General features: G+C 33.2%; 2 protein-coding genes across 2 annotated transcripts; both read left to right on the top strand.

Moving 5' to 3' along the window:
- The first annotated feature begins 32,167 nt into the window (after window positions 1-32,167).
- LOC105804403 (polyribonucleotide nucleotidyltransferase 1, chloroplastic) lies at window positions 32,168-46,504 on the top strand. Its single transcript, XM_052623828.1, has 25 exons — window positions 32,168-32,562; window positions 33,071-33,139; window positions 33,302-33,408; window positions 33,500-33,542; window positions 34,034-34,117; window positions 35,817-35,881; window positions 35,985-36,141; window positions 37,521-37,577; window positions 38,522-38,635; window positions 39,030-39,293; window positions 39,409-39,480; window positions 40,015-40,128; window positions 40,457-40,549; window positions 41,423-41,601; window positions 41,737-41,920; window positions 42,059-42,106; window positions 42,222-42,294; window positions 42,841-42,914; window positions 43,008-43,115; window positions 43,193-43,287; window positions 43,765-43,828; window positions 44,249-44,302; window positions 44,402-44,443; window positions 45,275-45,735; window positions 46,147-46,504. The coding sequence occupies exons 1-24, from the start codon at window positions 32,245-32,247 to the stop codon at window positions 45,620-45,622; spliced, it is 2,826 nt and encodes a 941-aa protein (XP_052479788.1). The 5' UTR covers window positions 32,168-32,244; the 3' UTR covers window positions 45,623-45,735; window positions 46,147-46,504.
- An 18,073-nt stretch (window positions 46,505-64,577) lies between these two features.
- Window positions 64,578-68,836, top strand: LOC105804404 (replication factor C subunit 3). The gene is made up of 11 exons (XM_012637003.2): window positions 64,578-64,814; window positions 64,923-65,033; window positions 65,423-65,455; window positions 65,842-66,010; window positions 66,324-66,505; window positions 66,718-66,854; window positions 66,951-67,049; window positions 67,296-67,365; window positions 67,440-67,514; window positions 68,274-68,319; window positions 68,477-68,836. Exons 1-11 carry the CDS (start codon window positions 64,731-64,733, stop codon window positions 68,533-68,535), a joined length of 1,065 nt encoding a protein of 354 aa, XP_012492457.1. The 5' UTR covers window positions 64,578-64,730; the 3' UTR covers window positions 68,536-68,836.
- Window positions 68,837-72,089: the final 3,253 nt, after the last annotated feature.

The following is a 72,089-nucleotide window of genomic DNA, read 5'->3' as shown; positions in this document are numbered from 1 at the left end:
TGTCATTTTAAGTGTTTAATTCCGGGTTCATTTTGTTAATTTTAGGTATTGGAGTGCTCGAGAGTGTTTTTGCAACGAAACAAAACCAGGTGTGTACTCAAAACACAAAAATAAGGGATTCGATGAAAAGCTAAAATTGCTTGATGTTTGGATAGCAGCAGTAGGCTAACTTTGAAAAATCACCATAAATTGTGGAAATTGAGTTAGAGGATGAAAAAAATATAAGATTAATTATATTTGAGGCCAGTTTCTCATAGATGAAACGAGGTAAGGAAAAGAATTTCATATTATGATATATTTGAATTTTAGTGAGATAGGGTCAGAATGATTTCGGAATCCCCTGTCCTGATTTTGAAAAATTATTAAAAACTATATAAAATAATTATGGGTTAGAATTTATATGTTTAAAATCCTGAATGAGTCTACTTTCAAGAGAAACAAATGGGAACATCATTAGAATTCTGTATGAGAAGATAATTAATTTTTAAGGCAGAAAGGTCGAAACTGTTAGACAATAGAACAGGGGAAGCTTCAAAGAATAAAATGTACTTATTGGATAAACCAATAATTCTAAAATTTTTATGATAAGAAGATATGTGAGTCTGGTTTCAGGGAAAATTTACAGGTCTTAATTCGAAATTTTGTAGCCTAAGATACAAATAATTTAGTAACAGTGACTCAAGTAGACAACTTTAAAAGATCATATGAGTAAATAGTGGAAACACATATGAATAATTGACTAGCATAGGTTACATTAAAATGGATCACGAGGCTAAGGCCAATTTAGGTCATGTGGGTCACACGGGCGAACATCATGGGCTTGTAGGCCCATTTTTACTGTTTGACTGATAAGGTTGCACGGGATGCCCAAGTCGACTGTGAACCTACTGTAGGGTCGGTAATTTTACCTAGACCCCTAATTGATTGAAATGACTATATGACTGATATGATTAAGCCTAATGATATCCCACTGATTTGATACTGTATGCCCTGTTTACATGCATGATATTATGTTATATAGCATGTCATATATGTATATTGCATTACATTGGGTTGGGGGATTATAATGTTCGGAGGAAGTGTAATAAAAGGCCTCGAGGCTAATTTAATGGCAGCTCAGCTGCAAACTACGGTCTAGTGCCACATTCGGTACTACTTGGAGTGTGGGGATGGGTGAGTTGATTATATCCCCACACGAAGTGCAGGGTTGGATGAAAATGGTGTGTAGAGACTGGATGGCTAGGATTTTTGTGACTACATAACTGTTACTGCTACTAATATTGTGATGGGCTAAAGCCCTACTGCATGACTATTTTTGTACTGAGATGGGTTAAGGCCCAAACTGGACTGATACTAATACTGAAAAGGGCTTAAGCCTAGACTGTGATTATCTGTTTACTGTCTGTACATTTATATGGGGATTGCACACTGAGTTTACATAAACTCACCCATTCTGTTTAATCTATACAGGTAATCCTCAGATATAGGCGGATCGGTGCAGTGGAGGACTTAGTGGTGGCCACACGACTTCTTTTACATTGTTTGTTACCTATTTATGATTTTACTTTTATTTGAGAGTATTTAGCTGTAATTATCACCTTTACGGATTTTGGTTTAAATTTGGTTTTTATACGATTTTATGATTTAAATTTGCTAGTGTTAGGTAAAACTCGAGTTTTCAAATGAAATTAATAATTTATCAAAAATACCATGAATGTGTAAACTGTTTAAAAGCTTTCTCAATAAAATAAAAACGTTTTGAAATTGAATAATGATTTGCAAATGAATAATGTTTTAGAAACGAACGACACGATTTGAAATTAACCTAAAATAATGAAAAAAATGGTTAAATCGAAAAGGAAATTTAGCGATGACATATTTTTCGAAAAGCACTACCCTGTGACATCGTCAAGTTTGGCCATAACGTCTAGGCCGAGTTTAGGGTGTGACATTTAGTGGTATCAGAGCTAGGTTACAAAATTCGACTGTGGATGTGAATTTTTAAGACGTGATTTCTGAGAACTGATTTCTAATTGTTTTTTACTAAAAGTGTGGTACACTAAGTCTCCAGCGTCGATCTAGTAAGTTTTTTGAAACTGTGAATTGTTTAAACTAAAACTGAAACTGTCTTTGATGGTATATCCTGAAACTGCTATAGGTAGTATATACTGAGACTATTAAAGATAGACTATACTGAAAACACTTAAAATAGTGTATACTGAGACTATAGTAAAAGTGATAAACCTTGATTGACACTGCGATGGATGAAACAAACTTTACACTTCTAATACTGTTTTCATAAAATATCTGTTAATAAACACTAGAATTGTAAACTGATGTATAAAACTGTTAATACTGATAAAACACAATTAGACAATAAGCACCAGAGGTACTCGCGACGTGGTACTAGAGGCCAAGGTAAAAGCTATAAAGGGGCTCGCGCTGAGTCCTCGTAATCGGGTAGTCTTCCAAATTTGGATACGAGTGAGACGCCAATATCGCCTGCTACTGAGACTGGGTCTCAAGATCGTATGGCTAGGGACGATGCATTGTCCTGGGCTATGCTAAGGATTTTGGAGAGGGTTGTTGGGCTTAATAAAGGATTTGAGAGCCGAGGGTCGGCTACAGAACGACTCCAGTCCAATGGAGCTGAGCTATTCAGGGGTGTCACTAGGGTTGCCTCTAGTGTGACAAAGTACTAGATTGAGGCCACAGAGAGAATCATGGATGATCTAGATTTCACCCCTAAGCAAAAATTAAAGGGTGCAGTCTCGCTATTGTGGGACGAGGCTTATCAGTGGTGGCTGACTGTTAAGGAGGGCACTAAGCCTGAATGTTTGACCTGGGAGTTCTTTAAAACCATCTTCTAGGGGAAATATGTCAGAGCCAGTTATGTGGATGCATGTAGGAGGGAGTTTCTGAATCTTACATAGGGGGATCGATTAGTGGCCGAGTACGAGGCCAAGTTTCTGAGACTGAGTAGCTATGCGCGAGGTATAGTGACATCTGAGTATGAGCGATGTGTCCGCTTTGAGGATGGCTTCAGAGTTAATTTAAGAGTTCTGATATCCTAGCAAGAGGAGTGAGATCTTTCTACCTTGGTCAAAAAGGCAGAAATCACCGAAGAAGATATGGAGGTAGTCATGGTCGAGAAACGTCGAAACTACTTATCTAATGCGATCTCTACACTGGTGGCAGAGAAGTTGGTTCATAAAGGATGTGAGGCATTCTTGGCCTATGTAAGTGTTTCAGATTCTGGGGACTCTACTGTTAAGGATATCAGAATGGTAAAGGATGTTTCAGACGTCTTTCCTAATGAGCTACCAGGTTTACCTCTGAATCATGAAGTGGAGTTTGGGATAGAGCTCCTTCTTGGTACAGCTCCAATGTACATCACTCCCTATAAAATGGCACTAAAGAAGCTTGTGGAGCTTAAGGCTTAGATTCAATAGCTTTTAGATCGTGGGTTCATCTGCCCTAGTGTGTATCCATGGGGAGCACCGGTTCTGTTTGTAAAGAAAAAAGATGGATCCATGTGTATGTACATCGACTACAAGCAACTGAATAAATTGACCATTAAGAATAAGTACCCCTACCGAGGATAGATGATCTGTTTGACCAGTTTCGAGGAGCTTCAATTTTCTCTGTGATTGACCTTCGATCTGGATATCATCAATTAAGGGCTAAGGAGGCTGATGTTCATAAGACGACGTTTAGGACTCGTTATGGTCACTATGAGTTCCTAGTGATGCCATTCAGACTAACGAATGAACCGACAGCTTTTATGGATCTAATAAACTAAGTGTTCCAACCCTATCTAGATCGGTTCGTAATGGTATTTATTGATGATATACTGGTGTATTCGAAAACTAAGGATGAACAGGGTGAACACCTCAGAGTGGTTCTATAGATTTTACGAGAGAAACAAATGTACGCCAAGTTCAGTAAATGTGAGTTCTGGTTATATGAAGTAACGTTTTTGAATCATGTGGTTTCTGCTGATGGGATTAGACTCTATCCTTGAAAGATTGAGGCTGTCTTGGATTGGAAGCAGCCTAAGACTGTATCTGAGATTCGCAGTTTTCTGGGACTAGCAGGGTATTATTGATGATTTATGGAGTGGTTTTCTTTGATTGCGACACCATTGACTAAGCTACTACGTAAGAGTGTGCATTTAACTAGACTGGTGCATAACAAGAGATCTTTGAGAAGCTCAAGGCTGTATTGACTGAGGCCCCTGTTATAATACAGCCAGAGTCTGGAAAAGAATTTACTGTTTACAGCGACGCATCACATGTCAGTTTAGGATGTGTGTTTATGCAAGAGGTTAAGGTAGTAGCGTACGCATCTCGTCAGCTTAAGACTCATAAGGTGAATTATCCAACGCATGACTTGGAGTTGGCCGCAGTGGTGTTCTCACTGAAAATCTAAAGGCATTACTTGTATAGTAAGAAGTGTATCATTTACACTGATCACAAAAGCCTCAAGTATCTCCTTACTGTACTATTGAGCATAGATGGATTGAGTTGCTTAAAGACTACGACTGTACTATTGAATACCACTCTGTTAAGGCCAATGTGGTGGCCGACGCACTGAGCCGTAGAGCTATGACTGACCTGAGGGCAATGTTTGCTCGCCTTAGTTTATTTGATGATGGTAGTTTGTTAGCATAACACGAGTTAAACCGACGTGGATAGAGCAGATTAAGGGTAAGCAGAAAGAGGATGAGTCGTTGAGACTTCGTTTTCGACAGGTTAAGAGTGGGAATACTGAAGATTTCGTACTAAATAGCGAAGGGGTACTCTATTTTCGTGAGAGAATCTGCGTATCGAAAGATACTGAATTGAGGTAGTCTATACTGAAGAGGCACATAGTAGCCCTTATGCTATGCATCTTGGCAGAAATAAGATGTACCGCGACCTTCGTGAGTTATACTGGTGGCCAGGTCTTAAACGAGAGGTTACCGAATTTGTGGCTAAATGTCTGACATGCCAGTAGGTTAAGGCTGAGTATCAGTTACCTTCGGGTTTGGTACAGCCAGTCAAGATACCATTATGAAAATGGGAGTGAGCAACGATGGGCTTCGTTAGTGGGTTTCCTTTAACACTCACTAAAAAGGATTCTGTCTGGGTCATAATGGATCGATTGACCAAGTCTGCTAACTTCATCCCGGTAAGGATAGACCTTTCTCTTTAGAAATTAGCTAAGCTCTACATTTCAGAAATAGTGAGACTGCATGGGGTACATGTCTCGATCATTTCCAATCGAGATCCTCGTTTCATGTCCCGGTTCTGGAAGAAACTTCATGAGGCTCTGGGTTTAATATTAGACTTCCGTACTACATTCCATCCTCAGACAGATAGTCAGTTGGAGAGGGTGATTCAGATACTGGAGGACATGTTGAGAAGTTGTGTTATTAATTTCCGAAGCAGTTGGTAGAAGTACTTGCCATTAGCGGAGTTTGCGTACAATAATAACTTCCAGTCTAGCATTCAAATGGCACATTACGAGGTACTGTACGGTCATAAGTGTCGCACTCCTTATGTTGGACTAAGTTGGGCAAGTTACGTGTTCTGGGTCCTACGTTGGTCTCTGAGACAGAGGATAATGTTAGATTGATTCGGGATCAGTTGAAAGCGGCTTTTGATAGGTATAAATCGTATGCAGATTTGAAGAGGCGTGAGATCGAGTATTATATGGAGGACTTAATTTTCTCAGGGCCTCGTCAAGAAAAAAGGTCCTGAGGTTCGGTCGCAAGGGCAAGCTGAGCCCTCGGTTTATTGACCTTACTGCATTCTGAAACTTGTGGGACTTATTGCTTATCAGTTGGTGTTACCTCCAGAGTTGGACCGTATTCATGATGTTTTTCACGTCTCGATGTTGAGGCACTACCGCTCTGATCTCACACATGTTGTTTCTGTTGAGGAGATTAAGGTTAGGCCAGACTTGACTTTCGAGGAGGAGCCAATTTAGATTTTAGAGTGTGATGTAAAGGTCCTTCGAAAAAGTTTATTCCCTTAGTGAAGGTTCTGTGGTGTAATCATAGCGGTGAGGAGGCCACGTGGGAGCCTTAGGATGCGATGCGTCAGCAATATCCTCATTTGTTCTGATCAGGTAAATTTCTAGGACGAAATTTTCTTTAGGGGGTAGAATTGTAACGCCCCAAAAATGTATATTTTTGTTTGTAAAAATATGACACAAATATTTGCCTACTTTAGTGGTTAAGTGTTCTAGGTGTGTGTATGAGGTCCCAAGTTCAAGCCATGCCTATGGTAAAATATTGGAATTTTTTCTGATTAAAGTCGTATCCTTGTTTAGTGGGCTTAAGTTTAATTATTTATAAAACCATATTAGAATGAGCCTACTGGTTCAAGTGGTAAGGGAGATGGAGTGTTGGACGTTCTGTGTTCGAATCTCTGTGCGAGTGAAAATGTTAGTCTTTTTACTCAGTTTCCTAGAAGAGTTGTGCAGAAGATGGATTCTGAGTAGTGGATTGTTAGTAGGTAGTTAATTGAGAGAAGATTGGGGAGTTATCAGGATTATTTTTGTTTTTTTATTATTTTATTCTTTTCAAAATTTATTTCTCTCCCTTTCTCTCCAAAATTTTGACGTTGGCTTTCTTCTTCACTTTTTTTCTTCGATTTTTCGCGGCTTCCTGTTGGATTTTTCGCAGTCAATCATAGCTCTTACGTTCGTGGCCCTTTTCCATCTCGTAAATGATCTCTTTTAGCCTTCTTCCTTTGATTTGGGATCTAGCAATGTTAGTGTATGGTAGTTAATTGATGTATCATGTGTTTATGAGAAGATCAAGGTGTTGGGGTTTCCCAATCGGCGCTTTAAGCGTGCAAATTAATGTTGCTTGACCTAAGGTAAGATTTTAGTTGATTTAAGTGGGTTGTCCATCACTTTTGGTTCAGTTTAATGTCATTCTAAGTGTTTAATTCCAGGTTTGTTTGGTCAATTTTAGGTATTGGAGTGCTCGGGAGTGTTTTTGCAACTAAACAAAACCTGGTGTGTACCCGAAACACAAAAATAAGAGATTCGGTGAAAAGCTAAAATTGCTTGATGTTTGGACAATAGCAGTAGGCTAACTTTGAAAAATCACCATAAATTGTGGAAATTGAGTTAGAGGATTAAAAAAATATGGAATTAATTATATTTGAGTCTAGTTTCTCATAGAAGAAACGACGTAAGCAAAAGAATTTCATATTATGAGATATTTGAATTTTAGTCAGATAGGGTCAGAATGATTTTGGAATCCCTTGTCCTTACTTTGGAAAATTATTAAAAATTATATAAAATAATTATGAGTTAGAATTTATACGTTTAAAATTCTAAATGAGTCTGCTTTCAAGAGAAATAAACAGGAACATCATCAAAATTCTATAAGAGAAGATAATTAATTTTTAGTACAGAAAGGTCGAAACTGTCAGATAGTAGAACAGGGGAAACTTCAAAGAATAAACTGTACTTATTGGATAAACCAATAATTCTGAAAATTTTATGGTAAGAAGATATGTGAGTCTGATTTCAGGAAAAATTTACGGATCTTAATTCGAAATTCTGTAGCTTAAGATATATGTTACCACTATTTACTCATATGATCCTTCAAAGTCGTCTACTATAAAAGGATCACGAGGCCAAGGCCAATTTGAGTCATGTGGGCCACACGGGCGAACATCATGGGCTTGTAGGCACATTTTCATTGTTTGACTGATAAGGTTGTACGAGTCGCCCAAGTCGACTGAAATGACTGTATGACTAATATGATTAAGCCTGATGATGTCTTACTAATTTGATACTATATGCCCTTTTTACATACATGATATTATGTTATAGCATGTTATATCTATTTATTGCATTACATTGGGTTGGGGGATTATAATGTTCAGAGGAAGTGCACAGAAAGGCCACAAGCCTAATTTACTGGTAGCTCAGCTGCAAACTACTGTCTAATGCCGCATTCGGTACTACTTGGAGTGTAGGGATGGGTGGGTTGATTATATCCCCACACGGAGTGTAGGGTTGGATGAAAATGGTGTGTAGAAGCTGGATGGGTAGGATTTTTGTGACTGCGTATCTGTTACTGCTACTGATATTGTGATGGGCTAAAGCCCTACTGCATGACTGTTTTTGTACTGAGATGGGCTAAGGCCCAAACTGGATTGATACTGATACTGAAAAGGGCTTAAGCCCAGACTGTGATTATCTGTTTACTGTCTGTACATTTGTATGGGGATTACACACTGAGTTTACGTAAACTCACTCCTTCAGTTTAATCTGTACAGGTAATCCCCAGATATAGGCGGATCAGTGCGGTGGAGGACTCAGTGGTGGCCACACGGCTTCTTTTACACTGTTAATTACCTATTTATGATTTTACTTTTATTTGAGAGTATTTTGCTGTAATTATGGCTTTTACGAATTTTGGTTTAAATTTGGTTTTTATACGGTTTTATGATTTAAATTTGCTAGTGTTAGGTAAAACTCAGGTTTTCAAATGAAATTAATGTTTTATCCAAAATATCACGAATACGCAAACTGTTTAAAAGCTTCTACAATAAAATAAAAACGTTTTGAAATTGAATAACGATTTGTAAATGAATAATTTTTTGGAAACGAACGACAGGATTTGAAACTAACATAAGGTAATGAAAAAAAAATTTTAAATAGAAAAGAGAATTTAGCGACGACATTTTTTTCGAAAAGCACTACCCTGTGACATCATAAGGTTCGGCCATAACATCTAGACCGGGTTTAGGGTGTTACAATTTCCATTATATAAATGACTCATAAGATTAGGATGCGAACATGACAATAGAAGGGACTCAGCTCGGGTTTTGTTTATTAAAATATTTTAGATTTATTATTCGAAACTTTCTGCTATCCAGGAACTGTAATATTTTATTTAAATCGTGGCATTAATTTATTAAGCATGAAATATAGTTTTAATAAAACTAAGTTAAAAATCACTTTTCCTTTGCTAAATTATAAATTAGTATTGAGTAGTAAACAAAAATGAAAATTAACTAAGTTTTCAATCTCATGTGTTATACTAAAAATAGGTCAAGTTCTCTTTAAAAATAAACCAATGTTTTAAATTGATCGTTTTATAAACTTTGATAACTCTACTAGGCCATTTTGGTGGCCGATGTAATCTTCTGAATTCGGGCCTAACGTCTAGGCCAGGTTAGGGAGGTTACACAAACTACTCTCGTTCCTTCCATCATCTATTCGAATTGTTTTAAAATACTATATTATAATACAAAATAAAATTATACAACACATATATTTATTAAAAATTGATATAAATAATAACTTCTACTTTTAGTTGAATGATAAAATATAAATATTACAAACTATACAATTCAAAGTTTAAACCTTATCATATGTATATGTTATATATCATCTTTTCTATGCAAAAGATAAAAAAATAACAAACTCTTTCAAAATAACACAATTAAGGATGTTTTGTTATTTCATAACCACATTCAAACCGATACTTAATAATCTGTAAAAAGTTTCTAAGATAATTTTAGAAGAAAAATACTTATATTATTAAAATTCTCATTTGAGCTTCTTTTGTCAAAATGATTTTTTAATATACAAAATATTGTTATTAAAAAATTATAATATAAAGTTTACACCTCTTTAAAATATTTTATTTTTGTTAAATTTTAAGCACTAAAAAATATTTTATTATATTATTACTTAAAATTTTAAATAAGCAAAATCATTAAATATATTAACATAAGAATATATATGATTTGATAAATTTATAGAAATAAAAATTAAATTTCTATTTTCCTTAATGACCATTTAAATCTAAAAGTAAGAACATATTATTATATTAAAACAAAATAAAATATTTAAATAAATAACGACATATAAATATTGAGTTACATTTTATATTGAGTTACATTTTATAGCTAATGATTCATCGGTTAGCTCTGCTGGACAGAGCAGCCGAGCTCCATGAAGTTGCTAAGTTGGAACGTCCGTGGTTTGGGGAGACCTCGGACAGTGAACAAGCTCCGTAACAAATTAAGGGCCTTTAATCCCCATATTTTGTTTCTTATTGAAACAAAATTAAGTTCGAAAAAGATGGAGATGGTGCGTTTGAAGTGCGGTTACCATAATGGGATAGATATTGGGGCAACTGGTTCGAAGGGAGGCTTATCTTTGGGTTGGAATGGTAATGATCTTGTCTCGATTAGAAGCTATTCATCCTCTCATGTGGATGCAACAATTCACGACCCTGAAAATGGAGTCGCATAGAGGCTTATGAGCTTTTATGGTAGCCCCAAGGAATGATACAGATGGGTTTCTTTGGACCTTCTTCGCAGGTTGGGGCATGATTAGACTATGCCCTGGTTGGTGATTGGAGATTTCAATGAAATCTTATGCTCGTTTAAGAAAAAAGGAGGTTGTCTTAAGCCGGCACGACAAATGGCTGAGTTTCGTTCTGCTTTGGAGGATTGTTTACTTTATGATGTCGGTTATACTGGTAGATGGTTTACTTGGGAACGGGGGCGGTTTGCATCTAAAAACATTCGGGAACGACTGGACAAAAGTGTTCCTACTCCTAATTGGTTGCATCTTTTTCCAGATATTTCATTGGAACATTTGAGTCATTCTTTTTCTGATCACTGTCCGCTTTTGATAGATACTATGGGTAAGTTGCGGTAAAAGGAAAATCGTTCGGCTTATCCCTTTTGTTTTGAAGCAAAGTGGTGCTTGGATGGTTCTTTTGAAGAAGCAGTTCAACGGGGGTAGACTGGTCATCATGGTAGTCTACCGACTAAGTTAACGTATTTGGGTCAATTTTTCCAAAAATGGAGTCGGTCGCGTTTTCATGACCAAAAGGGTCATCATTTGAATTTGGAAAAAAACTTTCTGTGTTGTTGGAACAAGATCCAACTGATGAAATTCTGGAGGAAATTTTGGAGGTGCAGCTTGGATTGAATTTTGAAGCGGACAAATAGGATGTTTTCTAGGCTCAGCGTGCCCGACTAAACTGGTTACAAAATGGCGATAGGAACTTTAACTTTTTCCATAAAGTGGTTGTGGCTCATCACAATCGCAATCGGACTCTTGGGTTGGAAGATGAATTTGGTCAACTGGTTACAGATATAGAGGAAATAATAAGGATTGCTGTAAAATATTTTGGAGACCTTTTTACAGCTTCTGACTTGGGAGGAGACGATAGGGTGCTTGGTCTTGTTGAAAAAAGGATTTCTACGAGCATGAATGAAAAGCTCCTTCAACCATTCACAAAATATGATATTTGGCTAGCAGTCAAGTCAATGGCGCCATTAAAGGCCCCAGAAACTGATGGCTTTCCAGCACTGTTTTTTCAGCGGTACTGGCATATTGTTAGTGATGAGGTTTCCAATTTTTGTTTGGAGGTTTTAAATGGTAGATTTGAAAAGGGCGAGATTAATAAAACACATGTGGTTCTTATTCCCAAAATCAATAAACCTAAAAATATTTCGCAGTTTCGTCCTATTAGCTTATGTAATGTTCTCTATGAGATCATTGCTAAAGTTGTTGTTGATTGTATGAGCCCCTTTCTAGGCTTCTGTATTGATGAAGCTCAAGGTGCATTTATTTCTGGCAGGCAAATTTTGGATAATACTCTCATTGCCTATGAGGTAATTCACTCTCTAAAGATGAAGAAGAAGGGTAAACACAGGAACTTCGCACTTAAGCTTGATCTTAGCAAAGCTTATGATCGGGTGGAATGAGATTTTTTTGGCCGGAATGTTGTCTAGGTTGGGCTTCCATCAAGACTATATGGTTCTCATCATGCGTTGTGTCTGCTCGGTCACTTATATGGTGGGCAAAACGATGATATTAGTGAGATTTTTGTTTCGTCTAGAGGCTTAAGGCAGGGGGGTCCTCTTAGTCCCTATCTTTTTCTCCTTTGTGCTGAAAGGCTTTCTTGTTTGTTGAGGGAGGCTAAGTCTAAAAATGAGCTAAGGGGAGCTCCTATTGGTAGAAGGAATTTCTCGATAACTCATTTATTGTTTGCTAATGATTGCATCATTTTTGGTGACACATTGGATGAGGGTGCTTGTTTTGTCCGTAATATCTTAAAGGAATATGAATTGGTTTCAGGGTAAAAAATTAACTTGGGAAAGTCACTAATCTATTTTAGTGCAAATGTTGGGGAGGAGGTTTGTTCTTCGATCATAAATATTATGGGTGTTAGAAGGGCAACGAACCCTGGAAAGTATTTTGGTCTGTCAATGATGATTGGGAGGAAGAAGAAATGGGCATTTTCAAATTTTGTGGATCGTTTTTGGAAGCGTATTGCAGGGTGGAGTTTTAGGTGTCTTTCGATGGGTGGGAAAGAAGTGATTATTAAGGCAGTTCTTCAAGGTCTTCCGGTTTATATTATGAAATGTTTTGCGTTACCTAAAACCTTTTGTCACCAGCTTGAAGGAATCTTGAATAAATTTTGGTGGGCTAATAATAAGACATCTAAAAGAATCCACTGGAGCACGTGGAATGTGCTTTGTTTACCGAATGCTTATGGTGGGATGCGTTTCCGTGATCTTTGTTTGTTTAACAAAGCCCTTTTAGCCAAACAAGTTTGGAGAATTTTTACTTAGCCCGATTGCCTCCTTTTGAAAGTTTTTAAAGCTCGTTATTTTCCATCATCTGATATATTTTATGCTAAAGTAGGGTCTTAACCTTCTTTTACCTGGAGGAGCATCTGTAATGCCAGGTATATGTTTGATGATGGTCTTCTGTGGCGGATAGGCAATGGGGCGAAGGTGAATATTTGGAATGATCCTTGGGTACTGGGTGTTGGAAATGGTTGTTTGTTAGTTCAGTCTATGAATATTAATTGGTCCACTGTGGATCAGTTCTTAAATGGAGATTCTTGTACCTGGAAAAAGGAAGTGATTTATAGACTATTTGATGATGAGCAAGCTCAGCGTCTCCTCAACATCTCCCTTGCTGGGCATGGGACTTCAGATACGCTCGTTTGGCAGCATGATGCATCTGGGGAATACTCAGTGAAGAGTGGGTACAGATCTTTACTTACGAAGGTAATCCAACATACAGACAAAACTCGTCATACATTTGAAAATTACAAAAAGAAATTTACAACGATTTGGGATCTTAAGATCCCTGCTAAGATAAAAATTCATCTTTGGCGCATCGTTAAGGACTATGTGCCTTATTTTTTGAATCTAGTTCAAAGGAGACTGCGTGTTGATTCTGCCTGCCCCTTGTGTAAGGCGGCACTAGAGGATTCACACAATTTATTATGGCACTGCAGTATCCTGCGGTAGCTCTGGTATCATCTGCAACTCTCTCTGGACTTCAGCATTAATACCTTGGATGGAAAAACAAATTTTGTAAGTACCTTTTCTTACAGTGGATATGAACTCTAAGAAACTCATTACTATCTCTTTGTGGGCCCTTAATTATAAGCGAAATAAGCTGGTTAACTAAGGCCTAAAATTCGATTTACATGAAATTATGGGCTTTATAAAGAGTTATGTTCAAGATTCAAGTTCCTGTAAAATAAAAGGTCTTTCCCCCGTTATGCAAAGGAACGTTTTGTGGAGACTTCCTAAGTCTGGGGTTATCAAGCTAAATTTTGACGCCTCTTTTGCAAGTAAGACTAATTTCTCTATTTCAGCAGTGTTAGCTAAAGATTTAGAATGTCAGATTATGGGTGCATGCACTTACCCGTTGTTGGATGTAGCACATGCTTTTGTGGCTGAGGCGAAAGCATGTGAGAGGGCTCTTTACTTCGCTTTGGATATGGGTTTTAGGAAGGTTATCCTGGAAGGAGATTCTCTTACAATTATCAAGAAATTAAACTCAAACATAGTTGACAGATCTGTCCTCAGTCTTATTTCTCAGCACATTCGTTTTTTAGTTGGATTTTTTAAAGAGGTTACTTGCCTTTTCTATAACAGCCCGATTTTGGGCCTAGTCAGAACAATAGTTTCGAGACCACAAATCTGACGAGGAAAAATTTATTTTTTATTACATTTTTATGGTCTAAAATTTAACGGAATGATTTTGTGAAAATTTCGTTCAAAAATTTCGACGTTTGGGCACTCAATTTAGCCAAAAGGATTAAATTGTAAAAAGTGCAAAAGTTGAGTTCTACGTGTTAGAAGTGTCCAATTGTTATGAAATTTTAAATTTGAGGTCCTTAAATGGTAATTGACCATTGGTTACATTGTCGACAAAAATGGACATGAGATAAGTGGAATAGGAAATTTTTAAGTTAGGGGTATTTTGGTAATTTATTAATTAAAATGTATTAAAAAGAAAAAATAGGCAAAAACTCATCATCTTCAAGCCTTGGCCGAATTTCACAAGGGGGAAGCCATTTCTAGGGTTTTCAAGCTTCCAAGCTCCATAGTAAGTGATTCCAATCCCCGTTTTTAATGTTCTTTATGTTTTTGGAGTCCCGGTAACTTGATTTAGCTTATTCTAGCAATAATTTAATCTAGGGTTTATATTTGGAAAAATACCCATAGGTGAAATGTGTTTATTTCGATGTTTTATGGTAGAATATGAAGCTTGAAAGTATGTTAAACAACTTTTGCTAAGCGATTTTAAGTGAAAACGAGTAAAACGACATAATCGGTAAAAATGCCTAATGTTCATAAGTGTTAGAGTGGGAATTTGATGTTGCCATAGAAGGGAAAAATTTTCAGCATGTCACAAAACATAAGAATAAGAGATGAAGTTTAATTTCTGAGCTTTGGGGCAAAAGTGTAAATATGCAAAAGTTTAGGGGCAAAATCATAATTTTGCAAAAGTTCGAGTCAAGGACTGTTTTGATGAATGTGAGTCTTAAATAAGTTAAATGTGTCATTATAAGTCAATAAAAACAAAGAATTGACTTTGATTAGTGAAAAAGAAAAGTGAGAAATTCTTAGTTGAACCTTCGGAATAAACAGGGATACAAATGAAGTGACAGAAATGATCACATGTGTGGCACGAACTGTTTGCAGGCCACTATGTGAAAGTGAAAGTGATGGTCACGTGTGTAGTACTGTGTGCAGGCTACTACGTGTACCAGAAAGATAGGTCGCATATGTAGTACTATGTGCAAGCTACTATGCGTACCGGATAGCTTCGATCACGTGTGTAGTACTATGTGCAGGCTACTACGTGTATCGGATAGTGATGGTCACATGTGTAGTACTATACGTAGGCTACTATGTGAACTCGTATCATTGATTATAAGGTGGTTGCTAAGTGCTGATTCCACCGTATCCTTGATTATGAAAGGGGTTGCTATGTGTTGATTCCCCGTATCATTGATTATAAGGTGGTTGTTAAGTGCTGATTCCACCGTATCCTTGATTGTGAAAGGGGTTGCTATGTGTTGATTCCCCGTATCATTGATTATAAGGTGGTTGCTAAGTGCTGATTCCATCGTATCCTTGATTGTGAAAGGGGTTGCTATATGCTGATTCCCCGTATCATTGATTATAAGGTGGTTGCTAAGTGCTGATTCCACTGGGATCCTTTGAACATGAGGCGGTTACTAAGTGCTGATTCCACCGTGTAACGGTTAATATTCCGAAGTGTTCATCAGGGAAATTGGATAAGTGAAAATATATGTGATTCGAATAAGGTTACATGATGAATATTGGATTCGATATTTAATCGACCCTTGAGTAAGATGAAAAGAAGTAATGAAATTATGAAAAAGTAAAATGTGCAACAAAACAGTTTTAGAGAGTAAAAATAGTGTGAGTTTGAAAAATCACCAAAAATGATGGAAATTTAATTAGAGGGTGAATTAGATATGAAATGAAATCTTAAGGAGTCTATTTTTACATAAAAGAAACAGAGCAAGCAAAAGAGTTATACATTTTGAGATATTTGAATTTTAGTGAGGTAGGGTCGGATTGATTTCGGAATCCCCTATTCTGATTTTTGAAAATCATTAAAAATTGTACAAAAATAATTACATGTTATAATTTATATTCCTAGAATCCTTAATGAGTCTATTTTCAAAGGAAACAAACGGAATATCATCCTAATTCTGTACAATGAGATAATTCATTTTTAGTGAAGAGAGGTCAGAGATGTTGAGTAGTGAAATAGGGCTGACTTTAGAGAATAAAATATACTAATTGGCAAAGTTAAAAATTCTGAAACTTTTATGGTAAGAAGACATGTGAGTCTAGTTTCGGGTAAAATTAACGGATCATAATTTGGAGCTCTATAGCTTCAGATAAAAATGATTTAGTGACTCTGACTCAAATAGACAACTTTGAATTTAAATATAAGTGAATAGTGAAATCATGTATAATGTTATTTAAGCATGTTTTATACATAAAGGATGTGGAATGGAGTGGAGGAGGAGGAGAATTAATTATATAGATGAATGATTTGTGTATAATTGGTTATATGCTCGATTATAATCGATAAACGTTAAAATAGAAATGATGCTTACATTTGCGTATTATTGATCATGATTTAAGCTCATATGGGAAAATAAAGTTTCATAGTATGTGAGTGTGGTATATTTGGTATATGATTTAGTATGAAGTAAGGCCATGAATGGTTTATGGATTAATTCATGTTGGTAAGTTTGATACATGAATAAATGTTGAACTCGGCCATACTTATAATGCTTACGCTATATGTTTATTTGGCTAACATGTGTAGAGTACACGCTTAAGCTTTAGCCAAGTGGTGGCTGAATTATGCCACTTTAAATTTATAATTTATGCATTGAAATGGTAAGTGCCTAGATGGGAATATGTTTGTGATCATGGAAAGGGTGGTAATGTTTAAATTATGTAAACTTACTTGAAATAGTTTATCATGTGGTTAATTCCAAAAAGAATTATGTTTAAATGTACTAGCTTGTGACTATGGTTGAATGATATGTTATTGTTTTGTGTGATATTCGTATGAAATGGGTATGGAAAGGAAATGAAGTACTAAGTTCATACTTGAAGAATAAAATGACGAAAAAGGGGGTGATGAGTTGATTTGATGCTGTTATTTAAGCTTAAGTGATGTTTTCATTGTAATACTAAGAATTTTATAAATGTGTTAATGAATGGTATAATCGATAAACGTTGAGTTAAATGGTGAATACGTATTAGTATTGAACTTAACGATATTGAAGTGTACATGAATTAAATGGAAGTTTCTAGTGATATGATTTGAATTAAAAGAATTATTGTGGTGTTGAAATATATATATTGGATTGAGAAATTGATTTGAATTGTGAACATGAAAGATTGTGAATTGAATAAAATGGAAATGAAGCATTGAATTACATGAGTAAGTATCGGGTCTCGTAGGCCCTTTTTGTTATGAATATAATACTTTGAGGATTTGTTGTAAAGAATTATAAAAGCATGTTAAAAAATTGAAGAGTTTAAATTTGAATGAAATTTTGTAACTCAGTTTAATACATTTACATGTGTAAGTGTTCTAGTAATGCCTCATACCCTATTCCGGAGTTGAATACGGGTAAGGGGTGTTACATTTTCATACCCAGAGAGGCAAATAAGGCGGCCCATGAGTTGGCGATGGATATCGGTAGTTACCATGCTTCTAGGTTGAAGAGGCACCCTTTTCTGGTATTGAGGCGGTAGAGTAAGATTGATATGAGTGGTTTCATCGTCGCTGAAATTGTTGTGGTCTTTGAAGCTTGGAGAAGGTTCTTAGAATCTCCTTGGTTGATTTTCAAAGTCCTCCTCCTTCCGACTTTTGGAGTTTTACAAGATTTTGGTTCTTTCGGAAGTTTTCTGCTGGTATTCTTTTGGGTTTTCTTGGCTATGGCTTTGGTTTTGTGGCTAATTTGTTTTCATCTGTCTTTTGACGGTCTATCTCATTTTTCTACTTTTTGGTTTTGTTTTGTTGTTGATTTGATGTTTCTGTACCTTTTGTCAGACTTTTTTCTTAAGCCATTCATCTGTTTTATTGAATATCAGCTTTATTTCAAAAACAAAAAAAACACTATTTAAATTGAGGAGGGATCCACTTACATAGTGTAAAAACTAAAATAGTTTTACACATTTCCATAACTATTTATACAATTAACATTTTAACGATCCAACTGTTATAATTTATAATTTATTCATGTTGATTATGCATGTCAAATTTGATGTAATTTTAAAATTTCTAACTATTTGTTTTATGAAAATAAATGTCAATCGTTGAATATATATTAATATATAGAGTATTTTAGATCAATATGATAGAAATATCAAATTGATTTGAAATTTTACATGCATGACAAGTACAATTATATTGATAAATTTAACGGTGAGTTTGTTAAAATATTATTCATATAAATAATTATGAAAATGTGTAAAATTACTTTAATTTTACATTATGTAGACAGTTTCATCCTCATTCAAATTTATAGATAAACAATATACTATTATTCATAGTTTTGTCTTACATGCCCTTTATTAGATTATTTAAATCAACCAAGTACATATCTTAATATATGTCAAGTTATTTCGATAAATCGTTACTTAATCTAGAATTCATTTGTTTAAAATAATAATATTTAGCAAAGTGTTTGGTAGAAATAAGGCACACTGCACTTTTAAAAGAAGAAATAAGTTCTAACTTTTGGAGACGACATTATTGGAGGAACAACTACGAACCTGAACAAAAAAACATACATGGAGAATAAAAAAAATATTTATGAGATTAGAGTGGTAGAACTGAAAAATAAGTATGAAATAAAGCTTAATAAATCAGAATTTGTCATGTTAAATCATCAAGAATAAATCAAGAACAAAACTAGATGCGAAGGCGTACTTGAATTCATCGATTTCTTGAAATCTATGGATCTTGCGATTTTGATATTCCAAATTAACACACAAGTAATCTAGAGAAGGTGACTCTCTCTCTTTCTAAAGATGAGATATTAGAAAAGTTACATATGTGTAACTTGGGGACCATAACCTTAATATATAACTTTGGCACATTAGCCCTATTTTCTAGTTAGCCCATCATCAATTACAAATTAGTTACTAGAGTATGTACACATATTTGACCCATACTTTATTTAATAATTAAAGCCCAATAAACCTTAACCAAATTAGATCACTTTTAATTTGGGTCAATCTATTATGATAGTAAATAATAACATGTAATTACCCTTATTATACATGTGATGTCCATATTTTCCAACAATCTCCCACTTGGATCACATATATTAATTACTCTATAATTACATGTCATTATATAACCTTATGAGCTCAAAACTTTACTATCATATCCAAAAGGTATTTCAAACAATCGTGTCCATTAATTATGTTAAAATAGAACTAAGGGTCTTTCATTACATATATATCATAATTAAATCCATCTCGATCACGTATATTAACATAACCGAATAACATAGATTAAGTATGGATGTGTAGCATGGAAATTACATCCAATATGATCCAAACATTTCTATTTCCAGCTGGTCCTCCTAAACCTTAGTGAAATCAAACTTTACCAAAATCATAGTGTGAATAAACCAAATAAACTTTATTTCTACAGAAAATAAACTTAATATCCGTAAAATAAAATAACTGAAAATGTATTTATAACATAAAATAATTAAAAGTAAAAACTCCCACTAAAACCAAATATCCTTAATGACATTACACCCATATGAGCAGTGTGCTCATGAAAAACCTTGGATGTAGTCCCTTAGTAAGCGGATCCGCAATTATGGAGTTTGTCATAATATGTTTTATAGGCACCTAACCGCTTTGAACTTTTACTTTAACAACTAGGAACTTAAATTCTATATGCTTTGGCTTTTGATGTGCTTCTGTTGTTATTGAAATAAAGGACTATCAATTATTGTCACAATTTACACCCTAGTGACAAAATTTTGCATCAATATTCCATCAAAATCAGAGTTTGTATACCTGATGATCTCTAACTTATCAAACCTCCGATATGTGAGCATGTAATCTTTTGTTCTTTAAAGATACCTCATAACCCTCTTGGCTGCTATCCGATAGTCCATACCAGGGTTGCTTTAATATTTATCTAACATCTCAAAAATGTATGCAATGTCCAGAAGTGTACATATTTGAGCATACATTAGACTCACTGCTCTTGAAACGTAGGGAATCTTATGCATTTCCTTAATCACAAAATCATTCTTGGGGTATTGGTGGAGACTTAACTTATTATTGACAAACAATATGTCATTAACATATAAAACCAAATATAGAACCTTACTCCCACTAAACTTGGGGTATATACAATTATCGACCAAATTCATCTCTAAACTGAATAAGATAATCATTTGGTAAAATTTGTAATACTATTGATGAGAAATCTTCTTAAACCCATAGATGGAGTTCTTTAATTTGCAAATCATTAACTTTGCATCATCAGACACAAAGTTTTCTAGTTTCACCATATAAATGTTTGATCAATGTTATCATTGAGAAACTATAAACTTAAAATTCATCTGATACAACTTAAGGTCAAAATATTCCACTAAAGCCATCATAACCCTTTTTCTAGTAGACCTTCTTAATGACATTCATTCTTGAAGTTGTTGAGTTTGTTATTTTGAAAAAATTACCTCATATTGAATAGGGAGTTGTTCATCATTGTCTTGTTGAGGTTCTAGATTCACTTCTTGATCATTGATAGGTATGAGAACCTAACTATTGTCAAAAGTGATTGCAGGAACTGAGGTAGAATCCAATTCCTCTTCAAAAGCAATGTCTCTAGCCTTTATTTCTCCCTCTAAACTCAACATCCTAAAATATTGTTGCAGTTCCCATCTCAAAAATATTCCTAAATATGGGATCATAAAACTCAAAGCCCCTAGATCGCTCAGAATAACCAACAAAGTAGTTGTTCATTGTTTTGGAGTCAAATTATTTTCATATGGCCTATAAGTCATTGTCTCAATTAGACATCCTAGAATGTGAAAGTGCTTTAGACTAGGCTTTCGACCTGTCGAAAGCTCATAAGGTGTTTTGCAGCTGCTTTAGTAGGTATTCTGTTCAGATTGTAAGTTGTTGTCTTTAGAGGCATTGGCCAAATGAGCACTTTCATACTTATCATGTCTGAACCTTTCTTCCTCTTGCACACAATGAGAAATGAGCTCATTTAGAGTCCATTTCTCCTTTTGACAGCTGTAACTAATTTTAAATTGGTTAAACTGTGCAAGAAGCGATACCAAAACCATAAGAACAAGCAATTATTTAGAAAGTTCGATCTTAAGTGCTTTAAGTCTTGAAGCAATATGGAACATCTCCATAATGTACTCTCTCACGTTTCCTTGACCCTTATAATTTATGGACATCAAAGAAGTCAAAAGTGATGTCATTTCAACCTTATCGTTTTTGGCAAAATATTTCTCAATTTCGCAAAGGAAACCCTCGACCTGAGTAATCTCTTCAAATTATGTACCCCTACAGGCTTCTGGAATGTTCTGCTCATGATCATTAGACTCATGCAGTTTGAATGATCCCACGTCTTAAAATCTCTTTTAGCCTCAAAGGTGCTTATCGCAGTGAGAAGTGCAGGTTGTTCTTCCCTTAGTGCCAGGTATATGTCCATACAACTAAGCACTATAAGTGCCTTTTTCATTCCTTGAAATTAGTCCCATTAAGCATGAGTATAGAATGTATATTAATAGATATTGTGACAGTAGAAGATGAACTAGCTGAATATATAGCAAAATAGATTAAAAAAAAGCTCACATAAATATTCATAAGTAAACAATAAATTCAAAATATTGGTTAATCCCATCTCGAGATACCAAGCACAACATTAATATCAAGTATTCCTTCTATCATAATAGAGATACATCGAAAGAATTCTCAAGTGGTTTAGAATGCAAGATTCTGAACTAGTTAGTACTCCCTAAAAGTTTTGTATGAATGGCCAAAAAACAAAGCAATAACATAGCCTGATCTTCATCGTCTATGTTGGCCTCGACTGTAACACCCCTAACCCATATCCATCGCCAAAATAGGGTTATAGGGCATTACCGGAGTTTACAAATTAATTTACAAACATTTCATTATTTCATCAAGCATTCATATTTATAACCAATCAAAATTAAAACATTAATGAGCTAACGTTGGCCAATTTAACTTATTCATGCCATTATAACCAGAATCAGATCATCCAAAATTACTGATAGAACCAATGGATCTTGTGATATATCTCCCACAAGCTTCCAATCCAATCGAGCTTAGATAATCATTTCAATGCATCTAATAATTATACATATTACCAATAATAATTCAATTCCAATAATAAAATACATATTTATATAATATTCATCACCAAACAACATTCACTTTAATTAAAATTATACAAAATATAGTTCATACGAACTTACGGGCTAAATTGCAAAAATACCAAAATTTAGGGACATTTTGGTAATTTTTATTTTCTCAATTTCCACCCAATCTTGATCTAAATTAATATTCATTCAATTTATTAATTTAAATAATAAAACAATTCAGTTCATGCAATTTGGTCACCTTTTGACATTTTACAAATTTACCCTTAAAATTTTACTTTTATTCAATTTAGTCCCTGAACCTAAAACATGCAAATTAGCCATTTTTAATGAACACTCATGCTATTTGAATAATCATATGTTTTCCTCCTCCTCCTCTCCATTCCACATCCTTAAATGTATATAACAAGCTTATATGTAACATTATCTATAATTTCATTATTTCATTATTTGTTCATTCAAAGTCGTTCACTTGAGTCATAGTCACAAAATTATTTATATCTTGAGATGCATAACTCCAAATTGAGATCCGTTAATTTTATATGAAACTATACTCGCATATATTCTTACTATAAAATTTTTAGAATTTTTGGTTTAACCAATAAGTACAGTTTATTCTTTAAATTCATCCCTATTCTACTATCCTACGCTTTTGACCCTTCTTCACTAAAATTAATTATCTCCTCGCATGAGATTCAGATAATGTTCTGTCTATTTCTATTGAAAATAGACTCATTCAATATTTTAAAATATAAATTTAATCCTATAATCATTTTTATCCAATTTTGATGATTTTCCAAAGTCAAAACAGGGAACCCAAAATCATTCGACATTATCTCACAAAATTTATTACAACTCATTATTTATAATTTCATTACTTACATAGTTTCTTCTATGAGAAACTAGACTCAATAATATTTAATTCTATATTTTCTTCATCCTCTAATTCAATTTCTACAATTTATCGTGATTTTTCAAAGTTAACCTACCGCTGCTGTCCAAAACTGTTTTAGTGCAAGATGTTGATAATCAAATTTATAACACCCTCCTTTCCTTTCTCTACAATATTTTCTATCAATTCCTCTTGTTTCCCTTCACTAACATATCAGGAACATAGAACCTTATATAATAAAACCCTACATTAACATCAATTTCATACTTTTTCAATAATATCAAGCTCAAAAATATATTGAAATATTGATGTTCTTACCTTGCTCTATTGATTTCAATCTTTAACTTGATTTTCTCTCTCCTCCAGCCTCTATTTCTTGAATCTAACTTGATATTCTAGCTCCCCATGGTCTCATTATCAATTTTCTCTCTTGGTGGCTATGAAAATTTCTTTGATTTCTAAGTGAAAATGGTGAATTTTCAGTGAGAGGACCAAATTGTAAAGAAAAGAAAGTTTCTTTCTTTATTTTCTCTTCATATGTTGGAATGCATGGGAGAAGATGATGATTCTTCATCTTTTCTTCCATATATATATACTAAATAAAATAATAATAATAAAATGATAAAATATCATTTAAAAATCAAATTAAAATATTAATAAACTAACATTTATTTATTTATTTAATCTAAAATATCTCCAACATCATCATTATTTTCTAGATTTCTCTTTCATCTAATTGACCATTTTGCCCTTTAGATCTTTTAGAATTCCATCCTTGAGTCATCACTTAATTTGGTAAAATTATGATTTAGTCCTCATAATTCTTTATCTATTCAATTTGGTCTCAATTCATCCATTTTCCTTAGTTTCTAGATTATTCCACCCTTAAAATATTTACACTATTGGTCCTTCAAATTTTTCATATTTATACATTAACCCTTAAATATTGAGTATTTACTCTTGGGTAACAAAACTTTTCTCACTTTTGCAATTTAATCCTTTCTTTAATTAATATGTCATAATATACTTCCCAATGTTGTCATAACTCAAAATTCTCCTTTTTGTCACTTTATTTCCTTACTATATCAAAGATAATATCTTACTGTAAAAATTTTCGTGGTATTACATTTCTCTCCCCCTTAAAATAAATTTCGTCCTCGAAATTTTCTTGTTTTACTATATCAAGAATACCTACTCTCTTACTGCAATAATTTTCGAGATCACATATCAATTTAGACATTTTAAATAAATTAAGTGCTCAAACGTCGAAATTTTCAAACGAAATTTTCACGAAATCATTCCGTGAAATTGTAGACCATAAAAATAAAATTTTCTTCGTCAAATTTGTGGTCTCGAAACCACTGTTTCGACTAGACCCAAAAATCGGGCTGTTACATCAACATTCTTTAGGTCATTAAAGAGAGTAGCAAATTCACTAATGTGACACTAATAGACTCACCTTCTGCCATACATAACGTGTATAATCATTGTTTCAATACCAAACGAATTGCAAGAGACTTTGTCATGTAAAGGGCTTCCAATTTTCTCCATAAGGCTGCTGTCATTTTCTCTGCAAGTACCTCTTGTAATACATTGTTCGTGAGGTACAATTAAATTGTTGATGCTGCCTTCTCATCAAGCTCCTCTTGTTCTATTTGATTCACATCTGTAGGCTTTTGCCCTGTAATGACCTTCTTTAGACCATTCCGAGCCAGAATTATTGTCATCCGAACTTGTTAGAAACTAAAATTTGTGATCTCATCGAACTTCTCGATATCGTACCTTAATGCCATCTCTAAATGAGTTGAATGCAAAAATTGAACCAAGTTTTGATACCAGTCTGTTAAGTTAAACCCGAATTAAACAATGAGCAAAAACGAACAATGAGAAAATTGGACACAAATTTTACGTGGAAAACCCCTCCGAAGAGGATAAAAAACCATGAGAGAAGAAAACTTCACTAAAATGAAAAAAACTGAAAGAGGATTATAATATGGAGAAATAAACAAACTCAAACCCTAAAATACAAAGTTCTCCCGAAATTCCCACAAAACTCTCTCTTAATTATGTTGTTTTTATCAATCTCTCTAGGGTTCCTAAAAGCCTTATTTATAGACTAAAATTCATAGCTAATCTGATTTGAATATCTCTAGAAGTTATTAGAGTTTGACTGGGAAAAGATAACAATGTTTAACAAGGAGAAGTATGATTAAGTTGAGTACTCACATCGCTACGTCGTGACCTGGCATATTGCCTCGTTGGGGCATCATTCTTTGTATCGTCGAGACTAGGCAACTCTTCTGGTCGGGACATCATTTTCATGTTGTTGGCTCTTCGTCGTCATGACATTGGCTCTATTTCAACGAAAATGCAAGGTGCAATCCACACGTTTCAACTCGCAACCCATTCTTCTCTACCTCCTTGGTCAAGACTAAATCACCTTCCTCCTCTTCCACTTCAACCAACTTCGACCCATTCAAATCCTAATTGTCCCAAGTCTACTGTTGCTACTAAAGAAAAATTGGTAAGAAAGTGAAGCATCAAAAATGAGAGAAACCTAAATCTAGATCTATTCATCTTCCTCCTCCCTCTACATCTCTTTGATGGTCTTAAAAGAGGTGAGAAAAGTTTTCATCAAAAAAATCCTCTGTGAAGCTAAAGGTATGTGAAATTTTTGGTAGTGAGAGAGAAGATTTAATGTTTTTTAGGTTGCAAAAGGCTTGATGAAAGTAAAGGTCCATGAAGTAGAAGAAGAATTTTATTTTTCTCTTTTGTTTTGTTTTGTTGATGGAAAAATATGAGAAAACTTGTTATGAAAAAATCGATAAAATTTAATTTTAAATTAACTTTAAAAGAAATACAAGAAATACAAGGATTTAAAAAGGAAAGAAATTATCTAAAATTTTAGATTAATTTAGGTGATAGTAAAAAATAGAGTTGAAAAGTGATGTGATCTCAGTCACATCATGTGATATAGCTAAAAGGACTCGAGATTGGCCAAGCACAAAAGGCCCAAATTTAAGATGAAAACTTTCAAAGTCTATGCAAAATTTTGCATGTGGGCTTTTAAGGCCCAAACCGTTCTTTTTAGTATTTTAAATTACACAACATTTAATTTAGAGTTTAATTTATGTATTGTTATTGCATAGATTTTAATATGTCCTAAAATCTGTTTTAATTATGTTGTCATTATCATGTCTATTTTATTACATTTTAAATAGTGTGTTTATTGGGTCCTAATGGTGTATTTATTGTATCCTAAGAGTACCAATGGCCGGCCAACTTTTCAAGTATTATAAAAGGACTGTTCATTTTTGGAATCAACATGTGTTCACACTCAAGATGGTTGTTTCTTTTTAGCTTGAAAGGTGAACATTCAGCCAATCATTTCCTTATTAATTGCCATTGTCCCAATAGAGGCTGAACAAGGCTCTTTGGAGAATTCTAAAAGGAGACTTTTGGTCATTTCCATGAACCATAAAAGCTATTGTCCACCAAGGGGGAAGTATGGGACTTTTGAATAATGCTTAGCCATTAAGCATACATGTATGGACGGCATGGGGAAGAATGTGACTTTATGGTTATTCAATGGATGAACATATATCATTAATTTGGTTCATGAATGGGTTGATACATGTAACTCATTAATGGCCAAAAATTGCTATTCATGTTCATATTTTTAGTATAAATTGTTGTCTTGTAAATATTTGAAGATTAATCAACGAATGAACATTTTATAATTGTGAGATAACTTCTCTTTATTCTTTGAGAACTTATTCTGAACTTACTAAGATCCGTTCTTATGGCGTTCACGCCATTTCAATCTTATCACTCTCATTTTTCCTTCTAAGTTTGTTAATATGGCGACCAACCCTATACATTTGATTCCCATCTCCATATAGATAGTAGGTCAAGGTTCTTTATCCTTTTCAAACTTCTCGAGTTGTTAACAACCTTATAGAAATTGGGTTGCGTTGTTTTATAACGTAGGTTCGTTTCAAGTTCAAAAGTTATATACCAAGTTATCATTTGTTATCTTTTCCTTCATATTTCTATCATATTTAAAGAGAATACCTGTTAAGAACGATCAAGAACTTTAAAATCGTGACTCATATTTCAACGCATAGCGAGGTTCACGTCATCTGGTATCAGAGCTAGTGTCTTCTTAGGTATCGTATATTTTCTCTCTCCTAAGTTTAAAAAACCATGAAAAAAAGGAAAGGAAAAAATGATTTAAGATTCGTTAAAAAAAGAGTCCGGAAACCCTCCAAGAAAAATTTTATCTCATTCATGTTTTTTAGCCTATTTTACACATTTTGTTAAGTTTCTACGATAGCAAAAAATTTCCCGAGCAAAAATTTTTTCGTTTGCTCGTTTAGCCAAAATTAAATTCCAATCACCATTTTAAGCCTTTTGAACCTTTTCTACCAAATCATTTTTCAAACCTACCATTTTTTTCTTTTGTGTTCCATCCTAACAATGCCCTTAAGAATTACGTTTTGTTAAATTCATTTCACCCAAAAAATTCTTAAAGAATTTAAGAGTTCGAGTGGAAAAAGGCATGAGCAAGTGAAATCATCCGAGTCGAAAAAGTCAAATTTTGTTTGCAAACATGAGATGAGTGACTTTTTCTTTTTGAATGAAATTTGTAAGGTTTGCTTTGGTGAGATACACAATTTCCTATCAAATTTAGTCTTTGTATACTAATATTTGTTAATCTTGTCTCAGGAAAAGTTTTCAGATTTAGAACTTTAAGATATGATGAGAGAGATACGAAGATTTATACGATCTAAATTCGAACAAGTACATAAAAGATCAAACCGAGTTGAAGAAAGATCACCAGGGAGTCAATCACACACGACTTCTATTGTGTAATGAGAAAGAAATGATTCCATTAGGAGGGATCAATATTTTGATTCTTCTTTAACATGAAAGTCAAGACGGAGCAATGAGGATAGCAAGTTTGCATATTTCTGAAGCAAACATAAAGATACATGAATCAAGTATGCAGTTGTTACCACGAGTGTGCCAAAATGTTCACCCACATCAATGAGGGAAGATGAATGTGTTTTCTATGATGATCCTCCAATTCGATCCCAAGAGAAGTCCACCATTTTAGGTTCTTCAAATTCAAAATCTATTTGTAAATACCAAGCAAGAACAGAAAAACTTGAAAGTGAGAAATAGAGATAAAAAGAAATTGAGAGCAAAAAAAAGAAAAGTTGTTGATGAAAGAAAAATAGAGAAACATAAAAGAGCTTGAGAGAAGAAAAAAGTGTGAGAGAAGAGAAATTAAGATTGAAAAAGAAGAGAGTGAAAAGAAAGAACATGTTTATACAAAAGTGAGAGATGTTTTAACTAATCAACGTACGAGTTTGCCTTGTGATATCTCTTCATTTTAGGTTTGTAAAGATCCATTGGTGGAGTTCCAACTTCATTACTTCCCCAATGAAAGGTGACTCCATATTTGGGAGAAAGGTAAGTTGGAAAGTGAAAATATTCTTCAAGTGTCGGAAGGTAAACAAGGTAAGAAACTTTTTAAGACTAAACCATGGTATTCTTTGAATGTTGTTGATGAGTTTGTCTCTAATAGTGTCTTAAAACATTTTCCTCATGTGTTGGTTTACGTGACATTAAACCAAAAATTGAGATATCCATTGATGTCTTTGGTTTAAGTAGATGCCTACAAAATTTGTTTGTGGAGAATGATAAAGAATTTTCACATAAAGCTTTTAAAATTTTGGATTCTAATTGTTATGTAAGTTCTTTAAACCATGGTTCGAAATTTTCATGGATATACATGCTTATTCGAGTAAAGATTGAGGGTTTAGTTTGTTTGAACATGCATATACCTAATTTTTCTTTATTTAGCATGTATGATTTGATCTCAAAAGAAACACAATTGCTTCATGAAGACGCAGCAGATCAAAACTGCGTGTTTCAACCCGGAGTGAAAGAATACACAATTTTTACAAGGTTCCAAGTGTAAGAATTCCATTTTGTATAATTGTGTTGATGACTTTCAATTGCTCAATGTTTCACTGTTTCTATCAAAAACGAAGTTTGTGATTTGTGATGAAATGGTAAGGCAAAACTATGTCTTTGATCCCGTAGTTAACTTGTGTTTACAAAATTTTGAAAGGAGATCTTGATATTCATCATGTTTATACAAATTGCATGATCTTTAAATTATCTCAATTCTATGTAGGTGATGAATTGAAAGAACAAACTTACATTGATTTTGCTTATAAAGGTGTGTTTTTTTGTCAGGTTATTAAAAGAGTTGTTATTAACTCAGTGGCTGGAAAGTACAACTTAAGGGACCGTGATTAGCAAAGATTTTTCTCGAGCAAATGGCTCGATTTGAGGACAAATCGCTTAAAAGAGGCAGGGTATGATGTGATCTCAGTCACATTATGTGATACGGCTAAAAGGACTCGAGATTGGGCCAAGCGCGAAAGGCTCAAATTCAAGATGAAAACATTCAAAGTCTATACAACATTTTGCATGTGGGCTTTTAAGGCCCAAACCGTCCTTCTTAGTATTCTAAATTACACAACATTTAATTTAGAATTTAATTTATGTATTGTTATTGCATAGATTTTAATATGTCCTAAAATATGTTTTAATTATGTTGTCATTATCATGTCTGTTTTATTACATTTTAAATAAATTGTTTGTTGGGTCCTAATGGTGTGTTTATTGTATCCTAAGAGTATCAATGGTTGGCCAACTTTTCAAGTACTACAAAATGACTATTCGTTTTTGGAATCAACATGTGTTCACACTCAAGATGGTTGTTTCTTTTTAGCTTGAAAAGTGACCATTCAACCAATCATTTCCTTATTAATTGCCACTATCCAAATAGGGGCTAAAAAAGGCTTTTTGGAGAATTCTAGAAGAAGACATTTGGTCATTTCCATGCACCATAAAAGCCATCATCCACCAAGGGGGAAGTATGAGACTTTTGAAGAATGCTTAGCCATTAAGCATGCATGAATGGGCGACACGAGGAAGAATGTGACTTTATGGTCATTCAACAGATGAACATACATCATTAATTTGGTTCATGAATGAGTTGATATATGTAACTCATTAATGGTTGAAAATTGCTATTCATGTTCATATTTTTAGTATAAATTGTTGTCTTGTAAACATTTGAAGGTTAACCAACGAATGAACGTTTTATAATTGTGAGATAACTTCTCTTTATTCTTTAAGAACTTATTCTGAACTTACCAAGATTCGTTCTTATGGCGTTCACGCCATTTCGATCTTATCACTCTCGTTTTTCCTTCTAAGTTTGTCAGTGTGGCGATCAACCCTATACCTTTGGTTCCTATCTCCATATAGATAGTGGGTCAAGGTTCTTCATCCTTTTCAAACTTCTCGAGTTTTTAACAACCTTATAGAAATTGGGTTGCATTGTTTTATAATGTAGGTTCGTTTCTGGTTTGTTTCAAGTTCGAAAATTATATCCCAAGTTATCCTTTGATATCTTTTCCTTCCTATTTCTATCATATTTCGAGAGAATATCTGTTAAGAATGACAGAGAACTTTAAAATCATGACTCGTATTTCAACGCGTAACGAGGTTCACCTTAAAAGGTTTAATTGATTTCAAGATGTTGGTGTTTTTAGTTCTATGATTGAATTTGAGAATGAAAAGAAAGTTTAAATTTGTAGATTTGAAATTTTTATACATATATATTTTACTTTTAGAATTTAAAATTATTTTTATATTTTTAATCTATTCCATTTTTCTAATTTTTAAACTTTTTTTCTTTAAATTATATGGACAATATTATCATTCCATGTTTCAAAACACAAGAATGTTACCTATCTCAAAGTTAAATAGTGTGGACCTACAAATTTCAAGTCGATTATCTCTTGATTGCAAAAAAGCAAAACAAAAAAAAAACTTGATCTTGAAGGCGAGATACTTGCTTGAAAAATTGATTTGATTTGGATTCAAGGGTTGTCAAGATTTGATCTTAAAAAGAGGTTTGGAGAGAGTTTGGATGGAAAGATCAACCAGACTTGATCTTGGATGGTTGAGTTTGTTTTGAGTCATCGAGACTTGATCTAGAAAATAGGTTTTATATTTTTTATGTTGATGCAATCGAATTGAGGAGAGTTTTGACTTGAGGTTTGTCTAGACTCGATATTGGAAGGAAGATTCTGCTTTAAGGGCCTTTTAGGCTTGATCTTGAAAAAAAAAAGTTGAGTCTCCTTTTTATTAGTTAAATTGGATCAAAAGGCAACTTTTTTCAAAAACAGCTTTTGGTCCTCTTCTCGGTAGAACTTGGATTGGAAGGTAGCTTTTGTTCAGAAGTAATATGTAGTTCATTAAAATTTTTTCAAAGATTTCTACAGATGATTTTTGGACTTCTTGAACTTGTTAATGTGTGTTGAAAGTTTGGAGGTGACCCAATTTTATAGTGCCAATTAGTCAAGTGAGAGTTCTTTTAGAATTTAACTTCTTCATTTGAGGATTCTATAAAGACTAAACTCTTTTATTTATTATTTATCTCATATTAATTTAATTAGTCAGAGATAAAATAACCCTTAAAGAATATTGTTTTTTTTTATATATAAGAGTTCTAAAAGGATTTAATTTATTGATTTATCTCTTTACTAATTAAATTAAATTTAATTAGAGATAAACAATAATGACATATAATATAAACTCTAATAGGTCCAAAATTTCTGACATTAGACCGTGTTTCATAAAAAGTACTAAATTAATTGACGGAATGAAACTTCAAGTACCAATTTGAAATTCGGGAGAAGGTGACAAGTTAAGGTTAAGGGACCAAATTCACATTTAAGCCAATTTGATAATAAACAAGTGGATTTTTAACGTGGACTCATTAAATTCATTGAAAATTAAAAGCCCGTAATTGACGGACGAATGGGTAATATCGATAGGCCCATTGAATCAATATCCATTATGAGCCCAAACTACGTCATCTCCCTTCCCTTCCACTCTCTTTACCCGTAGCGCGCCTTGGAAACGGATAAACCTTCTCTTTTTTCTTCTTTTCTCCCTCTCCAAGCTCTGAAACTTCAAAAAAAGGGAAAAAAAAAAAAACGAAATGCTGGCAAACCCTAGCGGCGTACGAAGCACGGCGTGTTATGCTCAACCTTCGCATTTCGCTTTCTCCGGCCGTTGCAAACTTCTTTCATCTTTTCCAAATCGCCCTCGCTTTCTTAGTCCCAAAAAAACCTCTAAGTTTTGCTCTCTCTCACTGCTTTTATCGCGAAATGGCGTCAGATGTAACAGCTTTGCCGTTAAAGCTTTGGTGGAGCCGGAAGTTTCCGAGTCTGTTGCTGCTGCTGCCGGGGGAGCTGGTGCTGGTGGTTCTGGTTTACTGCCACCTGTTTCTGTCAAAATTCCCTTTGGAGATAGAGAGGTAAGCTGAGGGAACTTATTATTTTACTCCTACTACCAAAATTTAGTCGTAGATGGAGTACAAAGTAAAAACAAATTCTTCAAGTGATTTACAACTTCAATTTAGAGCCATGAATTTTGTTATCTAAATATTTTAACTATTTAAAAGGTGCTTGCTTTTGATTGAATGTAGCCTTTTTACCATTAGCTTTGCAAAAAAAAATCTGAGCAAATTCAACATAATGTGTTACGGGAACTTGATAATGGAAATGTTTAGGAAATGAGTGTATGCTAAGTAGTTGCTATTGCAATAGTTGGGACATATATAGGCAGTTTTCTTTTAGAAAATGGCGGCCATACATTTTTCTGCATTTCTTTTCTTGCTCAGCTTTTGCGCTTTGGGTTAGTTGAAATGCTAGTTTTGTTTTGGTGTTGTTACTTGTTGGGTTTCATGATGATAATCAGGCGAATACTGAACTCAACCTGATGTTATTTGCTGATTGCATAAGTAATTTTGTTGCTTATTGCAGATTCTGATTGAGACAGGTCATATAGGGAGGCAAGCTAGTGGTTCTGTGGTGGCAACTGATGGAGAAACGGTAAGTGTTAATTCCTTCTGTGGATGAGTAATGTGTTCCTATGATAAAAATTCTAATTCATTGCATTTAGATTTGTATATTATATATGTATATTTCATATATCAAAAGAAATAGTAGGGTTTATTATTTTTGTTATTATTTTTTTGTTTTTGTTTTTTGTAGATTGTATACACATCTGTTTGTTTGTCAGATGTCCCAAGCGAGCCTTCTGATTTTTTCCCGCTTAGTGTTACATATCAAGAACGTTTTTCAGCAGCAGGTCGAACTAGGTGTGTCTTTTTCCAACTTATATATTAGTTTTATTAATTACTTGAAATGAACTTATGTATGTCATGCTTAAACTTTTTTCTATTGCTTCAGTGGTGGTTTCTTTAAACGCGAAGGGAAGACAAAGGACAATGAGGTACTAATCACTGCTATCCAACCATGGAAAATTTTTAGACCTAGTTGGCATATGAAGAATTCTTGGAACCATGGACATGCTCCATCCATCCTATCATTTCATCACTTTATCATTGTAAATTGTCACAACTAAAATGTCCTTGTTCTAATAGTCAGTATATTAATGCTTCAGTTTCCCTTATTACTCTTTCATAGTTACCTTTAAAAAGTAAGAGACTCCACTAGGCAGACTATTAGTTTGACCACTTTTATATGTAACTTTCCTGTTTCAGTGTTCTTAAAAATGAGTATTTAAATTTGACAATCCTAGGACAATATGAGTAGTTCAATTTGGCTCAGCACTTGGTGTTTGAGGAGCTATTTTCTTTAGTAACTTACTGAAGGCTGCAGTTGTTTTTTTTGTTATTTTATGGCTTCCATGTCTTCATGAGTCACTGATGCAAATGCCTTTTAATGTCATTTATCTATTCTTTTTTCTTTTGTTATTTGTAGGTTCTTATTTGTCGGATGATTGATAGGCCATTGCGCCCAACTATGCTTAAGGGATTCTACCATGAAACTCAGTTACTATCTTGGGTAAACCTTATTTCTTTTTCTCCACATGATTGTTTTTCTTTTAGCTAGCCTCTGTTGAATTTTATGTAATTTTGACTTATATTTTGATTTTTTCGGTGAAAATTCATTTTCTAAAATTTGATACTGTGGTGATTCTTTAACACTTGATGGTGTAGAAAATAAGTGAACTTTATCCATGCAGTTGTTTTAAATCTACACGATGAGGTTTCAAAGCCTAATTATCTGCAATGTCTAAATAATAATTCTTTCATATTGTTTCAAATGTTAGCTAAAATGAGAGGTAACCAACCCTTTTGTTCTCCATGCTTGATAAGCTGCTTCGTTTTTTGGCTGTTTCTTTTTTCTTTTTCTTTTTCTTTTTCTTTTTTTACTCATTTCTGTTTAATTTGAAGGACTGCATCCTTGTTCATTAGTTGTTTTTTGGGTTTACAGAAAGTGCCTGACCTGGAAGCTTGACCATGATTTGAAATTTTACAATATGATTATGCTTTTGTGTAGAGCACAACTTGTTACTCTAATGCAAATCATCTACATGCATTACCCTTTCACACAACTTGGAACATGACATTGTTATTTATTTGTTCTTTAATTTTTTCTTTGTGGAAATATTAGCATGCATGCCATCTTTTTTGTTGATAAAAACACCAAAACTAAACAATATGTCACATGAGTGCAGTAATATGCAATTTCATTAGATTTTGTACCTGGTCAAAGGATATGAAACATGGAGACATCATTCACCATTGCATGCTAGTCTTGTACATGTGTCTGAGACGGGCACATGACATGGCCGGATACGTGTTGCACACATGACGACAAAATAGGACAATGTCAAGATTTTTATAGAAATTCCCATGTTGCTGTGCCCGTGCTTCCTAGGTCAAGAAAGAGCCTATTCTTTTGTAAAAGGGAGCAGCGTTAGGTAATTGTTCCTGGAGAACTTAATTCCCGGTTCATTCTCCTTTCCCTCAATGTCAGTGCATTCATGCTTCATTGGTCAAGGGAGAGACTTTAATTTGGTTACAGAGGGAGCAACATTAGGTAAATATTTCTTGGAGAACTTACTTCCCTGTTTCCTTCTCCTGGATTTTCCCTTTGTAGAGGGATGTTTGCTTTGTCAACTGAACTACATGGTTGGCTGATCCTCTCTCTAACCTTCACCTTAATAATTAAGGGCCCTTTTGGGTGGGTGTTTACCTCCAGTGCGGTACGTTTAGCTTTCTTTTTGGCTCACGCTACCGTATTTATTCTCATCGCCACCGCTGTTTTTACACTAACCTCAGATAAACGCACCGCCCATCCAAAGGGGCCCTAAAAGATGCATGTCCACAATGTCCTTGCACTATCCATAGTTGGAAAGCAGTTACTACCGGCAGATGTTCTGAATACTGATGTTGTCTTTGTTTGATTATTGTTCTAAAAGATTATGTACATAATTTCATTTAGGGACTTGCATTCTGTTTAAGTATATATTGTAATGTTTATGAAAAAGTGACATACACTTGAGGATTTTGTTTCCCATAGAAGCAGATTATCTGCTGAGGGCAATTTTGACCAATTTGTTGTGCATGATGTGCTTCTCTCTGTTCCCTATGCTCTATTATTGATGCTTGCTTTCTAGGATTTGAGGCATTAGTTACACGTGACTTGTATACATATTCATTTCTTGGTTCATATCTAAATTGCATTTTTCTTTCAGGTTTTGAGTTATGACGGTTTACACTGTCCAGATGCTTTAGCAGTTACTGCAGCCGGTATAGCAGTGTAAGGGTTATTATAGTTTTTGGTCTTCCTTGCATGTGTGGCCTTTTTATATGTATAGTAACATTTGAGACGATGTTGTTCAATACACTCACCAATTCCACAGAGCGCTCTCTGAAGTGCCACACTCAGAAGCTATCGCAGGAGTTCGAATTGGTTTACTTGGTGATAAATTTGTTGTAAATCCAACGACAAAGGAGATGGAAGGCTCAACACTTGACCTATTTTTGGCAGGCACGGATAATGCTATATTAATGATAGAGGTTAATTTCAATCCTAATTCTTTGTATTAGGATGTAAAGGATTATGATGAACTTTTACCAGTTACTAGAACACATGGCTGCTGATTTTGTTCTTTTCTAAAGGATCTTTGTTTTTGTTTTTCCTTTTATCGTTTGTTCATGGAAATATTTTGATTGGTGTATGTGCTGTTCGTATGATTCCATCTAAGTGTCTCCTGTTAACTTTACATCATTTGTTGGATGTTGAAGCCTGTTCTAACTGTCATATAAGGAATTTCAAGTTAAGAAACATGAAATTTGGTGTGTTTTCCTGGGAAATTCTAGGGTGAGCTCCACAAAAAAAAAAAAAAAAAAAAGCTTAAGAAAAGCTTTTACCAAAATATCTAAGGATTTACCAATATTGCTAAATCCTTAGATATTTTGGTAAAAGCTTTTTCTAAGATGAAGCTCATGGTAGAAGTGCCTGTGTTTTCCTCTACCTGTTTTGTTGCTATCTCCTTAATTTTATTCCATGATTATATGGTTTAATTGTTAAGCAGTTGTGCTTCTGCGAGTTATTTCGTTTGGGATTCAATTGAGCATCTTCAAAGTACAAGGAACTGTTATTGAAAACATTATAAAATAAGTTTACAGTAGAATGAGAAAGTGGACATGGTTTAAATGTCAACAGATGGAGTATAGGATGTAGCCTTATTTCTTAGGTGATGTGATAGAAAAGATCAAGGATTTCACAAACAAGAGAGGCAACTAAAAAACAATAATTTATGCACAAAGACATTCCCTAGTTGTATGCAATGATGTGGGTAAATGTTACCCTTGAAGTTATTATCTTTTCTAATGGCCAAGAAATTTCTTATACTAGGTTTATTATTGGATAAGTTGCACTTGTGATCCAAACTTGAGAGTTGAGTCTAGGACAGGTTAGCACTTACGAGATCATCATTCAATGCACACACATAACAGATTCATAGATGTGGAGCTGACTTATCAGTTTCTAAATTTTTCTATTTAGTAATGGAGCCTGTGCTCATCAATAATTGAATGTTATGAGCTGACTTATTAGTTTCTAAATTTTTCTATTTAGTAATGGAGCCTGTGCTCATCAATAATTGAATGTTATGAGGTACATAGATATGAACCAAGAAAAAAGGTGAATGGTCAAGGATGGATCATAAACCAATCCCTATCCCCAACTGTTTTCAAAAGGTCAATGGTCAAGGACGGATCATTTTTATGAGCTCCAAGGCCATTTATCATTTCACTTTGTTTGCTTGTATGAATGTTATTCAAGGTTATACATTGTTCTAGATTTTGGGTCTTTTATTTACTTATTTTCTTATTTAACTACCACTCATTGGCACGTTGATAGTCACAGATGTTCCAAAATTTATCCCTTGCAGGGCTATTGTGATTTTCTACCTGAAGAAAAGTTGCTTGAAGCAGTACAAGTAGGGCAGGTTGTTTCTTATATCTTAGTATATTACTTATCTAGTATTTCATTTTCTTAAAGCCATGAGTTGTCAACTTGATGTCATTTGAGGAACTCAGTTTTCTATTGCCCATGAGAGTTGCTATGTCTTCATGCAATGGCATCAATCTACTACCTTGGTTGAACCCAACCGGAAGGAGAGTGTCTGAGAGGCTAAGACTTGAATTGAATGTGTTAAATTCAGAATTTGGTAGGTTTATTACGAACACCCCCAAAGGAAGCTCAAACTGAATTCTATAGTAAATAAAAAAGGACTTAGTTTCTAACCATATAATCGAGATTTTCATTTTTGTTTCAGAACGCTAGACTGGACTATTTCAAACTGTGAACACTCCCTAGCCTGAAAGTGTCTTGTTTTCTGCATGAGATTATTTAGATTTTAAAGGCATGTTGATTTCAACATGTCACTTGGATGTGCATTTTAGATTCTATTCTTACCAGTTAGCTTGTCTTGTCATATCCTTTTCTTCTTTTCTTCTTTTTTTTTTTTTTTTTTTGCCATGATAATTTTAAAAACTTTATTTAGGAGGTTTTTAGAGAAGAAACCATTAACAACTTTTATGGAAGTTTTATGTTACATTTTAAATGGCTCATCCTTTTTATCTTTGGTTTACTCATTATAGGAAACTGATTAGGCAATTTTGAAAAGAATGAACATTGTGCATTAACCTTACCGTTCTTGGCCGGGACCTGTTCTATTTTAAAATTTGAAGAGATACATTAACTGGCATATATAGAAATGTACATATGCATTTTCAATTGCAATTTTGCATTTACTATATCTGTCCTGCATTTTTATGTTGAAAGTTTGTCAGCATTGCATCTTACAAATGCCAAAAGAAAAAAAGGATCTAGAGATTTCTAGATTATCTTGATTATAATATTTAATCTTTTCTACTTCACTAATACCAGGGTGCAGTGAGACAAATCTGCAGCGCTGTGAAGGCTTTGGTTACGAAGTGTGGGAAACCCAAAATGCTTGATGCTATCAGATTGCCACCTCCTGAGCTTTATCGGCTCGTGGAAGTATGGTTCTTCTTTTCTATTTCCATCAGCATGTATTGTTTTTTCTTTCTGTTGACTTTTGAACTGATTTTGATATTTTTTTTCAGATAAATTTCTATTGTTTTCACTAATTTATGTGATCTTATTTAACGAAGCTAGCTCTTATCTGTTTTAACAATTGAAACTTTTGAGCAATTAGTGGTGATAGAAGATAATGCTGATAGTTTGAGTCAACTAAGCATAACATTGCAACTTTGTAGTTATTACTTAGAGTCCTGTTTCTCAGTGTTATGTAATTATAGTATTTTCAATGTTTTGTTGTTTTCCATGTGTATTTACTTCTCTACCTTTTCTTTGTAGCTTCCTCTAAAAAAATGTACTTTGTGGTAATGGAATGGTTAATTTCTATATACAGAAAATAGCAGGTGACGAATTGCATAATGTACTTCAAATTAAGAGTAAAATACCAAGAAGAAAGGCCATCTCATTGTTAGAAGAGAAAGTTATTAACAGACTGACAGATAAGGGATATATCAGCATAGAGGGCTTATCAGGATCTGGTGAAACAATACAAGACTTAATTGATGAGGAGGATGAGGATGAAGAAATTGTTGTTGATGGTGAAGTAGATGAAGGTGATGTGCACATAAAGCCGGTTTCTCGAAAATCCACTCCTTTGGTGAGTTATAAACAGGGTAATCGGCATTTCATTTGCCTGTCTTGTAATATCTAGTAAATATTTGGGGTTTGTCAATTCAATGACACAGTTTCCTATTCCTATTGTTCTATTATAGTTTACTGAGGTAGATGTGAAGCTGGTATTTAAGGAGGTTTCATCCAAAATCTTACGGAGACGTATTGTGGAGGTAATAAGGCATATTTTCAATTAGAAAGCGAGAATTTTGGTCCAAATCACCATTGGTTGATAATAACTTTATTGGTATTAAATTTCTCTGAGTTCTGCTTTCTCTTCAAAGCAATGAAGCAGTGATTCTGAAACTATGAAGGGGGAGCTTTTTCCTTTATCCTTGGAGTTTATATGTATTCCATCTGTAATCTTTTATTTTCCTGATCTTTAAAGTAGTTAAGTGAAATCGGTGTTAATCCTGTGAACTAGAATTTTGTGTACTCAAAAGTAAAACCTTTTTTTTCTAAGACTACTGTCATTTTCTAAGACTAGCATTTTGCTCTAGAACACATAATTTTCTCTTGAAACTGTTCTCAAGTGGCAAATCATGTCATATACAGTCAATAGTATCTGCTTATCCAGTTTATGCTGGACTACACTGAGAAAGGTGAATAACCTTTTTTGCTTCTTAGGGATGGGTGCTTTTCAGCCAAACGTGAATTCTTCCTAGCAGATACACTTTCTTAACATTTTATCTTGAAAACTGTTACAGGGAGGAAAAAGAAGCGATGGGAGGTCTCCAGAAGATATACGTCCAATCACTTCAAGCTGTGGATTGCTTCCAAGGGCACATGGAAGTGCTCTCTTTACACGTGGGGAGACACAGGTTTGTAAATGCAGTGCTTTTGCTTAGAATGTTTAAGTGTGCACCCATGGTTTCTGTTACCACATGCATCCTTGTCTTATGGATAAGTGATTTAATATTCCCATATGACTGTTATTCCTGCTCATTTGATATTTTCTGAATTCTGGTTTACATTAAGGTGTCCCCAAGATAACATTCAGTTTCATAATTTCATATGTTTGTTCCTGATAGAAAACTTTTCATTTTTTTCTGTCCATTGATTTTATCTGCATGATGCGTGGTTGCTTATTGCTATGTTTTCACTGTGCCTTAATCCTTAATTTGTCTTTGTCATCCATTCTTCTTTTAGTCGCTGGCAGTGGTCACACTTGGTGATAAACAAATGGCACAAAAACTGGACAATCTAGCAAATGTAGAGGAATTCAAGAGGTTCTATCTTCAGGTCAGTCTCAAATATTCAATATCTTGTTCTTTTCTTCAGTTATCAGCTATAGTTCCTTTATGTATATACTAGTTAGTAGTTCCTGCTTTTGTGGGACTGAACTTGTCAAATTTGCAATTAACCTTTGACACCACTAATACAACATTTATCTTCAACAAATACATTATTAATGAGTTCGTATTGATATCAGAGAAACCAAGATCATAATTTACATTGTCTTCTCTGTTTAATTTCCTTAGGTTCTCCTTGTTTGCCTGGCTAATAGGGTGGCGTGTGATTTACCTGCAAATGGAAGTGATAAACATGGATGCTATTGACATGGTTATTTGGTTATCATGTTCATGTCATACTTTTCAGATAGATAATTATTGTGATTTGCTTTGCTATCCCATTAAATTGGTTGGATGAAGTGCTTGATTATTGAAATAAGTGGTATGGTGAAATGGATAATTTTAATTTACCGTAATAGTTTTCCAGGACTAATAATAATCACATGTAGTTAACTTTGTCATGATATGATTATGTTACAGGAAACTTTGCCTTGGAGAACTAATGTTGATTTCATTTTGAAAATTGCCTATTTACTTATTCAGTTCACATGTACCTGCAGTTGTAATGCAACTTAGTCAAAGTATAATTTAGTCTTTGGCTTTCTTCAATACCACCTCTCCTAAATAGGGGGATGTTGCTCTCTTTCCTTGTGAAAAGCTGTGGATGATGCTCACATATTTAAAGAAATATCTTTGCTCAACATCATAATTAATCTGCTAATAATTAGCGGAATCAAAGCTTTGTTTCCTAATCAAATGAGAAACCCCTTCTTTCCTAAGAGAGACCTGCTAACAACTTGCGATATTTTATCTGATATTTCAGTACTCGTTTCCTCCATCAAGTGTTGGAGAGGTCGGACGGATGGGAGCTCCTAGTAGAAGAGAAATTGGACATGGAACTCTTGCAGAGAGAGCTCTTGAGCGTATATTACCTACTGAAGATGCGTTTCCTTACACTATACGAGTTGAAAGTACCATTACTGAAAGCAATGGTTCCTCAAGGTGTTTTTGAAAATTTTAAGTGTCCAAATGCTGTCATGCACTTTTCTGCATTCAAAACCTCTGTTTCTTTAAGATCTGCATGTTAAGTGTTTTATGTTGTGATATCACTTAACATGAAGTTTTGCTGCATAACAGTATGGCATCTGTTTGTGGAGGTTGCTTGGCATTGCAAGATGCTGGTGTTCCCCTAAAATGCTCTATTGCTGGGATTGCGATGGGTTTGGTTTTAGACACACATGAATTTGGAGGAGATGGTACACCACTTATTCTTTCTGACATTACTGGAGCTGAAGATGCTTCTGGAGATATGGATTTCAAGGTCTTCATGGATTTTGTTTATAATTTGAGATCTATTTTGTTCAGTGAAGTATTCTTGGGAAGATAAAAAATTATGTAGTTTCCTCTCAAAACTGATCACAGAGTTGCATAAATGACCTTGTAAGAATGTTCTTTGCAGGTTGCTGGAAATGAAGATGGCATAACTGCATTTCAGATGGACATAAAGGTCACTGGTCCTACACTATTGTAATCTGCCTTTCTGGCTCCAATTACTGATATGTGTTTCCCATCCTTTTGTCAGTTTTAGATTATAATAGATGATCATTTTTCTTCTCTGACAGGTAGAAGGGATAACCTTACCTGTTATGAGAGAGGCACTCCTACAGGCAAGGGATGGGCGCAGGCGTATTCTAGGTAATAAAACTGTATTCTCTTGATTTAACCTTCTTGAGTTAATAGTTTGAGTGTGGTTCTTACACCGTATATAATTTGATGGCACATTGATATGTTTAATTGTACAATCATTTCTATGCCAGGCAAAGTTGCTTCCTGATCCCTTTTCTAATATCTTGTATATTTTTCCTCTTGTTAAGAGTGTTGTAGTTAACATTACCTTTCTTTCCTATACATCTTCCTGTTGAATTAGGTTTTCTTTAAAGGTTCAGCCATGGGTACTTTAAATCTGTACTTTCATTTTTTTTCAATGTCATACATACTAGACATGGATATGGCTTAAATTTCTTACATATATGGTGGCATGCCAACCATATATTGCCTTGAGCAGTATGTACTCTTTTTTGTTGATTGCAGCTTGTTTTTATATGCATGGGGTGGAGAACTGTCTGATGATTGCCATGCTCTAGATGTAGAGATGCTATCCAAGAAATTAAAATTTTTTCATCATATAAACTAATTTCTCTTTCTTTTTCATACATTCTTGTTCTTGACTGAATTCTTTAGCTGAAATGATGAAATGTTCCCCTCCCCCTGCAAAAAGTCTCTCGAAGTATGCTCCACTTATTCATATCATGAAGGTCTGTTGATCTTAGACCCATTCTTTTTTCTTGTTCATTTAATGGACAGTCTGCAGTATATAATGCATTTCCATTGCCTTGTGTCAATTTCAGGTTGCTCCAGAGAAAGTTAACATGATTATAGGTTCTGGTGGGAAAAAGGTAAAAAGCATTATTGAAGAAACTGGAGTAGAAGCTATTGACACGCAAGATGATGGAATTGTAAGATCCTATGCAACCTTTTTATGCAATAGACATGATTATTTCAACACAAGGTTTCTTATCTATGTTTTTCGCAGGTAAAAATCACTGCAAAAGATCTGTCAAGTCTGGAGAAGTCCAAATCCATTATTAGCAGCCTGACGATGGTTCCAACTGTTGGTGATATATACAGGTATCTCTTTTATTTACGATTTCATTTTCCTCGCCTTTCAGATAAACGAAGAATACCATTGTTAACTTTCTATCTTTATGTTACAGTAAAGATGTCTTAGAACTGCATATTGGAGATATGCACCATAGATGCTCAAGCATTCTTTCTGTTTGTCAAAGTTCTTGTGTGATGTGTCTGGTTCTTTCTGTGGGGCCTGAGAAACAGTTTTACGCAGATTTGATGTCTCCCAGACAAAACTTGGCGAAGGTTAAAACTTATTATGGTAGTTTAGGGAGCTAATTTTCACTATTGGTATTGGATGATTGGGGCCAAACTTGTCATATTTCAGTAGAAGTCACTGATGCTACCATTCAGTGTAGGAAACAAGTTTTATGTTCTGTTCTCTGTATCTTTGAGAAGCATATCATTTCTTGTTTGCTTGTTGGATGTTAATGTAAAGTGGGGAAGTCTTTGAGTCTCTATCATCTTTTCAAGCAGGAACTGTGAGATCAAATCAATAGTTCCATATGGGGTTTTCGTTGAGATAGCTCCAGGGCGAGAGGTACATTTTTTTATCCTGAAAATTGCACATTTTTTGGTAAAAGTTTGATGATTTATACAGTCACCTTATTTGTAAGTTTAGGTAATATAGAATTTGTTTTACATAGAAAGTTTTCTCCTTTGCTTTAACTCATATTTCCATTTGTGTTGTAATTTGAAGTTCATACAATTGAAATGTATAAAAGTATATATACATACACACACATGTATGCACTATTATTGGTGATACTTTTATAGTTGACACACAAACCATGACTTTTCTTCTTGCAATAAAATTACTTCGAATTGAAGCAATTGAGCAAAATATTGAAAGAAGAGTCCTGTGGTGCATGAAATACTAACAAATTTATACAAGGAAAGTGTGAGATTTTTAGTGACGAGTATGGGAGATTCAAATGTATGAAAAAATCTGTTCTCTCAGGGACTTTGCCACATTAGTGAGCTGACGTCAGACTGGTTGGCCAAGGCTGAAGATGTAAGCATATTTTTCTGTTTCTTTTATGCTCAACTTCTAGATGCTTTATTGTGATGAGCTATTGAAATTATTATTTGATATAATTTGGTTCCATCATAGGCTTTTAAAGTTGGTGATCGTGTTGATGTTAAACTTATCGAGGTAAGCAACTTATTTTTGTCTTGTTGACAAGCTTATTCAATCATAAACTAGATATGGTGAATGTTGTCCACTTAAAATTGATTTATCCATGCATTTTAGCGTTGGATCCCTACTATCTTTGCTTGTATCATGATAGTACATTACTAATTGTTAAGTGGTCTTATCTCACATCTATCAAGTATTAGTTTCCCGTTGCCTTGTATTAAAGTAGCTCTCTGAGCCTATTACCAATTGATTTTAGATTCAATGCTGAACATGGTATCAGAGCCCAGGTTATATTATGCTGTTCTTCCTACCTATCTCCATGTGAGGTTGACGACCCTCGGTGAGGTTGTCCACGTGTAGGCCTTGTGAGCTACACTTGAGGTGTTAAGCGGTTTTATCTCACATCTACTAAGTATTAGATTTCTTGTGGTTTTATCTTAAAGTTGGGCCTCTTCTATTATCAATTGGTTTTAGGTTGGATGCTTAACAACTAATCTTCTCATTGTATAAAAAACTTGTTATTCTATGCGTTCGACGTTGGCTTGCTACTTACCACTTAATAAGTTGATGATAACTATATACTTAACTGGATGTTTTACCGTTATTCCGTGGCTTGTTCATGCAGCACTCAACCATTCTACGGGCTTGAGCTATATTCTAGTACTATGCATGTTAAATATGTAATCAATGAGATGGTAAAAGTGGTTCCAAATTTTTATCCTTACTGTTGGTCTTGTAAATCCATCAAAGAGCTAGATTGCATCAATTATTAGTCATTTTCTTTATCTGCACCTTTTTTCCTTACTTCAAAGAATCTCTCTCCATTAACTGTGTCACCTAATGCAGGTTAATGATAAGGGACAACTTCGCCTTAGCCGCCGTGCACTTCTTCCTGTTCCTGAAACAAGTCCAGAGGATCCCAGTTCAAACCCAGATGTGGTGGTTATTGCTGATTCTGGTAAAGCATCTGACGAAGGTGCACCTCAAAAATATGTCAGTGTCCCCAAAGCAGAGGGTTTAGCTGAAGAGAAGATTGATAGGGCCAAGGTTAAAAGTAGTGCTACCAAAGTTGCAAGCTCATCCAAAAGTAATTCTGCGGAGACCACTCTACTTCCACGGAAGAAGGTTTTTAAGAGAGTAAAGAAGAGTGGCAGTAAAGCTGTCACTGGTGTCTCCAGCAATGATGGGGAGTAGTCAATAACTGAATGGGAGTTTTATTGTGCTTATAATATGCTGACAAGAATTTCCGTCTCCAATGACCATTGTACGAAAGGTGACAATAGCTTCCTCACATGGAAGAAACAGAGGTAAGGCAACCTATTTTCTTTTGTTCACTCGTCCTTTTAAACACCATTTAAAGCAGATATGCTGTTACAAAAAGCAGACTACATAAACGTCTTTCTAGTCTTATTAATTGCTTGTGATTCCATTATGAGACTTTGCGTTCTTATTGTTGGGTTCAATGTGGAGTTATAAATTACTAATCAGATAAGTTCTTGAATTGCTTATCATGAGGTAACTTACCAGTTAAGCATGCGACAGTAATTATGACTGGTAAGATTAGGGGGAAAATGCCTGGGTTGTCTCAAACAAATGAAATAGCACTAGAACCTCAGCAGCAATATACTCATTGGATGAAATGGGTACTGGATGCTCATACCGATCGTCTGAAATCTATTGTTACTAGTGAATTTGCTAAATATTAGATTCTTGTACAGGTACATTTCATCATAACTGGAGGCCTACGCTTGTGAAATGTGATTCAGAAGCTAGTCTTGCTCGCATATTTTTATGTAAGATGGTTAAGGCAGGTAAGGTTGCCACAAGCTGGATCTCAAGTTCTGTTGCAGATAAAAGAAACAACATTTTGATGGTTGGAAAGTTACTGATTTTTTGCTCTGCTAGCCCCCTTGTTTTCTATTTTCTGTTTGGACCATTGTTTTGTATTGGATCTTTGGTTTGGCAAATACATATTTATGCATTTGAAGGAAGGTTAAGAAAAAAGGACTAGGCAAATTGGTTGGATCGGTCTACTTATTTAAACAATAATTCAAATATTTTTAAAAATGATTTAAATATTATATGTAGTAAATAGTTGATAAAAATTAGTGATGGTAAGAGGGCGGGGCGGGGCGGGGCGGACTTTTGGCTGCCTACTCCGACCAGATACTCTACCATCATATGCCTTGACCTTGACCTGTCCCTGAGCTTAAAAAGAATTAATCTGTCCTGAACTTGAAAATTAATTGCATACCTGACCCTGATCTAATCCTGAGTTCAAAAATGTGATTAATTAAATTCAAAATTATTTTTAAAAAGTTATGCCTGGGGTGACTAAGTAAAAACATATATTACATCATAGAAGAAAAAAAATAAGAAACGAAAATGAGAGGGAGGTTTGGAAAAATAAATTATAAAATAAAGGTGATAAAATGATGTTAGTAGTGATAAAGTTTAAGGATTTTTGTAACTTAATATTAAAAAATATATAAAAATATATTTTTGTAAATATTTCAGGAGGAGATGGTTTCACGTTAAACTTGACCTTGCTTGCCTGCCTTGAGATCTGATTTCAAGAAAACAAAATCTGACGCTCGGAATTAAAAGTTTTTTTTTAAAGAAAAACAAGAAGTTAACTCTTTTTCAATATTTACAATCAATTTATTATGATTTTGATTTCATTTTTCTTTTTTCATATAGCATGTACATGGACTCGGATAGATTTTGGATTTTTGGTTAAATTTGCTTTGTAGGCTTATCCCGTTCAATTTTTCATCACTGGTGGACTTAATCTTAGGTGATACTCGATTCGTTAAATGTAATGGAAGAGCAATAATAAAAATCGAATATTACAACTTATTGATATTTCAACTCTTCTATTTTTTTTTCTTTTCTTCCTCCTCTCCATTTTATATAATACCCTCAACTCGATCCGAATAGTCCGATCCAAATCTCGGGGGTTACCATATAATTACATACAATAATTTGAGCGGTTAGAACAACTTCCAATTATTTACCACTTCACCTATCACAAATTTAAACCAACATACATAAAGCTCAAGTAATTACATAATGCTAAATAAGATAGTTTAATTACAAAGGTTTCCAATCTAATATCTTAACTTATTACGATTATCTAATGTATAGACTTCTATAAACACTACTGGATGTACTATGCCACCAAACTTGCACTGTATGCATAATAACCTGATACGCCATTCTTTTGGCATAGTCCTAACGTCATCCCTCTTGGCGCAAACTTAATCCTTTAAGCCTGAAACAAGAACATAAGACATTAATAAGTTCACAAAAACTTAGTGAGAAAATTTCCATTTACCTTAACTGGTACTTCTATAAAACAGCATATAGCTCAACAATGCGATCTTTTCTTTTTCTCAATGACATAGTTCTGTTAAAGTGAACACTATCCAACTCAGACATATTTATTCCCCACGACTTGCCATATCTTGTCTTGTATCCACTTCCATCCTTTTGACACTAACTTCAAACTTTCCAAGAAATTCTATCAACTCCTTTTATTCGTAGTTTCTTACCAGTATCCTTTGCAATTCGACGCCTTCAAAACTTCATTTCATACATAGATTTAAACCATGTTAACTTTCACAATTACGGATAATTGACGGATGCCCTCTTCTAATATTCAGACTCAAACCTTTGTTTAGAAGTGTCTTTTCAATAAATAAAAAAACCCACATATCTCAATATCTCTTCAACTCATCATATTCAGTAATTTCTTATCTTTGTTTAGTACTTACCTTGTATTCATTAAATACCTTAAACTCATTCTAGTCTTACTGATCATGCTTAAAAGCCATACTAGATACATCGTATAACTTTATACAGAACTCGCCACAAGGGAAATTCATTAGAGTACGCTGTGAAGAGCCTTATCATGGTACGCCACTAAGGCAACCCATTCAGAGTACGTCACAAAAGCAATCCATTTAGAGTATACCACAAAAGTAGTTCTTTCAGAGTACGCCAAAAAGGTTATTCATAACTGCCGTGTTTACGACATGTGAGGTTTGCCCATCATCGTCTTGAGGCATGCAGAGAACTTCATTAGGTAATTGTCATTCAATAGTTCTTTTTTAAAGTGTTTCATGGCCATGGAATTTTTCCTTCAGAGTTTGTGTTTTTCGTTTCAACAGACTTCTTCAATTACCACCGCAGTGTCCAGATTCACATTACAGACTCTTCATACTTGGACAAAACCAAACTCACACTTCCTAACGCTCATCGTACATCCAATTACAACTCATAATCATGTAGACTAACTTATTTTCTTAACTGAAGAATAACTCAATACACACTTTTAACATACCAACAGAACTATATTTCATAGTATATATTTTGGACATACTCATACACAAATACTCGTCAGCAACACAAACATCCACACATAAATCCTCACATATTCGAACTCAGTAAATCCCATATCTGTTACACATACCATCTTTAGCAATCATCCATATAGTCATACACATATCATATTCATAGTATACTCATCATGATTTCTGATATGTAGTTTTAATGTTGTAATATAAATGTTCTTTAGTCTGAACAGTATACATGTGAGAGTCAGAGGAGGGACTCACCTGACATTCACTAATATCCATGAAACCAACTAAAAATACGACAAAGGCAAGTGCACCTATCGATAAATAGAATAGCTATGATGAGCAAGATATCGTTCCCACGAAGACTAAAAGTACTAGTAATTACCATCTTTCTATTATTTAACCAACAAATTGGAATGATTAGTTTAAACTAAAATTAACTAAATTAATTAACTAAGAACACGACAAAGAAAAAATGGGGAAAATAATCAAATAATAACCAAGAAGCAAAACAATACCTAGAAAAGAATACACCTAGACTACATCTGTCATCATCAATGTGAATTAAACAATTTCTTCACTTAATATCTTGATCCATAGAAATCCCTAAATCATGCTAATATCTCTTTCCAGAGTAAGAGTAATTGACTCTAGGTTGATTAATTGAAATTTCTTTCTAATTAAAACCCTTATTATCGCATTACCTCGATCTATGGATCCCCCTCTTAGATTTGGCTCTAATCCAGTAGATTTATGTCATCCTATCTCTAGGATTGCATGCAACTCCACTCAATTATGCTATATCTACTCTTAAATAGGAACTTTTCCTCTTCTGATTTAAGCACATCAAACATGAATTAAAAATAAGCACACATAAAACTAAAATCAAATGACATAATTCATCATAGGGTTCATCGCCCTTAGGTATTTAGAAAATTAGTTCATAATAGTAAATAAAAACATCTCAAAGTCAGTATAACCATAAGAAATAAAGAAACTCATAATAAACTTCAAAGAAATTAAAAGGAGATCTTCAATCTTGATGGAAATCTACTTCAGAGTCAACTTCAATGACGTTTTTTGAGTTGTTTTCTTCAATAATCTCTAACGGCTCTCTTTCCTCTTCTTATATTTGATACTTATAGGTCTTAAAATGCCCAAAAAAACCTAAAAATTGTGTTTTTCTGCGTGTCCGAAATACAACTTACAAAATTGACATGGTCTGGCACATAGCCGTGTGGCAGCCCGCGTGTCTCACACAGCTATGTGTCCAGCCCGTGTGGCTCCTAAAATCTACTCCAATTGTTTGATTTTTACTCTGTTTTTACTTGTTTTGCTCCCCCAAATGCTCTTCTCAGTATAGAACATGAATTTAAAGGATTAAGAGCATAAAATTCATCATTTTGCATCGATTAATCATCTAAAACACATTAAGAACGAGATTAAAATATGTTACTTTTGACACTTACCAAATATCCCCACACTTAAGCGCTTGCTTGTCCTCAAGTAGAATCCTCAAACCACATTCAAGTTATTTTTTCTCAATTTATCATTTTCATCAATAATGTCTCAAGATAATTTGCAAACAATAATGCATTGGCAATTCAACTAAAAGGACACTAAATATTCAAACAATCCAAGTCAAATTTTTTAAAGCACAAAAATATAGGTGTCTCCCCTTATCTAAATAATTACTTAAATTCAAAATCAACAAGAATTAACATCCTCAATAAAGATTCACTCAAAGCACTCAAAGTGTTTAAGGTTCAAGTATTAAGCACTCAACAGTCGAACAAGGAATATCATTAACATAGGTTTGCTTGAAAATCAAATCTCCACCACTATAAAATGAGATGACACACTAATCAAGATGTTTTTAAAGGTTGCAAAGGGTTGAGTTGATAAATTACCAAACTAGAAAAATAATCAAATGTTGAATTAACAAAATTTAAATCAACAAGAAATAAAGAATAAAAATGAGTTTTTAGCACAAAATGAGACTAACAATTCAAGCTCAATCAACTTTTTTCTCTTCTTTTTTATTATTTTTAAGCACAAAATAAAATTTAGCAATTCAAAAATAAAACATAGTTAGGCAACTAACTAAATCAAATCTCGACAAAAAGGGAGTTAATAAAACGGGAAAATTTTACAACAAATATATGGGTTATGAGTTAACATTAAATGGTTAATAAAAAATGTGTTAGGATCAACGGAGTTTACTAAGGATTAATTCAATAGGTAAGCTTTTTACAAGTTAACTGGGTTAAAACCTAAATGCCTCTATCATCTCAGCATATCAAATCAATGGTGTGGTCTCGACATGCATAATTGAAGCAAGTTTTAGAATAACAAATCAAGTTGACACTCATAACCAATAATAAAATGAGCACGAAAAATATATATATGCTCTATAGGCTCAAAAGCTCACAAAAAAAAAAAGGTTTTGATATCAAATTTGCAAATTTAAAATTTCAAGACAATACTTCATGCTTGACTCTCTCGTATCTTAAAGTCTAAATCAATCAGTGCACAAATATCCACAATTAAATCCAAAACAACATCAATAAAAATTCCAAATAGAAAAAAATTCCAGTGGAAGGTATGAGAAAATTACTTAAACACAATAAATAATCCAGGGATTTTATCACAAACATATAAACAATGTCCCCACACTTAAAATGTACATTGTCCTCAATGTAGAAACATATATAAGCACAAAATAAGCAAAATATCAAAAGAGAGGGAGACAACTGAAACTACCCTGAATATGGATGAAATTGCTAGAATATAAACAACAAATAATTTAGGGATTTTATCACAAACATATAAACAACCTCCCCACACTTAAACTATACATTGTCCTCAATGTAAAAACATATATAAGCACAAAATAAGCAAAATATCAAAAGAGAGGGAGACAATTGAAACTACCCTGAATATGGATGAAATTGCTAGAATAGAGAAAACCAGAATTGTGGGCAAATCTAAATGTAGTGTATGTTTCTGAGCAAACCAATAAGAGGATAAACACAAATGAATAATAAGATTTAGAGGTTACAAACTCGAATAAAAACAACTATAAAAATAAGAAAAATAAAAACATAGTTCAAAATAAAAATAAACTAAAGAATTTTAACAAATAAAAATAGAAGTTCAACTGAAAATAAAATAAATAAAACAAATAAAAAAATAGATCAGTGATCGTCATCATGAGACATGTCGGGATCGTAAGGTGCATGATCTGTAGGAGAAATATGACCACAAAACGAATGTTGAATCCAACTAAAATCAAAATCACAAGAACGAACATTAATCTAAATATAATTGAACCAATACTTAACATAAAATAAACAGTAATAACATAATAATAATAAAAAACTATCGACAATTAACACAACTAAACAAATACTAATACTACTCATAATAATTATAGTAAAACTAATAGTTATAATAATAAACTAAAGTAATAATAAGTATAATAATTGTTATGAATATCTTATTAAGTGGATATCCATCATGATCAAGATAAAATTTTAATGTACTTTAAATTCTAATAGTTAATAGAATTAGATCTCCACTTCTTTTATACTTATTATGCCTATAAATAGAGACTTTGATGAAGTATTGTAATAACCTCTTTTGATCAATAAAGTACATTCTCTATTGCTTTCATATTTTCTTTTTTTTTATTCTCTTCATCTCTTTATTTTATAACACGTTATCAGCACGATGATTCTCTATTTTTTCAAAATCTATCAAAGTCGTCCCATAAATCAAATTCCTTTTCACCTTAAACTTTCTCCCTTACAACTTTATCTTCAAGATGTTGAAAGATTCAATCTCAGAATGGATTGTAGTTCTTATTCCCGATCTTTGATTTGTAATTGTACAAGCATGGGTAAAGAATAGATTTGTCAAGGTGATGACGATGATGTTAAAGATCTTTAAGTATATTTTACTATATTTTATTTATCATATCATGTTTATTATAATAGGAGACTAATCATGACAACATAAATAGATAGATTCTAATTTAAAATCCACACATGTTGGCGATGGTGATTATAGAATAAATAATCTATTCGGACGCTTATAAGTTCGTCTTATTAAATCTATTGCATTCCTCGATGTAAATGTAAACATAAAGAAAATAAAATATATACTCATGGACCACTAAAAGTGGGAACATAGTAATAAATAAGAGAATAGTGAGAGTTCTTAAGATAACTTTTCAAAGGGTAAAGATAACTTATGTTATCAATGTGCTATGAAAGATTATTGGCCACATATGTGGCATATGCCCAAATATTTTGTTTCATTAATATTCTTTGAGGAATGAAATGAAAATGTAGTAATGAACTTTATCATTACAGATAGAAAATATTTATCTTATTTGGTACTGAAACAAATAAATATTATTTCAATATTTGATAGTACAAAATTAGTTGAATGCTCCGAAGAGCTAATATATCAATATCTAAAAAGTACAAAATTTGTGATGGTTAATGCATTACTTTTAAAATATACTTGTACTGGATCTCATATTGAGATTGTGAATGAGGAAAATATTATATTTCATATGAATAAAAAAGGAGATTGAGTTATTAATTTATATTTATTTTATAATCTTTGTGATTTTCTTTTGTCATCATCCCTATAAAAGGTTGAAAGCAAAATATTTGACTCTGAAAGATCTACTTATGAGCAATAGAATATGATAATTCTATCTAAAGCTCGTTATGGTTGGATGCACCTGAAGTTGCAAGTTTTTAAAAATTGTGAGTATAACTCTACAGTATTCAGAATAAGTTCTCAGTTAAAATTACGTGGTAAAATATTACTGATGAGAACTTGCAAGAGAGAAAACTTATGTATGAAAAGTCATTGGTTATGTACCTGTTGTACACCTGGAAAATAAGATCCACTCTCAAAATTTGATATTAATAGATTTTTGGGCATTTGAAGATTTTGGCATATTCCCTGAAGTGAATACTGCACATAATTATTTGGAAATTATATTTATTGACTTGTTGGTATTATAGACTTCACATTGATTTAGACATTTTCAGTAGTAAATGTCATAATAGTACTTATATGTGGATAAAAATTAAAAAGAATGATAATAAAATTATCAATTTGTTACAATTTAGTACAATTGAAACACATGTTAAAGTAAACCAGAAGTTTACTAATACAAATGTGTTCACTACTTGGCATCACCAACTAGACCATCCTGGATTGTACATGATGTGAAAGTTAATTGAGAATTCATATGGACATCCATTAAAGAACCAAAAGATTCTTTAATTTAAAGAATTCTGATTTATTACTTGTTCTCAATAAAAATTGGTTCTTAGAAACTCACTAGCTAAAGTTGAGATTTAATGTCTTGCATTTCTGAACTGAATATGGGTCCATTCATCCACCATGTGGATGGTTTTGATATTATATGATTTTGGTAGATGTATCGACAAAATAATTACATGCGTTATCAACTCGCAACCTGTCGTTTGCCATATTACTTGTTTAAATGATTAATTTCAGATTATGCAACTAAAACAATTCATCTTCCTAATGTTGGTGAGTTTACATCCCAAGTTTTCAATGATTATTGCATGTCAATTGGGATAAAAGTTGAACATCCTGTAGATCATGTTCATACACAAAATGATTTAGCTAAATTTTTTATCAAATGCCTCCACCTAATAGCAAAATCATTACTTATGAGAACAATACTTTCTATTTTAGCATAAGATTGTATTGATTTACATGTTGTGCGCATCAAGCCAATAAGTTATAAATATTTCCCATTACAATTGGTTTTTTATCAAGAGCTAAACATTTCTCATCTTTGAATTTTTGTATGTGCGTATATGTTCCAATTGCTCCACCACAACGCACAACGATGAGTGAATTCTCAAAAAAAGTTGGAAATATATATTAATTACAAGTTTCTTTATATTATTAGATGTTTTGAATGTATTCGAGATTCAATTATGACATGATTTGTGAGTACAATTTTAATTCAATAGTTTTCCTAACATTAGGAGGAGAGAAATAATAACTTGTAATGAGTTAGGGGGAGAGTAATTTGAACCAAAAGTTCAACAATGATAACTCATTACAAGTTAATTGTTAGATGTATTTACAAACTTAATGAGAATAACCAATTGTTATATACGAGTTAATATTTTAATTTGAATCAAAGTCCCAGTAGGACACTCAGTTAAAATAAATGATTGATTGATTGATTCCAAAAATGAAAATTATTCTCGATGGTCATATGGTGGAGGCGAGTGCTCCAGAAGAGACCCAAGACATAACTAATAAGTAAAACTCCAGAAGAGATTTAGGTACTTGAAATTGAATATTAAACCAATGAAAATAAAAGATCTCGATAAGTTATGTCAATTCGAGAAAATGTGGAACCGAATAATAAAAGTGGTTGACAATGATTTTGCATGCAATATTATTATTGAAATAATGAAATAAAATGAGGATCTTGAATAAATCTATTGAAAAATATAGATATGGAATAAATTGATCAAAATAGAAAGACACAACTCAAGTACAATTAAATTCGTGGAGTTTTTGGAACAGTAGTCCAAATATCTAAAGGTATAAAGCTAGTGAGGGTGCAATTGAAGTAGTTTTTTCGATTTGTATTTCTATGACCACAAACCAATTTAGTTACCGCATATTTGTGATATATTGCATTATATAATATTGAGGTACACTATTAATAGTTATTGAATTGAAATGCTATGGTTGGAATTGAATATAAAGACAAGGACTAAATAGAATAGAATAGAAAGTTGCATGACTTAATTGATATAGGAAATTGGAATGTAATCGAGTTGAAATATATTATTTTACATGATGATTTGATATTGAATTGAGAATGACGGGATTTGAATTGAACTGTTTGACGATATTGAAAATTGGTTACCCTATTAAATGTACATGTTTATATTTCGAGTTAGTCGATGATGCACTACGATGCTAGTTTGAGGTGTTGATTGAATAATTTGAGTTTTGGTCTTGAAAATCCAAATAAGGTTAATAGGATTATATTAAAACGATTTGGAATTAGTGATGTTTAGCTAAATTGGTGTATTTTGACATATAAGTTTGACTTGTTTGGAATGGCATAGGTGAGTTTGGTATGAAATAATTAGATGAATTTGCGATAATTAGCATAAATTTGTCGAAGTTTGAACAATGTTCATGTGATGAATGTTTTGATGGAACTTTGTACTTTTGGTATGATTGGTAAGATTCGAGACCTATTTAATTACTGTATTTTTATGTCATTTCGCATTATACAATATTAAGGTAAGTCATTGGTGACTATTTGAGCTAATTTGGTGTGTTTGAGATTAATATTCAAGGCAGGGATTAAATTTAATGAAGTACAAAATTTAAAAGTTACTTGATATTTGATAAATAAGAAGGAATTATGTTATATAAGTCATAAAATTGTGATGTGTTGATTAATAGGGTTATAAATGAAAGAAATATATACTCAATTGTGGGACATGATGTATGTTAAGAAAATTCGCTAAGATATAAAAAATGAAAACGAGCCCTGGGGGTGATTGTATACTAATGAGTCAATAGACTCAATGGTGATATTAATTATGAAATGATATGGGATGAATACGAAAATATATATGTTTGCTAATTTGATCACCGTTGTTAATTAAATTGATCAAATTGATCACTACTTTGTTTTCTCCCTAATTGAATGTTGGTTGTGCATTCCACATAAGTTCTATTAGGGACAATGTCTAAAATAATTTTTTTTTCTTTCATCTTCTTCTAGAAACTCCTTTCGTTTCTCTCAAATAAAAATAAAGGAACCCTAGTGTAAACTCGAAATTATATAGGGTTTTTCTATATATTTTTACCATATTTTGACTTAATAAATATATTAATCTTGAATAATTATTATTAAAATAAGTGAATTTTACTTAATTATTAATATTGGACATGAATTTTTAAAGTCCGTGAAATTATGCTTAATTACATGATTTCGTGAAATTATGCTTAATTACATGATTTTTGTACATAATTTATATTATTTTCATTTTAAATATTAATATGTGAACTTTCACTATGCAGGAGAATCATGGAAGATATGATTAACATAAATGATGTATGGACATGCACACATCCACTTCATTTGGACAGCAAGACCATGCAAAACTGGGTCATAAAGGTGTTAATTTGACCTAGTAAAAGATGTGCTAAAAGATGGACATGTTTGATTAATTATTGGATTGAGAAACTGTCCAACAAGGAGGGTCAAGCCCAATTTTTGGCACAAGAAAATGACTACCCAAAAATAAGCTTTGGGATATTTTCTTGGAGATCCCTCCAGTTGGAAAGACATCAAAAATCAGCACACAAGTTCACGTTTTGAAACTGTCCACCATATGGCTATTAATAACATTGTTTTGAATTCAAAAACAAGCAACCAAGTCATCCCCTTTTCCATAATTTGTGGTCGGCCATGTATGAGAGAAAAGAAAGGGATTTTGAATTCTATTTTTAGAAAACTTTACCCTTGTCTTCACCTATAAATACAACATACCTTTCCACTTCTCAAATCATCCCTCAACACTCATCTCTCATTCATTCTCTTATTCATCATTCTCTCTTTCACTTCCCTATTCTTTTCCCTTGCATAGCCATCCATCTCCCTTCCATACTTTAGCCAACAAAGGCTTTGTCAAGACTTTTCTTTCGCTGGCCACCTTAGGAAACCCTTAGCAAAAGGAGCGTCAAGTAGAACAGAGGAACACATCAATCAGAAAAGATCCGAAAGGCTGCTGAATTGAATTAGAGTTTACTCTTTCCTCTTGTTATTTAGTTTACTTATGTTTGGTATGTGTTTATTATTTTTGACATCAACGATGATATTTTAGATCCTATTTTCTAGGATGATTATGTTAATTCAATAAAATTTATTTGATTCATGCTTAACATGTTTGTGCCTCAGTCGATCATGTTTTCAATTAAAATCAAGTTGTATTTTAATCCATACATGATTGGGTGCATTCAGATTAGTTGAGCAATCCTAACCAGACGACAGCTAGTAGACGTATAATTGAATGCTCAATTTAGATAACTAAACCTGACTAAATTAGATGTTCATAATATATTTAGTTAACTCTATCATCGTACATAGTTTTTAGGTTTATGTGATTAAACTGTTGCAGATGTAAATGTCCCTATGACCTCGCATGAATACTAAGAAACCCTTAGCTTAATATGATCACTAAAATGCACATTTCACTAAGTAAAAGATTCCAAGAGGACTTAATTTGGTTTCCAAACTCATGAAAGATTGAGTTGCCATGAAATGTTTTCCAAATATTGTTAAGCATGATGAAAATGAATTGAGTTGATTAATATAATTATACTAGCCTATTTTATGTTGATTGTTTTTGTTGCTAAAGCCATTCATTCATACATTTAGATAATTTACATACTTAGTTAAAAATTGCATTAGGGATCACTTTTTGCATCTAGTTAATTTAATCATCACTAGCCAAAATTATTGAGTTTTTATATCAAATTGTGATTTATAATTTTGTAATTAATCAATTAACATACACAGTCCCTATGGATAAGAATAACTCATTTTACTTACTTATTACTTGAACGACTGTGTACACTTGTGCATATAATTCGTTACACCTAGCCAGCTCATTGTTCTTAGTTTTATTGCCACTTGGGCTACCTTCAATTGATTCCAGTGTCATCTTCAATCAATCGCCACCACCACGAGACTCATTTCCTTCCTCTCTCTTCAAATATCAATTTAGTTCCAAAAAAAAAACTCTTCAAAAATCATGAAATTACTCCCAACACATTCAAATCTTTATGCTCTATGTTGGTAATGCAAATAAATTGGGAAAAAAATATTTTTAAACAGTTTCGATTTGACAAAATCAAAATCTAGCTTCTAAACGGTTGCAATTTGATAGAATCAGAATTTGGCTATTCAGATTTTTTAGGAAACTGACTCTACAAATTTTTCGTTTTCCCCTTCATAAAATAGTATAAATAGGAGGTCATTCTCCTTATTTTTCATAGAACAAAACAAGAGAAAAATAGCTTCTTTCATCATTCTGTTCTCTATACTATGGTGTTCTGTGAAATTACACAAAAGGGAAATTCTATCTAGGAGATTGAGTTTTAAACGGGGCCATCTGTGACCCTTTCAATCTTTCTTAGGAATTGAATTTAGTGTGGTTTCGCCGATTTTCTTCCAGTTTATTTTTTAACAGATTTTCGACCAACTGCTTTTGTTTTTTGGGTTTTGATTCCTTTTGAGAAGAGCAATTTCAATTATGTTCCACCTTGTTTATTCGGGTGTACGAATATTGAAGTACTGTGCTAACCTTGGAGGCGACGTTCCCTACACGGTTACAATGATCAGGGCGAATTTGCTCCTAAGTTAGTGGTACTTCCACAGCACAATGATTTCTTTATTTATTTACACTCAGTTCGGTTTCCTTACAACACTAACGGTTTTGTTTTGCGGTAGTATTTGTTTAATAATTTAGAAGTAAATTATACTACTGTTTAAACATGAAAATCATTTTTGTTTCCCACTGCTGGAACCAATGAATGCTCCTACATGCAGTGAGCAGAAGTACACTTGAGGATCGTTGCATCAAGTGAAGTGTCCTAATGAGGCAATCGATTTGAGGGCACTTGAGTAGTGCAAGAGTGTGCCTAAGTAGCGTTGGAGCAGTTGCAAGCGCCATTGCGACCAAGATGGGTTTGGAATGCCTAGTGATATTGAACCAAGATGGGTCAGAGGTCTCTTAAGTTTGAGTAGGTTAGAGGACCCTTGAGTGTGAGTTGGTCAAAGGACCATGAGCGAATTGCTGGATCCTCGTTTTTGGGATAGGGCTTATGATGCCCTTATCCATGATAAGCTACTAATACATGAGATTTGTGGAGCTAGTCCAAGTGTCACCGAGTTTTTAACCAAAGTATACTGGAGGATTATGTAGTCCGAGAGCTTGAACAAAAAAAACTAGTGGAGGATGTCTTGTTCAGGCAACCTATGAGATTGTGTGAAGAAATGAGCAACGTGTCAAAGTTTGTGTGAATGAGCATTAAAGTCCAAAATAGGGATTGAGATCAACCTAGTTTGGTGGTGTTGCATGTGTTGCAGTTGGCCAAGATGGCCACACCAAATAGGTGACCATGGAGGGGTTGAAAGAGCCTAAAATGGAGATGGCCAATGTGTCTAAATTTCTCATGTTGAGAACTTTTGTATTGGTGTCGTAAAGGATGGTTGGCATCAACCACGTCCCGAGGGATGCTTTTTTAGTATAAAAAAATATAGTATTATTCCGTCGACAAAAAGTCATACCATTAAGTGTTCCTCAAGGTTTTAACCTGATGATTATATGTTGTGGCATTGAGTCCGAGTGTTCAGTGGAGGAATGGGCATAGACAAGACTACACCAATGGTTGAGATGAGACCAAGTTCGAGTCTATGTTCGATGCGCGTTGAATGAATCATAACCATAGGCCTTAATGGCCCAAGATGGACTTGAGATTGAAATGTCAACTCGATGCAACAAGGTTACTAAAAGTGTGACTCATGTCGATGAAGGCATCGTCATATTAGGTGGGGGAGTGTCATGGTCTGCAATTTTCTATGCTAGTTATCAAGGTTGAGCTTTCCCCAAATGGTCTTGAGTGAAATTAAAGTAAAATAACTTGGAAGTTGGAATTTGTCAGATACCCTGCAATCTTAGGGAGATGTTGTGATGCAAATTGGGTAACTGATAAAGTTAGCTTTACAAGTGGGTATGTTTTTACTTTGGGTAGAGCAACTATTTCTTGGAAGTTTGCTAAACACATGTATTGCTCGCTCCACGATGGAATCAAAATTTATAACTCTTGACTGAGTCAGGCAAGAGGCCAAGTGGCTTAGGAATATACTTGCAAAGATTTCTTTATGGGAGAATGGAGTATTTGCTTTCGAGTACGTGAGGTCTAAAAGGAACCTAGCTAATCCACTAACTAAAGGGTTAAGTAGGAAAATAGTTCTTGATTCGTTGAGGGGGATAGGTCTTAAAGCTTAGTGGTTGAGGAATTCATGATGGATACCCAACTTAGTTCTCTAAGTTTAATGTGATCAAAAGAAACCATGGAAATACTCATAGTGTACATTCTACCTATCCTTATGGTGAATGATGTACATGCATAAGGTTGAGTTCTCACTCTTAATGAATTCATATCCCAAGATTTGGGTGGTCCTATTAAGACGAACTTGATGAATTCATTGACATGTAAGGTTGAGTTTATTACTCTTAATGAGTTCATATCTCAGTGTTTGGGTGGTCCTATTGAGACAAACTTGATGAATTCACCAAATTTAATTTTAAGAGAATGAGCTTAATAGATGCTCTTAATGATTTCATAGTCCTGATTCGGGTGGTATATATTGAGATAGACTTAATGAAATCACCTACGTAAGTGTGAAGAACTAGCCACCTTCTATGAAAGACATTGAGCAGCCTTTCTAAAGCAATTACCAACATCCTAAGGTGTATTGGCTAAAACTTGTTGATCTATCGCGGAACATCAATTGGATCTAAGATTAGTCGTGTGTCATGAGTTAAAACGCTATCTTAACAAGTTAAAGATTCGTTCACTTGTTAAAGAGAATAACCACTCATTTCACTACGTACTAGTTCAAATCCACAAGATACTAGTGCTTAAGCGGCTAATTTCGTTGTTCCTCTTCTTACGTTTTACCTTCTTCTTTTTCATATTTACAAAAATTACTTTGCATTAGTGGGGGAATGTTGGTAATGCAAAGAAATTGAAAAAAAAAATTTAACGGTTATGATTTGAAAAAAATTAAAATCTGGCTTTTAAATGGTTATAATTTGATAGAATCAAAATCTGGCTATTGAGATATTTTAGGAAACTAACTCTGAAAATTTATTGTTTTTCCCCTTTAGAAAATAATATAAATAGGAGATCTTTCTCCTTGTTTTTCATAGAACACAATAAGAGAAAAAAAAGCTTTTTTCATCCTTTTGTTCTCTAAATTCTAGTGTTCTACGAAATTACACGAGAGGGAAATTATGTCTAAGAGATTAGATTTTAAGCAGGATCGTCTATGACCCCTCCAATCTTTCTTAGGAATTAAACCTAGTGTGGTTTCACCAGTTTTCTTCCAGTTTATTTTTTATCAGACTTTCGACGAATTGCTTTTGTTTTTTTTATTTCAATTCCTTTCGAGAAAAGCAATACTAATTGTGTTCCACCTTTTTTATTCGAGCGTACGAATATTGAACTACTGTGTTAACCTTGGAGGGCGACGTCCACTACACAATTATACCGATCAAGGTGGATTTGCTTCTAAGGCAGTGGTTCTTTCAGGACACAGTGATTGCTTTATTTATTGACACTAAGTTTGGTTTAATGTTAACATTAACGGTTTTGTTATGCAGTAGTATATTTCAAACACTCTAAACTCCTAATCCAACTAGTAAATTGGTTCGTTAGTATGTTGTTCTCCTCGACCGAACTTGCCTCTTCATTGCATGAATAACCAGAAAGAGTATCGAAACTCTACAAGATAAGTCTCACTTCTTTCTTCCCCCCCTTTTTTTTAATTTTCCCCTTCTAGCCTTTTTTTAGGTACGGTTTGGAGCTTTTGAAAAATGGACCTTTTCTTTTATGATGGGTTGGTACTTGGAATTTTTGAAAAAAGAAATGATGGTCTTAGATAAACCAAGGGTCAAGAATGGAAGATGGTGGTCGGATGATGTTAGATTAAAGAGTGGTTGGGTTAGGCAATTGCTAAACAATAAGGAAATTTTGATTTAAGCTTTGGTGTTAGGTTTGAAGGGTGGTTTCATAAAGGTGAATATAAAGGGTATAGTGGTGGTGGAAGTTTATCTTGAGTGTCAATTTAGTGGTTTGATGATAGAGGTTAAGGATAGTTGTTAAGTAAATTATATAAGAGGACTATTAAAATAGTGGAGGTTGAGGACCTGAAAAGGGAATGGAAGTGTCGTGGAGCAAGAGAAATTATTTTATGGACCTTCCCACCACATCATCCATGCTCCCTTTCAATTATTCAATAACATTTCAACAATTATTTCCATGTCATTAACACATATTTTTGTTAATTTTTACCTTAAACCTCAAAACATGAACCATATACCTTAAACCTTAAACACAAACCTGAACCTTAAACCCTAAACCTTAAACCTTAAACCTCAAATCTCAAACTATAAAATTTAAACCTAAAACCCAAACCTTGAACCCTGAGTTCAAAGTTTAGGGTTTGAGTTTGGGGTTTGAGGCTTGTGTTCATGGTTTGGGTTCAAGTTTGGGTTTAAGGTTCGTGATTTGAGATTTATGGTTTATGGTTTAGATTATGGGTTCTGAGCTTGAATTTAGGGTTTAGTGTTTAAGGTTTAAGGTTTATGGTTTGATGTTTGAGGTTTAAGGTTCATGCTTTGGTGTTCAGGGTTCAAAGTTAAAAAATTACAAAAATTACATGTTAATGACATGGAAAAAAATATTAAAATTGTCATTAAATAATTGGAAAAGGACCATGGATAGTTGTTAAGTAATTTGTCATAAGAGGACTATTAAAATGGTGGAGGTTGAGGACCTAAGAGGGAATGGAAGTGTCGTGGAGCAGGCTAGAAACATTAATTACATGGATTGCACAATTAGCATTCCATTAAAAAGAAAACAAGGGAGTAATCAATTTAATTAACAATGGTGATTAAATTAACAAATTTTTTTTGGATACCAATGAGACTAGTCAAACTAGACTTTCTCATGGGCTAGGCTCGAAGGCGCGCCCGAAAAGTGGGAGGGTTAAGGTAAAAATATAGGCTTGAAAAATGGGTTGGGCAAAAAAAAATGGGCTGGGCCTTGGGTAAGGCTTTTTCAGTCAGGGCCCGACCCAACAGTTTTTTTTACTATTTTTTTGTTATTTTCTTGTTGTTTTTCACCATTTTACTACTATTTCACTATCATGTTGCTACTATTTTATTGTTATTGTATAACTCTTGTTTTATTATTAATTTTGTTACTATTTTAGATGCATTTGATTGTTAAGTTGTATATATCTTATTGTTATTTAAGTATAAATATTTTTTTAAAATTTATTTTCAATTTGTTGGGAAATATTTATTTTAGTGTTTTTGATGTATTATATATTTTTAAAAAGTATATTAAATAACTAATATAAAAAATAATATGGGCAAGGCCGAAGTCTGAACATTTTTATTCGGGCCGACTTTGGACAAAATTTTAGCCCATTTTTCGGGTTGAGCCAAGTTCGGGCCTAACAAACAGGCCTAAAATTTTGATTGAGCCTAACTCGAACTCGACCCAACCTAACCCGTGAGCACCTCTATGTCAAACTAGTAGTTTACTTTTAAAATAGTTTTAGAAATCAAACAAGAGACAACATATATTAGCTTGCCAAACACCTCTAAATATAATAGGGTAAATTATATTAGTAGTCACCCAATTATGTTTTTTCTTTTTATTTTTGGTAACCCAAATATAAAAAATTATAAAATAATCACCTAACTATTAATAAATATCTTATTTAATCATTCAACTATGAAAATTTATAAAATTATCACTTAAATATTTAAACATTTATTTTTTATCACCCAACTATATTAAAATATTTTGATGTTTTCTAGCTGGTGACGTAAAAAAACAAAATTAATAGTTGGATGAGAAAGAATTAATAGTGATTGGGTTAGTTGAGTCACATTTTCTATAGTTTTTCCAATATAATAAAACCCTACTCAATCTTCTCTCCCAAATCTCTTGTCTTTCCCGCCATATTCTGTCTCATCTGATTTTCTTTCCTGTTAGATAAACTGAGATAAGCAAAATTCTATTCAAAGATGTTGTGGGTTGATAAATATCGACCCAAAACCCTAGCTCAAGTCATTGTTCATGAAGACATTGCCCAAAATCTAACAAAACTGGTACTCTTTTTTTTTTTAATTCTTTAACAAACTTTTGTTTAATTCTAAGTGCCCATTTTTTTTCTTAGTTATTGTAATTTCATGTTCTTTTTTTCTTGAATTAAACAGGTTACTGAGCAAGATTGCCCGCATTTACTCTTCTATGGACCATCTGGGTCTGGCAAGAAAACCCTAATCATGGCCCTTCTTAGACAAATATTTGGTCCCAGTGCTGAAAAGGTTCTAATTGTTTTCCCAATTTCATCTTTTTTACCCTTTGATCCGGTTTGGGCTTTTTTATTTTATTTTATAAATGTTTTGTTAAGTGGGAAAGTTTCCAGTACTACGATAAGTTTTTTTTTCAAACAAAATTTTTTGGTCATTCGAACTGATTATTTACTCGTTTAATTTGGGAGCTTGAAATGTTGTGGATTTTGAACTTGGTAATCCCTTTTCCTTCTGAAGTTTTGGGTTGGGTTATTTTCATAGAATTAAGGGATTCTTTTTGGGATAAACATTAAGGGAGGAAGTTTAGTGAGTTGTTTTCCATTGGATTAATTAATGGTTTTTCTTTTGTTGGTTTTCTTCTTATTGAACTTCGAAGAATCATTTTGTTTATTTGGTTGCAGGTGAAAGTGGAGAATAGGAATTGGAAAATTGATGTAAGTTTCAAATGATGATGTAAATTTCATATAAAAATTTCTTGATATATTAAAATGTAATATTCTGCACTATGCGTGTACTTTCTATGGATAAAATTTGCAGTTAAGTTTCCATTGTTAGAATGAGAATTTCAAATGATGGCTTACATATAAGAGCACTGAGGTTGAGTTTTCATGCCCTTGATCTATCAAAGTTATCTTGGATACTTTCTTTTGAACCTTAATGTTTCAGTGGCCGTTATGCATGATTTTACATGTACCGTTTTTTAACTTTGTATGCTACAGTGGAGCTCATGGTTTCATTGAGTATTCATAATCCATTATTAATTGAATCGGTGCCTTTTCTAAACTTCTGCTTTCTAACTCTTCTTTTAATTTTATTTCAGGCTGGAAGTAGAACCATTGATCTTGAGTTGACCACATTAGCAAGCACGAACCATGTGGAGTTGAGTCCAAGTGATGTAGGCTTTCAGGACAGATATATAGTTCAAGAGATTATTAAAGAAATGGCTAAAAATAGACCCATTGACACAAAAGGGAAAAAGGGATTTAAAGGTAATTTTGATATTATTTTGCTTGCAACCTTATAAATCCATGTTAGAAGCATGTTTCTCTGTTCGAATTTGGTTTGTAAATCATATCTCCAAAATGGCATTTCATATGTATATTTAGTATTGAATGTTCTGGATATAACATTCATCTGTCTTGTCCTTTATGTTTATAACATTCATCTGTCTTGTCCTTTATGTTTATAATGTCTAATTGATTTTCTTCTTGATGCTTATTTGAATTTGGTGGGTTTCTTTTCTTTGAAATTTTGAGTAATTGCATAGTTCACTGTTTCATTATGATTTCTTATGAATGTCAGTGCTAGTACTCAATGAAGTTGACAAGCTTTCTAGAGAAGCTCAGCATTCTCTCCGTAGAACAATGGAGAAGTACAGTGCTTCTTGCCGGCTAATTTTGTGCTGTAATAGTTCTTCAAAAGTCACTGAGGCGATTCGATCTCGCTGTCTGAATATCCGAATAAATGCACCTTCAGCAGAACAGGTTAAGGAAGTTCACTACTATTTATTATTAAATACTTGAAAGAATGTATGGATAAATTCCTAGTAACAATACTTCAACTCCTTTTTCACCAACCCTTGTAATGGGCTGTGGCCAAAAGAACTATGATGTATGCATGAATATTATTTTCCATGTAAAATCTTTGTTGTCTTATCAGTGAATTGATTTCATTTATGTAAAATTCCCCTTACCAGATTGTTAAGGTGTTGGAGTTCATTGGAAAGAAAGAAGGGCTGCAAATTCCATCTGGTTTTGCAGCCCGCATTGCTGAAAAGTCAAACCGGAATTTAAGGAGAGCTATATTGTCATTTGAGACTTGCCGTGTTCAACAGTTAGGCTCTTTTCTTTTTATAGATGCTGCTGCCATGCAAATCTATGCTGGAAACTTAGTTCATCTGTGTTTTTATATTATATTTTTTTATTATAGGTATCCTTTTACAAGCAACCAAGCAATTCCGCCAATGGATTGGGAAGAATATATATCAGAAATAGCAACTGACATAATGAAGGAACAGAGTCCTAAAAGGTTCTTGCCTAGCACCTTAAAGTATCTTATTGTTCTGTTAGTAAAATTGCTAACAGTTATATAATTCTTTTCAATAGCTATCTGGTAATGAGCTAATTGCGTAATGCATGTCGTTAGCTGCCAAAGTTACAATGGGAAAGATGTCTAGGATTGATAGACTAGAAAGTAAATTTGGACATAAAATGTCCTTTGTGGTATCTATTTGGTTGCGGACTTTCTTTTAAACTTTTTTTCTGTGTTCTTTAGGCTGTTTCAGGTTAGAGGCAAGGTGTATGAATTGCTCATCAATTGCATCCCTCCAGAGATTGTCTTGAAGGTAAATATAATGCGATGCTATGTTGTGGTCTGTTATCTTTCTCCAACTAAAGTTTGTTTTCCTTGTTGTCTCAGAGGCTCCTCCATGAACTATTGAAGAAATTGGATGCAGAGCTAAAGCATGAGGTTTGCCATTGGGCTGCATATTATGTAAGTTGAATAATCTTTCCTATCTTGTATGCCTCTGTAATGTTTGGCTATGCTGAGTTGGCAATGTGTTTTAACTTTCGGACCAACATTAGATATCTGTTTTCTTTTGGTTAATTATGACTGATTATCCTGTGCTTCATGGAAAATAATTGTAAGCATGTTAATCTCAATTCTCAGCTCTGTTCTTGGGACTTAAAACAATGCAATCTTCTCACAATGTGGTTGTTTCAGTGAAACCCCAAATGAAGGGGAGAAAATGATGAATGCATGGATTGTTCAAACAGTCATACTATCATTTAATACCTTTTATTTAACAAAAAATTGGAGAGACATTTAAAAAAGCATGCAATTTGCTTGCACAAGGCATAGTCCGCCAGGATTTCTGATTCCCCACTGGTTTGAATGGGTTACGCATTTGACGTAAGAAATTCTCAAATTCTTTGCAAAGAGGGGTTTCAGCATAAAAAGGCTTCTTTGATTTAATTTAAAGACATGATGGCTATCAAAAGTATGGATCACAATCAAGCCGTGAAGTGATTGGTAGAAGATTTCAGTTAAATGTGAAATAAGTGATAATTCTGCAGTCATGTGGTAAATATCAGATTAGTATGGGTGGTCAGGCAAGATGTTTTCAGCGATAGGATTCGAAGCTATGTTTTTACAGAATGTGAAAGTTAGGAGGCATGGCCCTGCTTAGTGTAAAACAATACTACTTAATTTAGCTCTAGTGTACTCAATTGATTTCTTTTAATTTAACAGGAGCATAGGATGCGTCTTGGACAGAAAGCCATCTTTCACATTGAAGGTATGGAAAATTTCCATTGGGCATACAAATCATTTCAATTGCATAGCACATAGCGGTTCTTTCCTTTGTAACATAATTGCATGACAATGTGCTTTGCTATGCAGTTTTGGCTATAATCAATTTCATGAATGTTGTGTTGTTTCTGATAATTTTGTAGCATTTGTTGCCAAATTCATGAGCATTTACAAGGCTTTCCTGATTGCAACATTTGGCTGAAGAAGGCTTGGTTTTGTTATAGAGTTCCGGTAGCGAAGGAGATAATTTCTTTGTTTGTAGGCCTTGTGTTACCTTTTCTTGTAATGTAATGGCTAGTAAGCAAGACCCTTTTTAAATTTGCCCTTTTAGCCACTCTTCTTTACTAGCATAACTGCATTTGGTGTTTAGCGTTCGCTGTTTGCTTCTTTCTTCTAGTTTACGTTTTCAATTCATGTCCAGGTTTATTAATTAAATTATGTTTCGGGTTTTTCATGGACTTAATTTGATAGATAATGAAATTGATTTCAGTTTTGAGGTTCAAGGACTAAGTTGCAAGATCAAGAAATTTTCGAATGAGAGAAAGTTATATACAAGTACTGTATCAATTCACAAAATTATATACTATGAAGTTTATTATTCGATTCATAGCACTGATTAGGGTAGGGAAACTATTGGTTATTTTATTAATTTCATTTTGGAATTATGGTTATAAAAAAATTGATCTATTTTATCATATTAAATTAATGATATTTATAAAACCATTTTATTATTTAACTACATGTTCTTTATAGAAGTTGATGGGACCAAAATTATTGTTCTAAAATTATAGACATGTGTCATATATGATGTGATTTTAAATTTTTTTAAAATTTACTTTTAAAAATTAAAAACTATATAATTAAAAAGCTAAAATTCCAAAGTTTTCAGAAATTCGAAAAAAAATCCTAAATGGTTCTAAAACAATTTTTAAAAATCACAAGATTGATAAAAAAATTATGTAAAATTTCCTGAAATATAAAATATAAATAAAACCCCAAAAGTTAATCAAATATATATATATACACACATATATATACCATTGTTAAGACTTTTATACCATAGTTAAGACTTTATAATTTGACAATAACAGGAAAATGACAAACCCAACAAAATCGCTGGTTTTGTTAGAACCCCACCAGTTAAGGCACTATCATTTATTTCAATCAAATGAAAATTAAATTTATGATAATTGTTTAAGTTACATTACAATTTTTTTTTCGATTGAAGTGTAGTTTAATTAATATCAATATTATTATCAATATAGAAGGACGTAAATTGGAGCGCATTCAAGATGCCTTTAAATTTCAACGCACCTTCAGAATGTTGAAATATAACTCCTTTTTACCCTATTTTATAAATTAAACACACCGGAGTATGTTTATAATATTTGTTTGGATAGCATCACCAATGAGTAGGGACGAAGGTAGAAATTTATTTTAGGGGGTCGAAATTAAATTTTAATTTTTGTGATAGTAAAAATGTAATTTCACCATTTGAATAGTCTATATCTTTATAATTTTTGAAGGATTAAATCAAATTTTTATCATTTTTAGGGGGCAAAGTGTAATTTTACATTTACTAATTTAAAATTTTAAAAAATTTAAAAAGTCTAAATAAAAAATTTTCTATTTTAAAGGGGCCAGTGCCCCTACCAGCCCCTGGCTACGCCCCTACCAGTGAGATTATTTCTTAATGAACCCTTAATTTTTAACTGGAGGGGGAAGGGTCCAATTATCAAACCTCACCTCCAATGAATAATGAAATTATTCTTTTATCCTTTATCAATAATTTTAATTAATATTTAAAATATGATTTTAATTACTTTTTAGTTCTTATTTCAAAAATATTTTTATTTTTATTTTATTATTTATTATAAATATATTTTAATTATTTATTTATTATTTTTAATCTAATATTTTAAATAGTCATTTTTATTCTCACATCATTACTAAAACTACGTTTGAATTCAAATACACATCCACCCACCATTATTTCTAATCTCACTACTACAATATTCAATCATCAACATTCAAACAAATTCTTTTAAATACCCAATTAAATAATTTTTTTCTAACTTTGTTTCTCTATTAGATTAGATACTAGCCAAATTTATCATGTGAACCAACTTCTTTAAATATAGGTTTAATATGCGTTATTCGGATAAATTAAATAACTAATAAAATTTATAATTTTCGTTTTTTCTAAATGAATTTAATACAATTTTCAATTAGCTTGCTAGTTAAATATCAACCTTTTAAATATAATTTAAAACTAAAGTAATAAATTTGAATCTAAAGAAATAAAAACAATTAATTGAATGATTTTTTTTCAATTTTTCTTGATTAGGCCATATTTAGGGTGAAGTTAAAAATTTTTAGAGGCAAAATTAAATTATAAATTTATTGTTAGTCTAAGCGGTATTATGTGTTCAGATCATTATATAAGAAGATAATTTATATTAGTAGACAAACCTAAACATGTCGTTAGTCTAATCAGAAATGAACAAACCAATTGAAAGACTAATATAATGTGTATGAAGTCCAATTAGATAGATGTCTTGTTTTGGGCATTAGAGCGGATGACTCTCAGAAGATAGAGGCATAGATGTGACTGTCTGGATTGACAGTACATCATACTAGACCCAAGAAGAATAAATCATAAATCCGTTTATGGATTTATTCACTTGTGATGTCTAAAGTGTGACATACCTTAATCCTGAGTAGATGATGGACTATATCTGCGTAACTCATATAGTTTGATGTAAGTAAAAGCTTGAGTTCAAATAGATAAGGAACTAAAAGTTAGTGCGTTAGGTATACGACTTTTGCAGTTTGTAGTATCATTCACAATAGTGGAATTCATAGACCAAGATACGGGTAGATGATATACTCTCATATGTATTACATGATAAATGAAGAGTAAATATGGTCATGGGTCATTCATCTTTGTGATGAATGACTTGATTACTATTTGATAGTAATTGACTTTTCATGAAGGAAGATGTAATAGTTACCGTGAGATAAAATGAGATCATATTTAGAGAGCGGATTTATCCTAAAGAGATTAAGGATATTCTATGAAGCTAACACACTTATGACATGATCATTGAACAAACATTGATTGAGTTGCTTTCATAATGGTATGTCATTAAGGAGAGCTTAGTCACGATACTATAGTGGTTTGAATTCATGACTAAATTAGTTTATGATTAATATGAGAAAGTTGAAACTTAATTATAAATCATTTGAGCCCAAATAACATATGTCCAATCAGTCCTTCCGCTAGCTAGTTGAAACCAGAAATGAATTTCATGTTAAATCAAATGAACAAAAATGGATAGAAATGGTAGAATTAAAGAAATGGGAAATATTTAGAAATGAATGTGGTTTTCTCTAAATGGAAATGATATGAAAGTTTATTTATTACTTTTAAATTATTAATTAATTAACTAATTAAAGTTCGAAAATGGAATTAAATTAATTGATCATTGTAATTTCATTGAATGTAAAAATATTAAATATATTTTCTCATAAATTCTTTTACGATAAAGTTTTCATGATTTTAACAGAATTAGAATCGGGTTGAGAAAATTATTTAATTAGAAATTTAATTTATTTATTTAAATTAATTTATGATGTTTATTTTGGGAAATAGAAAAACATGTAATGGGTTGGAATGAATTATAAAATACTGGGTTAAAAGTTTAAGAAGTATTATAATTGGACCAATACGGGAGAGGCCAAAAAGCCTATCAT

This window comes from Gossypium raimondii, chromosome 11, assembly GCF_025698545.1.
Source record: "Gossypium raimondii isolate GPD5lz chromosome 11, ASM2569854v1, whole genome shotgun sequence".
In the NCBI taxonomy this organism is placed as follows: domain Eukaryota; kingdom Viridiplantae; phylum Streptophyta; class Magnoliopsida; order Malvales; family Malvaceae; genus Gossypium; species Gossypium raimondii.
Note: the sequence above shows the minus strand (reverse complement) of the source record. Positions and strands in the feature narration are given on the sequence as shown.

Coding starts and splice junctions, on each gene's coding strand:
- LOC105804403 (XM_052623828.1), top strand. CDS start 32,245: ATGCTGGCAAACCCTAGCGGCGTACGAAGCACGGCGTGTTATGCTCAA. Junction 36,142..37,520: donor ATGCTATATTAATGATAGAG/GTTAATTTCAAT, acceptor TATCCCTTGCAG/GGCTATTGTGATTTTCTACC. Junction 41,602..41,736: donor GAAAGCAATGGTTCCTCAAG/GTGTTTTTGAAA, acceptor GCTGCATAACAG/TATGGCATCTGTTTGTGGAG.
- LOC105804404 (XM_012637003.2), top strand. CDS start 64,731: ATGTTGTGGGTTGATAAATATCGACCCAAAACCCTAGCTCAAGTCATT. Junction 65,456..65,841: donor ATAGGAATTGGAAAATTGAT/GTAAGTTTCAAA, acceptor ATTTTATTTCAG/GCTGGAAGTAGAACCATTGA. Junction 67,050..67,295: donor AAGGAACAGAGTCCTAAAAG/GTTCTTGCCTAG, acceptor TGTGTTCTTTAG/GCTGTTTCAGGTTAGAGGCA.